The following is a 70,125-nucleotide window of genomic DNA, read 5'->3' as shown; positions in this document are numbered from 1 at the left end:
GTTATTTCTATTACCCAGTTGCAGCAACACAACAATCTGTTTGTAACCCTTAAATAAATGCTATGTTCTTGCATTGCTCCCATTCTTGGGGAAAACATAAATAATTATACGGTCCAACGAAACGTAAGAATGTATTTCCCTTTCTTTATGTTGGAGAGAAGTTCAATGGATGTATTGAAAAGAAGTTTCCCTCATCAAAATTTTACATTTCTAGTAATATAGATGAATATCTGAGTGTGAAGCCTAAATATGATTTGAGCAAAGAAGCTAAGTTTGTTTTTTCTCAATCGCATGAACCACACCTCTTATTCGGATGACAATTTCAATCCGTTCTAGCTGAATCCAATGAGAGTATTCCGATTGGAGTGTTTATGTGACACATTTTTATTCAGATTACTTAAACATGCCTACTGACCCGACTCCGAGTTCCTTTTGGATGATGGACCTTATGTGCGAGGCTGAGGCCAGTTACCCAATGGATGAAGCTTGGTTTGTTTTATTTGTGTTTCACTCTCTTCTTTCATTATTTGGTCATGATTAATATATTTGTGTGACAGTAGGTACTTCTTCTTGATTCTAGCGGTGACTGGTTCCAACAGTAAATATTTTTAATTTTAGTTGCAAGAAATTAAATCCAAAATATTCATCCCCCAATCAGATTTAGATTGACAGTGATCCTCCAGATAACAAACAAATCTGTGAAGAGAGCTAAAAATTAGAATGATGCTATGACTCTGAAAGTCATATTTGATGATAAAAAAACAAAAACAAAGAAACAACAAAGAACAGACATTAGAAATGGACCAGTATGACAGCACTTATGCATAGTTGGGAAAAGAACAAAGAAATCCACAAACTCAAAAAGCATTTATTTGGTTAGATTTTTTTTTTTTGATGTCCTTGTCGTTTTTCTCTAGTTTTATATTTTAAAATGAGACAGTCATTTCTGGATATGAGTCTATAGCAGTCAGATAATGTAGCTTTCGAGTCAGAATGTTTTATCTTTTGTCTAGGTTTAGGCAAACACGTTGTCCTTTCTACTTAGGTTTAACAACAAAAGCCTTCCAAGAAACGAGACAGAATGCGTTATCAGTTCCCAGCAGCATCAAACAACTTCTCAGTATGCAGCTCACAGTAGATGTGAATTTAATTCTCCTTCCTTCTTCTTACTGAAGCAAAATAAAGCAACCTTATATGTTGTCTGTTTGTTGGGTATTTCATTTTGAGTATAGCCACCCCATGTTTTATGATTACAAAATTATATAAGGAGAAGGTAGAGAAAGGAAAATTACATGACAATAAATATGGAAAAGTGTCTGCTATTTTCTGTCATGTTGTGCTTTATCTGCCAGTGGTTGTGAGTCGGCAGGCTCAACACTGTCACCGCTCGATATTCGCTCTGCGATGATGCCACAACCCCGGCTGAGAGTGCATATACACACCGACCCAAAATAATGTGCGAAAACAATTTGCACTCAAACATAGTTCCTCTCCCCATCTCACCATCTGTGCCTCCGTCGATGCCTCACGTCTGCTAAAAATCAACAGAGAAGTGCAGATGTGTCATCAGCAAGCATCGCTTCGACACCTCTGCATCTCATCTCGCTCTTTGTGTTGAAGCCTCTGGGGTGGGGTCACCCAAAAATAAGATCCAGTACGTCTCCAGAGAACCCAGTCCTGTCTGAGAAACTTTTTGAACTGTAAATGTGCTATATTTGGAGCATCTGCTACTTTTGTGCTCCATAAAACCTGTTTATGCAGGCGAACATACACAGAAGACATAAATGCGCATTAATGTGTATGAATAATACAGGTTATTCACTAAAAGTCAGTAATCTATGTGTCGTGGTGCCAATTTATTTCAGACATGGAAAACATTTCTCTCAAAATTCAACTGTGACATAATGACAATTACTGGTTGTATTTATTTGCCATTAAAGTTCTCAGTAATTATAGCTGTTATTTTTGGTTGCAGTTGATGTGATGCATTAAATGTCATTGCAACGCTAATCTCTTATGAAAATATGTGGCTTACATAACAGAATAATGCTGGGTGGATCAATTGGTTCATCGTAACTACTTAAAAAAAATCACACACTTTACTTACTATTTTACACAAAATATTGTAAGAACTCTTTTCAAAACTCTCTGCAAAGTTATAGCAATCACTCTAATTTTTAAATCTGTGGTACAACTAAATGGAATCTCCTGCAGCCTTCAGAAGTCAAGTTAGCAGCAGGTAGAGTCCACTTCTGCAATGTAATCTCAGGATAAAAACAGTTCCCTACCAAGACATGGTCATGCAGAGCTACAACATGTAAAACAATGTGTTCTGATAAAATAAGACCATAATGAAATTTTCTGGACATAAATAATTAATGCATGATGTTGACTGTGAAGCATGGTGGCAGCGTCATGCTACAAGAAAACCAGTTAAAAGCTGCTAAAGACTTGAAACTGGGGGAGAGGTTGACCAGCAGGACAATGACTGGAAGAATTCAGTCGGCGCTATAGTGGAATGGTTTTGATTAAAGCGTTGGAAGTCTAGACCTAAATTTGACTGAGCAGGATTTGGCGGGATTTGAGCATTGATTTTCACAGATGCTCTTTATCCAGTCTGACTCAACTTGAGCCATTTTGCGACTCAGAAAGAGCAAACACTTCATTCTCATGTGACAGACTTGCAGTTGCAATTGCTATGAAACGTGGTTCAAATGCACGTCACTCAAATTGTGGGAGTTCTTAGCTTGATGCAGTTACTCCATTGTTTATTTTTTTATTTTTTTCCATCAAGCGATAACTGTGTGATCTCAATCTCTTGGTGCTTCACTATTTGTTACACACTCAGCATTTCCCAAATCAACAAGTTCATTTACTTCAGCCTGAGCCTTCATTTTCCACATTGGCGCTGTAGCTTTACTCTAATCTGTTGGATGTACAGTCATATTCCTGCTTGGGTGTCAGACACCCTTCAGCTGACTCATAATTGTCACTTCAACTACATGTTAAAGGCTTAATTACACTAAAAATAGTAGAGCTCGCTGCAGGCTGCTAATAGCCCAATTTTAGTTGCATATTTTTTCTGTGTATTCCACAGTCACTGGAAGGACATCATTTTTTTTACCCATCTTAGGCTTTTTCAAATTTTCACTGTAATGTGTCACAATTATCAACACACATCACATATGTTTATTTTGCATATGCAATAGTAAAACTACTATCGAAAGTATACTTTGGAAAATAAAGGATGGCCAATGAAAAAAAACTGCATAAAAGTATATTTATATGCTGAATTTATATCAATTGCATTTCAATCTCTGAGAAATATGTCACATATTTTTCTTAACGCTAAGCATAGTTTTAATGCCATGCTTTTACAAAACCATGCTTTTACTGGCACTGAAAGTACCAGTAATAAGCTGCAAATATAGCTGAATTATTAAACTAATAAAAGGTGCCATATTCAAGAACAGCTGGAGCCAAGGTTTGAGTATCATAAGTGGCAATTGCTGCTGTACAATCCAGTCTCCTTAGTTAGCCCTTGGCTTATAAGACTACTCCAGTGTGTCTGCACCATAAACAAGAAAGAAGCATATATTTTGTAGGAGTTTCATGAGCTATGTTTCTGTTAATTTACTGTATATAAATACTTGGGCATTGTTATCAAAATCAGTCGTGCAGTTAGAGCTTCCCTTTCACTAATGTACTAAATAATAGAATGTGTTATGTAACAACTGTTCCCACAAATGCTCTCAAATGTGTCTGAGTGCACATTATATACAACCTCATGAAAAATTATCACATAACCTGTTACTTTTGAATAGCCTGTTAAGGACTGTTGACTAAGCTAGTGTCTCGTTTATTGTAATAGCTGCTCAGGTTGTAAAATCAGGATGCATCTGTAATATCTAATGAAAATGTTTAAGGCAGCATTCAAGCAGACAGCTTAGACCAGCAAATGTTTACACCTGAAGTCTGCAGCTGCAGGGTAAAATCCGCATCATATTCAGATAAGTATAACTTTTCCACCTGAGGTACAAAATCTGACCCAGATATGTAGTTTTTGACTTCTGAAAATGCTTTTCAGCTCCTGACATTTTTGAGGAACGAAAAATTGATTTTTATTGAAAATGACAGTTTTAGGCTGCTGAGTAATATTCTTGTCATTTTTCTCTTCAGCCCAGATAAATCGCTCCTGAACTTTCTGGTGAAGTGACATAACGTAAGGAATGTGACAGCTGTAGGCCGTATGCTGGATATGTCTGCAAGTGGTGGTTCTTGAAGCACTGAACTCCTGCTGCAGTCCATACATTTTGAAACTTCACCAAACTCTAAAACGCTTTGCCTCAAAATCCTCACAAGGCTTCAATTATCCCTGTTGCTCATGCACCTTTTTTGATCTCAGTTTTTCTTTCCACTAAACTTTGCATTCCAATATTTTTGAATACAGCACTCTGTGGATGGGAACATCTTTGGCAGGGGCATTTTCTGGATTATCCTTACTGTATAATGTGTCAATAGCCATGACTGCCTAGCTATAGCATCACTGTAACATTACTTTTCATTTTATTTGTCTTAAGCAATGTTATTTTCTGATACAGTGAACTTTGGGTTTTTGTTAACTCTTAAGCCACAAAGATCGAAATTAACAAGAATAACAGTATAAAATATGTAACTCTGCTTATAATAAATTTACATGAGTTATATGAGTTTCATTTTTAAATTGAATTACTAAAATGAACTTCATATACAACTATAACTTATTGAGGCATGCTTGTAATTATCATTATACTATATATCAATTTAACTGCAGTAGTGAAGGAGAATAGCAGCTAACTGAAGCAACGTCTTCAGTTAAATAACAAAATGTTTTGTAGGATTTGTTGTCAAAAACAGTTAATATTAGATTTTACAATGTTGATCATTTTATTACCAATATCCATTACCTTTAGAAATTCATTTGTATAGTGTGGACTGCTTTTGTTTCTTCGGGAATGCGAAAATGGAGGTGTTGAGTAAGCAGCTGAAGCTTTGGGTGGGTTTTCTGGTCATAAATAGAAAATTTCTTTATGAAGAAACAGCTTTTAGAACACTCTGTTCTGAATCACTCCAGTATCCACCCATTGCTTTAAGCTCAATCCACCTGGTCGTCATTCCGTTTTGCTTCCAGATTAAATAAAAGCGTAAGTTTATGGGTAACTATAACCGAGCAGCACTAAAAGATGACAATTTTAGATTTTTTTTTTTTTTTTTTTACCCGTCCTTCCTTTCTCTTCTGCCAGCTCTCTCTCTCTCTCCCTCCGCTCCCCGTGCGCGTCAGAGTTTGCGCAAGCAGCCTCTCCGCCTCTCCGTGTAGTACAGCGCAGCTCCGTCTCCCATTCACACCAGTTTACTACCAGACACACACTCGGTCGGAACGCGTTAAAAAAAAAAGGTGCTGTTCCTTTCCTTTCGCCACTTTGGATTAACACTGTGCTTTTTTCACCATGCTGGAAGTGGAAGGTAGGAAACTCAGCCGACGTTTCTGTTGCCATTTCAAGCCCAAAACTTATGTGTTAAAATCCGGATGATACAGTTTAATAGATGTTCTATTCCCCGATATTTGACCTTGACGAACAGCTTTACTAAAAGCGATTTTTTTTTTGTTTGTTTTTTGGTATAAAATAAATCGGTGACATTAACGCTGTAGGCTAATATCGTTTAGTAATTGAAAGGAGGGCTTCGCTGCCTAACGCTGATGCTGAATTTCATCAATGAAGGAACCGCACCGACAACTCATCCTTTTAATTTATCCTCACACGTGTAAAAAATATGAACGTTTGATTAATTTAATGGCGAAGCCATCAACCGATTGCTTCATTTCCTTTTAATGTGGAATAATTCACAAAGTTCTTAGGCATGAATTGGACTACAAAAATGTATCCTTGAAGATGCTTTTCTTGTCCAATTCATGCTGAGGCTCAGGGAATCATCGAAAGAAAGCATTCACAAAAAAGCTTGTGTGCTGCATCAAGGGATTGACTGTGAAAATCTATGCTGTCTACATTTAGCAATCTTCAGGCTTCAGATTAGTGGGAAAATAAGGTTCAGAAGTGTGGAGAAAGGTAAAACACGGAGCGCAGAGGGGGACTTGATAGCGACAAAGATTCATAAATACGTTTTAGTGATTTTTTTATTTATTTATTTTACTTTATTTCCTGAATAACGCCTCAGTTCTTCAGGAACAGACCTATTTTTTCTCTTCAAACAGCAGACCTTTACTGCACAATAAATCGACTTTGTATAAAATTGCTTCAAACCGGTATCTACTCCAATTTATAACATTTAGGGGTGTGACATTCAGATCCAGGGGTGACAAATTTGGTTGCCTTTTATTTGTTTTCACAAATAGAGAAGAAGGTCGACAAATCCAAAACTAATCAGTGTAGAATAATTTTCTCAAATGTTCTGCCGTCTTCTGTGCCCAGTGTTTGTGATTCCCTAAATTGAGAAAGGTCAAGCATGAAGCCTATAGCAATGCTTTCAGTAAAAGGAGAACAAATTCCAGTTGGAATGAGTTAAAATGGCTTGATTTTTCATGGCAACTCTAACAGTGCTAATAATAAATCTGTGTTCCTTGTAGAATAATTTGCTTTAAGCATTTTATATTCTGAACTAAAGGTGATTAAATGCAATCGAGGGTCCATAAAAACAAACATATAAATAGAATGCAATTAGTATGCACAATGGTAGCAATGCAAATTCTAGAATTTTCTATCAAACAACCCAAATTGGCAGAATCCGGCTGGCGTTGTCAACATCAAGACGGCCACTGCTTTTCACACTACAATAGAGTAACGTTTTCTCAAATTTTGCTTTAAAGAATTGTGTTTAGGGTTGATTGGTCTGAGTATTTTAATTTTAGTGAATATCAAATGGAGTCCAGACCTTCAAACCAACTGTGAGAGAGACCCTCAGTTAAGTGGTAATACTGTCAATAATCCTGAAGCAATTGCATACTTTTGGGTCTGTAAGAACTAACTTTAGCAGCTAATGGTTAGCTAGTTGCAATATTATTTTAGTGTTTAAAACTCACCCAAGTCTTCTCATTTGTCTTACTTACTATTACAGCAGTTAGACATGCAGTCTTTACTATTGCATCGTAATATTGTTGTTACCGTTGCTAACCGTAGCAGTTAATGATGGCCACTAAAGTTGACATTCATTTTAAAATTAAGGAGCCATTTCACAGTTTGTTTATTGATTTTATTTGATAATCAGTTTCAAACTCTAACATTCTTGTTTGTTCTAGTAGTCTGATTCTGATTAATATCTTTGGTTTGTATAACCTTCACTTTGCTGAAAACTAAAAGGGGGATATTTTCAATGCTTTTGATCTCATAAATGTCTCAGACAAGAAAAGAAAAACTGTAGCTACAGTCAGTGGCAGTGTTTGATTCAGGTAACTTATCTCACTGCCCAGAATGACTATATGCTTTAAGATTCCACTCTTTAAGATCCACACAAGATGTGTGTAAAGAATACTAGCGCAAAAAAAGCATTGTAGCCCAGCAAATTTTAAATTCAGTCAGTGCTTTGTGATTGCAAAATTGCACGTTATATTGTACTGACATGATGCATCTCCATGTGAAATTCTTAATGATGCCCTCAAGTTTATTTTGCCTGACTGCACGACTCAGGTGAAACGTTGATTAATATAATTTTCTTGTTTAACGAGATCCTGCCACAGGGAATTTTTTGTGCTGCGCTTCAGCTGGAAAAAGAGACTGCTGAGGTCACACGTGCACTGAACAGGCAGTCCAAAATGAGGACGACCTTCGCTTACCTCCTGCCGTCAATGCAAATAGTTTGAGCGAAAGGGTTTGAGTCATGGCTAAAGAAAGATACCAAAACATAACATAAGTGAAAGAAGAGTAAAATGGATTTTAGTGTTTCCTTTTTCTGCTTCCTCACTCCTACTCCGTCTCATTCCTGTGTATGGATATGCTGAGGGCGGAAGCGTGGGCTGCTATAAATGTCCCTGAAAAACATCAGTCCGGTTTTAAATGTTTTTCTTTTCCAGTCTTTCCCTTTCTCATCTCCTGTGTGTTCCACTTTTCTCTCATTTTTTTTTCTCCCCCTCCAGTGAACGGGACGCCGGCCAGTCAGCAGTCCACTCCTCATTCGGGGAAATCTCCCACCCCCTCCCCGACCAGCCCAGGCAGCCTCAGCCGACGCCAGGTAGGACTAGCTTACACAAGCAGATACACACACACACACACACACACCCACACACACACACACACACACATAACACACAATCACATAAGACTTCCACCCACAATCAGCCCACACATTTTAGAGACTTTTAAGTCTGTAACACACTCCTTTTATGTTCTCAGGAAAAGGACAAAGCTGTGACTGAGCATAGGCCAACTACATCTTAGAGTCACTTGAACAGGAAGAAACCAGCACATCCCAACACCTTTAGCATCTAAGATCAGGGTGGGGAGTGAAGCTTTGATCGCATCCAGTACTGCTCTGAGAAGCTCTGAAGGCATTTACATTTGGACACGTGTTACTAGCCGGAAAAACACGTCCATTGCATTTGCACATATGCTGACGCATTGCTCTTTGCTCCTCGCCGAGAATTCTATCTGCAAGTGTTAGCGCTGCATCGCACAGCGCCAGCCCTCGCTTCTAGTTATCTCTGGATTTATGAGTCAGCAGTTTGTCCAGCATCTGATCTAAAAATGACGAGGGCGGATCTTGTGTCGTTTTGTATGTGTACGCCCTCTGCAAAGGGTTTAGAAAACATTTTACAGTAGTAAGAGTTCATCAATTCAACTGTTTGTAAAGTTTCATTTTACTGATTAAAACATTTGTTGGAAACACTTTCTAAAGAGGATATGAGATAGGATAGTAGTAGGATTGACGCACAAATTGAAGGTATAATGCAGAGAAAGAACATGCAACTCAATGGAAAAATGCTTAATTCAAAGACAAATTGTTCCTTCTGATTTCGTAGCCCCGTTGTTACGAGCTTATATTTTAACTTAAATTTGTCAAGATGAACGTTTTGGTACAACAGTGATAATGGTGAGCTTTTATTTTCTCCTTCAACAGAGCTACTGATTTCAGGAGTACAAATGAAGCTCATGTAGTTTTTCCCCAACCTTGTGGCTGAAGGTCCTTCAATTTTATTTTTTAAATGTGATTCAAAAATTTCCAGAAGAATTAAGTTTTTGGATTAGTTTCTGTCTTGGCCAAAGCTCAGGAGACTCTTTTTTTTTAATTTATATTAACTCATTATGATATTCCTCCTGCTCTGATAACTTTGCTTTAGTTTTTTCTTCTCTTTTCTTCTGTTTAGGCAAATTGAAATACTTTTTAGACTTTGTCAAGACGAACAATGCTGCTCTTTTCTTTTTCTTCAGTTCTGCCATTTTTTCAGTAACGTTGGCAACATAACAAGCCAATATAGCTGGCCAGTGAATGTGGCTTTCTGCTTGGCTTGTAGCTTGCCCGCAGTATTTAATGTTACAAAGCAGCCCTTCTATATTAAGAGAGGTAGTTGAGCATCCTCTAGTTTCCGTGCTGTGACTGTTTGCATTTTTCCACATCTCAAAGCTTTGAATACAATTTTTAATCAATGAACACTGGCTGCCATAACGGGATTGTTTCACCTTGACACCTCAAACACAGCTAATTAGAAAAAAACAAACAAACAAAAAAAAACAGAATATTTATTTAACTGTATGTTCACAAGGCACGGGGGCATATTAATTTAACATGACTTATTTGAAAAGTTTTGTTGCACTGTTTAAATAGAATGCCATTAACATAAAATATTTATATACCCAGAGATAAGCACTTACAGAGATGCCTGTGAATGTATTTGAGAAAACAAGGCCTAGAAGCTTCATAGGTTCTGTTTTGTGCAACATTTGACAAGCGATTTGTTAAAACAAGAAGGATCTATCAGTGGTACGGTTGTTTTTGTACGCCACAGCAGTTAGCCAGGGCTGTGGGAGCGGCTCAGATTTGGGTTGCAGCTACTGAGAACCAAACAGCAGAACTTATGCATTTGCCTGGAACTGGGTCGACATAAAAGAAACAGGCTGGCACGTGCATACATTAACCCACATTGCCAAACACACTCAGAGAATAAACAGGGAGAACTGTCATGATTTAGACTACTGAAAATTTTAATTTCATATAGAAAATTATCTTTTCTTAACTGTGAACACATACACCAAAGTAAAAATTAAATTGAATTGCTTCAGACCGGAGTCAAACTTCAAATTGGTAAAGGTTGGAAGTTATTCAGCTTTAATTTTGTGTTTCTGGTGACTACACATGTGAATTACCATCTTATTACTCAGGCAAACAGCTTATTCTGAGATGTGATCGTAGCCTGGACTCATAATGAGAAAATGAAAGTAAAACACACTTTTTTTTTGCACAGTTCACTGAAAACAGCAGTTAAATTCTTCTGAACATCACAAGCTGAGAGCCTATTTCATAAAGAGAGATTATTCTGGGTTTTGCAATTTCTAACACTTTACTCTGAGCCGGCAATAGCTTGACTAGAAGGAGGAGTGGAAGCCTCTTTCAGCCCATTATCTCCCCTCTCCACTCTGCAGCTTCACACTCTTCAGCAATATTATGTTATAATTCTCGCCCGTGCGCCTTACTTTCCTGTGCTCCGTGGTAGAGATTCCTTCTCTCCCCTGTGCCAGTTTCAGCTGCAGCCATTTCTACTCACTCACAGTGAGTGAGCGAGAATGAGTCCCAGGCCTACATTCATTTGAAAGGGTGAAATTGTATCCCCTCTTTCTCCTGTGGATAACTTCCACAGGAGAAATGATAGAAGTAGGCACCAGGTTCAAAAAATCATGTACATCTGTACTCTCTCCTTACAGCTGTCATTTCTGATCTGCAATTTTTGTAAAGCTCTGTAGATGCCCTCTTCAGCTGATTTCTGATTTTTCTTTGAGTAGTAATGTAGGGCAATATTTTTCTGAAGTAAAAAGTCAAGATTTTACCAATATTGTGAAACAAAAGTTATATTATTGATCACCATGGTTGGCATAGCTAGCAGTGCAGCAATTTCCATGAGTATTCCTAAAGAATGTTAGATCCTTTAGCTTTCGACAACACTGCTAATATCTCTAAATCCAGTGTGTTGCATGACAGATGGAGGTTGAGAACTCTTAAGGTAAAATGGCACAACTTTGCTGTAGTCCTTTTGGCCTTTCTGTTACCCGATGAAAATCTTGTTCTCTCCAAAAAATCGTTGAACCTCAAAACTTACCTTAACATGTCAAAGAAACATATATATTTTTTTATAGATTTCCAAAGAGAATTCTAGATGCAGCCATATTGTTTCAGTCCTCCGGTTCACTTTAACATGTCACCTTGGTGGAATCAGCTCTCAGAATTAGGCTGCCTACATTCCTCTGTTCAGTGCAACCTGTTTTCCTCAAGGATAATAAACTGACATAGTAGCTTTTATCTTTTAAATTTCATGCATGCAAAACTGTATTTACAAAGACACGCATAAATCCTCCAGGAATCCGAGCAGACATTCACGCAGGCTTCAGAAGAAACACTTATGCATAAAATCATCATTTGTGCTCTGGTGGCAGATGAGCACGATGCACTTGCTGTCTGATTTACACATTCTGTGCACAACGTGACCTATTTTTGTAAACTGGCAGCCAAGGCTTATAAAAGTGGTTTGCATTCACAAAGTCACCCACCTCCTCCCTTCGCTCCCTCCTTTCTGTTCAAACTTCTCATTGTCCCTTCAAGCCTCTCGCTTCTCAAACAGCAGTCGACTTCTCTTTCATATTTTCCTTTTGAATGTGCCGACACGTTCGGCCACACAGGCTCCCTCACCAGGCTTTGCGATCTGAGGCGGCTGTAGATGAATGAAAGAAACCAGCGAGGTCACGGCTCTGTGAAAAATACAAAGAGGAGAAATAAATCATTAAGCGAAAAAACAAAACATGATGGCGACACCTTAGAGGTGAGAGAAACAGACGTTCACGTTGCAGAACCTGCGACAGTCGGGTGGTTTGGATGAGCTGACTCTCATCCATATGATGTCACATATACCATCTTTTCACTCTTAGGTGTCTTCCTCAAGTGTTCATTAGGCGAGTATTTTAGCCAATCATATCCAATTTCCATTGAGTTGCATGCTCTGTCCCTCATCCATATCACTCATTTCTTGTATTGGGTGATTTATCGTTAATTTATTTGTGTGTTTGTGTGAGAAAGAAAGAAACTGTGAGATGAAGAAGAAATTATCCATTAAACCTTGTAACATTGTCTTATTCATCCATATGACTGTTTTTTGTTTTATTTTTTTCCCTTGTATTGTACTGTATTTCCTGTTACTTTTTGTGTTTTATTTCATTAAGTAGTCTGTTTTTTTTCTTAATGTGACTGGCTGCACCACATTAGTCTCTCATTAGTTTCTAAACCTGTAGATTTGAAAGTTTTATTAACAAAAATAAGTTATTTAAATGATTTTAAAATGTGTAATACTCAATGCTCCTTAATATAACTCTTTTGCAAAGAGATACAGAACATTTTCATGCATACTTTTTTCTGAGATAAATCACATTCATGATATGGTGACTGTCATGTGAGGCTGCCAGCTCTTCTTGGCTCATTTGTTCCCATTTTGTGTTTCCTTTTTTTCTGAATGTATTCATTTTCATTTGTTTGAGTCATTAAATGTGTCGTTTCATTTTCATTTTGTGGTCTTTCTTCGTGTGCTCCTTATGTTTCTTATTTTTATGTATGATTGCAATTAACTTTTCATAAGCTGCCCAACTGAGCCGAATAGCTCTGCATTAATAACTAGAATCCCAGAGCAGCTGCTATCCACTCTGTTTGGACACATTTCTCTTCATCTATGCATTTTTGGTATATAAAGAGATACAATTATTACAGCTTCCTCCATTTAGTAACAAGTCTGGTGAAAATATGTAGCATCATTAGAATTGCTTTTTCAGTGGGCTGGAAAAACAACAAATAATGTTTTATAGTTTGGTTCCCATAACAGTTCACATGAACTAGAGTGCAAGTATATGAAGATTTTTCATCTAAATTCCTACTTTATGTTTTTGTTGTTCAGGCTTTCTAAAATGTTTTATATAAAATCCATGGCTTCCTGGTTTCTTGGACTGTAAGTATAAATAACAAAGAGGTCTGTTTTTGTTAGTCACTACATGTGAAAATAAGCCTTCAAACATGAAAAATGAAAAGAATCAATCATATCTACTTTCATGCACTGACTAATGCACTGAAATACACAACTGGTCATTTTAAATGCCTTACTTACAGTTTACTGGGCTGATTTTAATTTTACTACTTTAGAAAGCGCACCTGAGGTCCTCTCATTGTCTTTTAAAAATTTGTCTTGGGTGTATTAAATTAAGTCTTTGCAAATGAAGTTCAAAATCCCGATAAGATCGCATCACTTTGTCTGAGTGGCAGAGCAGAAAAAACGGCAGTCTGTCTGTCTAGACAACAAGTCCAGTAATCTAATCTGTCTTGTTTGCTTTTTAAACCCAGAGAGTCATGCAGGGACAAAACCAACTCTTCAGTTTCCCTTTAATCATATTACATTTTTCCACCAAAAACAAACGGCGTTAAGTCCTTCATCTAATATTGTCTGGCACTGAAAGTGACAAAGAGGCTGCAGGGGAAAAAAAAAAGAAAGAAAAAAAAGAGCCTCGATTCTTTGAGGCCAGAGAGACAGAGAGCAGGAAGGCTTCGGGATGTGTCTCCTAATCAGATTCAGACAGCAGCACAGAGGACAAAGCTGGAAATATCTCCAAGTTGGTTATGTAAATGTGCACTGCATTTTTAATCTGCAGCTCTACAGCTGGCAGCCTTTCCTTACCACCACAGAACAGATCATTATTTCTGCCTCAACACATCTGCTTCTGCGATTATGCTTCCCATTTAAAGTCAGCCTCCCCTAATTCTCTTTTATCCACTGACCAGTTTTCAGCTGCCGAGCGCTCCCATTGCAGATTTGAAGAGAAGTATGTCCAAAAAAAATTATGTGAAAGGTGTTTTGCCAAGTGTGTTTTTTAGCAGAGTGACTCAGTTCAAACAAGAGTGCCGAGCTCTGGAGTCAGAAATAACAAAATGAGCCAGCAGGGAGAATGCTGGGCTTTATGATATAATCATGATTAACATCACCCAGAACAGACTCCTCATCCGTTCTCTCTCACTCTGTCTGTCGCTCCATCTGTCTCACCGGCATCCTCACAGAAAACACAGACAGCGTTTTCATCGAAGGTTGAGCTCACCTCCCAGTCTGCAGACAGGAAATGGCCATATATAGGCTTTCTGTCTCCTCGCTGGAAGTTTCATAAGCTGCTGCTCTCCTCTCTCTGTGAGCAGTCTCCATAGCAACAGTATTTTGTTTCCCTCTGTGGCAGGAAGCAAGAGAGAGAGGGGTAGAGATAGGAGTTTGAAATGAGACGGCCAGCGTAGATGTACGATTAGGGCACAACAACAGAAATGGACATACGGAGGAGGAAAAACGCAAGAGCAGAAAGAGGAGATGAAAAGCACCGCAGGGCCGTCGGGTATTAAGTGGGTTTTCTTGCTCTGGGAATGAGTGCCCGACCAAACACAAACATTATATAAATCTGACTTTAGTCTGACTCATGGCTGCATTCAGATAGGTGTTTTTCAGGTCACAGCAACAGAGATGAGTAAATGCACCGACAGCAACTCAGGCGAAGAATTAGGGCAGATCACTTCTGTAAATAGGTTCTGAACAAAAGTCGTTAAAGTTCAATAAAACGGCCTTTTCCGTTTCTGTAACGACAGTGAAGATCCTCACAATGTGCAAGTGTCAGTCATTTTTTTTCACGAGAAAATCTGTAAAGTTTTGACACAGAAAAGGGTTTGTGGTCCTTGGCAGCACAATGGGCAGCATAACGTATTTGATTGCCCTTTAGGAGATTTTTGATCGATTGAGCAAAACTATTTTTCTGCAACTGACTTTTTTTCTCTTCATTTGAAAAATAAAGGTATATATTTACATATATAACAGAAATACCAATGACGTTTTAATAGTTTATTTCAATGGATGGCATGTCTATTATAGACTTAAAATGTCATAACAAAGAAGTCATGCAAAAACTAAAGAGGTGTATCTGAATCACACACACACGCACACACATGCACACAGTGATAGTTTCTGACATGAGATAATGGCAGTTACCCAGGGCAGTTTTAAAAAAGTTGGGCGCAAAGCGTCATACCCTTGCCTCCATTTTGGGGACATCGTCTTGTTTTTCCCAGTCCTTGATGTTTGCTGGGACAGACATTTCACTTGTTTTGTAGCAGAAATGTTCAAAATCCTAACCTAATGCTGCCAATTCAAAGATAAATTTCAAATCTAGTTCTTCATTCTGATTGGATTGTTAGGAACCAATCAGCGAAAGCAGTTGTTTAAATGCTAAGATAACACCTTTTTTTTCACTGGACATACAAAGTAATGTGGCACTAACATTTATCATTCTAAAATAATGTTTTCCTACAAACTTGGAAGCCAATTTGTTTTTCACCTCATACCATTTGAAATCCTTTGTGAAGTGTATGGAAGCAGCAGTTCTGTTGCTTCCATAAAAGGACGTTACATGTCAGAGGAAATCCTGACATTTTTATCTTTAGAGAACAGCAGATTGCTCATATTAGACCTTCTAACTTGTGGAACCTGCTGTTATTAGTTTTGTGTGAGAAGCAGCAGTGATGAACAGAGGCATCCATGATTGAAGCAGCTTCAATCATGCATCATGTGTTTTATGGAATAAAATCATTTTAAAGTGAATTTCTCTCCCTCTTTGCAGGGATCACTGGGTTCCTCCACCTCTGTGTCTTCCGCCCAGGTTTCCAGCCCAGCGGAAGACAGCAATGACATCAATCCTGAAGGTGAGGATCATTTATGTTGGAAAATTGTTTCATTTATTAGTAATTAAGGAAAAGCTTGACTCGTTCAAATGTCAAACTTGAATGAGTCAGTTTTTGTGACCTTTGATGCCTCTTTTTGTACCTTCTTTATGCTTCTCTGATTTGTACATTCTGTTCTCAACATGGTTTCTCACCACTTCTTCCCTCCTTTGGTGCTTTACTGTAAAATATTGATGCTGTTTTATATTGTGTAAAAAGGTTAGTCAGTTATAAGCTTCAATATCTGGAGAGAAAAAAAAATACTGATCTGGAGAAAAGGGTGAACATGACATCTTAATATTTGATTTTTTTTTTTTTTTTTTACTCAGAGCTCTGCAGACCATTTTCATAAAGTGGTACATATTTTTTAGTCTGTAAACTGATTTGAACCTTTTGTGTCCCGCGCCTGCAGCTGAGATTCTCCAGGACGAAGTTCCTGCCGTGCCGTCCTACATATCAGACCGCTACAGGGTGGGCCGGATGCTGGGTGACGGGAACTTTGCAGTTGTGCGCGAATGTGTGGAGCTCTCTACAGGAAGGGAGTACGCTCTGAAGATCATCAACAAGGGCAAATGCAGAGGCAAGGTAAACAAATGTCTGAAAGCAACTTTTGAATTTAAACTGTGTCCAGTCAAGGAGGGAAACTGTAATGTCTGTGTAATGGAAAAGAAGTTTTCATAAAGAGCATCATGCATGGACTGTGATTTAAGCTAATATTGTTCAGCTTCAAACATGCTTTTGCTTAGCCTGTTTGGTTTAATAAATCTACTTTTATTAATTCAAACATCTCACTTAGTTGTTCTTCTGTTTGCTCTAAGGAACACATGATTCAGAATGAGGTGGCCATCCTCCGCAGGGTCAAGCACCCAAATATTGTTTTACTCATTGAGGAAGTGGACACTTATAATGAGCTTTACCTGGTCATGGAACTGGTCAAGGTATGTTTATTTCATATTGACTAAAGTCTATACAGTGTCTTTACATTTTTTCATATTTTGACAGATAAGCCTCAAACCTAAGTGGAAATAATTAGGATATCTGTGTGATAGGTCAACACAGAGTAGGGCAAAATTGTGAAGCGCAAAGGTTTAGTTTTAACTATTTTTCTATTTTAATTATTATTTGCAATTATAACTGCAGTTGTCCACCTCTCTCCTTTAGTTTTGTGCTTTCAGGCTAATGTTGCAAAGAAATCGTCCTTAATGTTTTGCCTGGTGAAATAATGGTTTACCTAACTAACCAATTAAAAATCTGAAAAGTGTGGCATGCATTTTGTGTACATCTCTACCAACTTTGCACGTCCAAAAAAAATGTTTTCTTTTCTGACTCATCTTTTCAAAATAGCCAAATCTCAGTTTGTCTGGATGAAGAGCATTAGTAATTTTCTCACCTTGCCACATCTCTTAAATTAGATTTTGGTTTGGCCTTTGACTGGGACATTGTAGTACTGAAACATGCTGTAAACAATTCCATAGTATCTCTAGCTGTAGGTTAGATTTAGATGTAGATGTAGGTTTTCCTCCTTGAAGGCGAACCTCCATATTCCAGCCTTTAAAACATTTTCTTCCAGGGTTGTCCTGTATTTAACTCCATCCATAAAGGACTTGTGGCAAACTGCAAACAGCACCTCTTTCGGTCTTTTCCTTTTCCAAAAAGGGCTTTCTTTCTACCAGTCTTCAACAAATCCTGAAGTTCAGCTGTCTTGTGAACAGATTCATGGCCATTTGCTCTGCTTAGGGATACGTTACCAAACCGAGTTTTCAGTGCATATTCTATTACACATGATGCTGATCCACATCTTGAGCGGAGCAGCTGAGATGACGACAGAGACAGAGGCGTAGCAGTCAAGCAGTGCAATGAATGACGAAGTCACGCAGCATGAGATGGAGAGAATCTCTCCTTGGCTCCAGGCGCTCTTGTGCTCGCATTCTTCATTCTCTCTCCTGCTCCATGAGTCGAGAAATGTTTGTGCATAATTCAGGAGCCAGGAATGCAATCCATCTGTTCGTTCTGTTGTATGGAGTACTACAGGATATAGACGTGAGCCAGTCTGTGGGAGAAATGTGCGCACTTGTTACCATGTCCAAAAGAGGGAGGAGGATGGAGAGGAGGCTGGGGATGAATGAGGTGGAACATAGTCACTGCCAGAGCGAGAGAGACAAATAATGCAGAATAAGATGATAGTAATCACGTATTTCTTCTGGGTTCTTTTGTTGGCTTCTGATTTGGGTTTGTTACTTTAATTTGAATCTATTTGGGGAAAAAAATGCTATGAATGCATTGTTGTTAGTCAGAGTTTTATTGATTATAAAAATTAACATCAGCCAGTGTAAGACAGGAGGTTATCTAGATCCTGGGTTCCTTTTAGACTGACTAATAATGAAACAAAGTAATCAGAAGTTATGTTTGAAATTCTCCACAGCTCATATAAGGCATAGAGTAAACATGTGAAAGAATGTACAAATTCACTAAAACTATGTATGGAGGACAGGCCCTGAACGCGACACCCATTGTTAGACATGGTGGTGGCAGCACCATCCTGTGGGAATCCTTTGCAATAAATTATGCTAGAAGATCCTGGGAAGTTGCAAAAAACTTGACACTGAAATGGAGGTACTCCTTCCAACAGGACAACACCATAAACTAGCAGAGGCACATAGAAATGCATGCCAGACTTTTCAGATTTTATATTTGTCAAAAACAAGAAAATAATTAAAACCAATTATCCATTTTCTCCCACTTCATATCTATCCACTACTTCCTATTTGTCTGTGAGGTAATGACCTGTGCCCACTGCAGTTGAGCAGGGTTTCTTTTCCAGCTCTCATTTAAACAATTGTCAGTCCGGAGGTCAAACCCAGACAGCGAGTCTGGCATTTTCTTGTGCTACTTTGTCCAAAGCTTCAGAGAGTCTGAGAAAGTGCTAGATGACAGAAAACCGGAGTCCTATTTTAGTCCTCTGCTCCATTTAGCTCAGTTGGAGAGACGGTCTCAGAGAGCATGGGAGAAGAGAAGAGGCTGAGCTCTGGAAAGGCAAAAAATATGACGATCTGAAACCTGAGAGAAACGGTTAAAGGAATCAACAGAAGTAATTAGCAGGAAATGCAAATTACAGACGTGAATGAAAAGTTTCAAACAAGCTCAGAAATGGGGTCATACATCACCCCTTTCAACCGCTGATCAGACAAAACATGCACTGTTCAATGAATAAAACCATTTCCTGGAGAAAGGACTAAGCGACTCAGTCGGAAAGATTGAATCTGAAAATGCCAGTACAGTTTCCCCAAAACAGTATGGTTCCAGTCCTAATAACTCACATGACTTGTCTGCAGGGGGGAGATCTGTTCGACGCCATCACCTCTGCCAACAGATACACGGAGAGGGATGCCAGTGGGATGCTCTACAATCTGGCCAACGCCATCAAATACCTCCACAGCCTCAACATCGTGCACAGAGACATCAAACCAGAAAACCTGCTGGTGAGTTAACACATGTACAGTAACTTGGTGATTTGTGGTGTCCTGCGTCTTCGCTTGGTCCCTGAAGGATGTAGCATGTCCAGTATTGCTCTGCCTGTTCTATTCGCAATACAAAGTCATTATTTTGGCAAAAGTTTCTTAAACTAGCTTTCATATTAAATTTTGAGACTGGATGTATTCAGGTGATAGAAGTCTACTTTGGTCTTTAATCCTTAAAGGACAGCATCTTAGTATTTACAGCAGATAATATATATTAACTGCTTATTACCCTTTCATAGAACTTCATTTTTCCTACTGCACCGTGTTACACTCTGTGGAGCTGTCTAAAACCAAACCTCTAGTCAGACCGACTGTTTTTTATGTGAATTTGTAGGTGTATGAACACGCAGATGGCAGCAAAAGTCTGAAACTGGGAGACTTTGGTTTGGCGACGGTGGTGGACGGACCCCTCTACACGGTCTGCGGGACGCCAACATATGTAGCACCTGAAATTATTGCAGAGACAGGGTAAGAGTCCTAGTTCAGATCAGATGTGAGGATGGCTGCAGAGCCAAATGAAATCCTGTCTTCTCAGCAGATCAGCAGTATTTCTCATTCGAATTATTTCTTTATCTTTGAATAGGTACGGCCTTAAGGTGGACATCTGGGCAGCTGGAGTCATCACCTACATCCTACTGTGTGGCTTCCCACCTTTTCGAGGGTAAGCTTATAGTTACCTACAAACAGAAGTTTTTTACTGCATCAGGGTTCCAATATGTAGCTTTGATTGACAGAAACTTGAAATAATCTCTTGTGCTGAAGTTTAATTGGAGTTGTTTGAATTTTTTGTTCTCTGAACAGGGACTTTATATAAAACCTTAAATGAGCTTTTAAATGTTTCTTCTCAAGGGTTATTGTTTTGCAAGCACTTATTTCCACCACTCGATGTCTCTATGCTACACCTGAAAATCGTACTTTAGCTGTGACATAGCTCTTTCAGAGAACTACTTCATTCATATCTGATTTCTATTATGGACATTTTTGCAGGAGCAGTGAGGATCAAGAAGCCCTTTTTGATCAGATACTGATGGGGCAGCTTGAATTTCCTCTTCCGTACTGGGACAACGTGTCAGAGACAGCGAAGGTAAGCAATCCCCTGAATGCATCGTAATTGTGAAGAAGATGATGTGCTACCACAGGAACAAGCTCACCCTCCGCTGCTTGTTTCTGCAGGATCTGATCCGGTCCATGCTGGAGGTGGAGGTGGACCAGAGATACACTGCCCTGCAGGTGCTGGAGCATCCTTGGGTTACTGTAAGTAGAGCATCTGTGAGTTGGTGGAACTGTCTTTCCTTCAGAAACGCTGACTTGCTAATCTTCTGCTCAATGTAGAATGAGGGTCTGTGTGAAAACGAACACCAGCTGTCTGTAGCGGGAAAGATAAAGAAGCACTTCAACACCGGGCCCAAGGTCAACGACACCAACGCGGGGGTGTCAGTCATTTCTGTGAGTAATCAACTGCAGACCCCGATATTCCACTGCTTTGACAGCTATCGCACACAATTAAAATGTTTTACACAAAAGAACAATTTTTGGTCTTTTGTTCTCGTAGCTCCAACACTTTAGACAGTTCCAGCTTTCTGAGTGAAGTTTTCTCACGTGTGCTGGTGTTTGGTTTCTCTTTGTGTTCAGCTGGATGACAGCTTTTCTATGCAGCGATCTGGGTCGTTGGATTTCTACCAGCACCCGGCTATGTACTGGATAAGGTACGCCAGGTTTCCATGGAGATGTGAAAAATGCCACAAAGTGGTCAGAATTCAAAACAAGCTAAAATAGTGTCTGTGAAATTGATGGCCCCAGTCCCATCCATCGCTGAGTGCTCCCCCGCTGGTTGGCTGCTACTGCTGTGCTGCTATTTCAGCATGATTTGTTGTTCGTACTCGGCTTTTTGCTTCTTCCCTTTCATCCTCCCCTCGGTCTGAACACACATTTCACACCTGCTTAACCTGCACCGTCCTGTGTTGTGTTCATTTATTTGTGTCGCCTGGAACAAAGCTGCATCTGTGATGGAAAACGTCAAAAATGAGTGGCACAGTGATTTCTTCAGAGAATGTTTTTTGTGAATCCTGCCTCTTCAAACAAATGCTGTTGTTCTCTGTTTGCGTCTTTAAATTCCTGTGGTTTCACTCTTGCGTGCATGAATATATTGATCGTTTTTGATGTGTGTTGCTTTCCAACCCAGCTCACTCTTTTAAGAACTGGCTTCTGTTGTCCGGCCCACCCACTGACATATGAACGACCTTGAGAGTCGCAGCTTTTTGAGACACCAGTGGCAAGAGGAATTGACAACACACATGAACAAATTAACAACAAAATTAGCAGTTTGATGAACCATTGTGTCTGATTTCTAGTTACTTTGGTGTATATTTGAGTTCATAATGATGAATCTTATGAACGAGTTTTATGGAAATTAAAGGACTGATGCAGCATTTTTATGATATCTGGAAAAGCATATTTGGTAACACTTTATTTGAAGGGGGGTGAATAAGACTGTCATGACACTTTCATAAACATGTCATAACACCTGTCATGAACATCAATAAGTTTTCATGAATATTTATGACTGTTGTCATAAAGCGTCATTCGGTAAATTATGACACTTTTAATACAAAGTTGACATTATTCAAAATTGACATTAACCAATAAATCATTACTGTTTAAACTTTACCTTTAATAACATAAAGTTACCTAATTTTTAAAGTGCAATCAGTAATACTTGTATAACAAATTTATATCAGTAATGATTTCTTGGTTAATGTCAAGTTGTCATAACAAAGACATTTTGAATAATGTCAACTTTGTATTAAAAGTGTAATAAATTACCGAATGACACTTTATGACAACAGTCATAAATATTCATGAAGACTTATTCATGTTCATGACAGGTGTTATGTCATGTTTATGACAGTGTCATGTCTGTCTTATTCACCCCCCCCCTTCACATAAAGTGTTACCGCATATTTATTTAAGTATTTTCCAGATCTGAATATCGGTCTGTCCAGCAATACCTCTCTCTATGCCTTCTCCTTCAATTCTCTGGTTATATGCAAAGCCTTACAACCGTAGCAATCATTGTGAATTACTGAATTTACTTTTTTTTTTTAACTACCTATAAAACGAATGAGAACTTAGAACATTTGATTCTGTAAATGTATGGAATCATGACAGAACTGTGTAGGAACCCTGCTAAAGCTTTGGAGAAATCAAAAACCTTATGCAGACTATTTAACTTGGTAATTCCTCTTGTCACTGCCCACCTAACCACAAATCATTTCCTGACCAGCATGTGCAAAACTTGTCTGTCCCCCTTACAGTGGTACACATGATGGATCTGATCATGATGTTCTACTGTGTTTGTCTCTGACAGGCCACCCCTCTTGATAAGGAGGGGCAGGTTCTCAGACGAGGACGCCACCCGAATGTGAAGCCGTCGCCTTTGCAGATGATCCAGACTGTGAACGCAGAAACGACAGCGAGGGCACTCCGGCCGGAGCCTCCCAGTTGCCTCCCCGGCTTGCCCGCAGACCCTCCCTGTCCGACCCCTGACTCTTGCTCCGACCCCTCCTCGGATCCAAGCCCCCTGTCGGACTCAGATGATGTCTCCATCAGCTCGGTCAGCACCGTCTGCTCCCCCAGCTCACCCTTCTAGCGATTAGACGGAGGGGGAGGAGGAGGAGAAGCAAGGAGGAAATCCTCGTCCAGCTCCTCCTGTATAGAGGAGAAGGAAGAGGAGGAAAAGGAGGTGATCCCCCCCACACCTGACTGTGGGGTCATTGCAGATAACTGTGGAGAAAAGACAATTAAGAGAGAATTTTTAAAATCCCCTGAATCCATCTATCCAATTCAAGAGGAGAGATTAATGGAGGGGTGGAAGTGGAAAGATGGACTTCCTTTTGTTTCTTTTGAACATTTTCTCATCTGAGCACATGTCGAGCTCAAGGAGCAAGAAAGGGCGAGAATTGTTTGCCTTTCGGTGATGATCCGGGCCAAACATGGAAACTTCCTCACTTCTGGAACAGCTCAATATGGCAATATGAGAACACTGACCGATGTTCATGTTTTATTGAACCTTATTTAATCGTGATTTATTTACTACATTTTTTATACGCATTGCTCTTTTTCATAGAGGAAAAAAAAAAGTTGTTGTCCTAAAGAGCATAGTGGAATAAAAATGAAGGAGACATATGTAGAAATAGAACTGGGACATGTTAAAGTAGGCTGGGGTAGACTTGGTCAACGCTGGAATCAGAGCTACGAGAAGCAGAAATTTGTGAAGATGTTCAGAGACTCGTGCTACAGCTCTGCTCCGCTCGAGCTTCGCCTAACACAGGGTTTACATGTTACAAAGACGATAATGGTGCATCTTCTCTCTTCTTTATACCTGCTATGGTCACAACATCTTAAACCAGAAGATACAGCAGCATCCAAATGCTTGTAGCAGACATCTGAACCACCTTTTCTGAACACACTCACGTTGCGCTGACACTTCATTGATCTTTATTTTCAACCAACGCCGCCGTTGTAATCCATTAACATTAAGCTGCATCTCGTCAAATTAGAAAATAATTGAAAAGTTCATTTATTTCGTCAACTTGATTCAAACTGTGAAACTTATATTTACATGACTTATAACACAAATGAAAACTTCAGTTGTGTATTTTAATATTACATGAAACCCATAAACAATTTTTGTTTAACAGCTTACTGAGAATATCCATGTAGCTATTTTACAACGTATTAATTCAGTGCTTGGTCAGAGGCTCCCTTTGCACGAACTACTAGATCAGTGGAGTGTGTAATGGAGGAGGTCAGCCTGTGGCTCTGCTGAGATATTCAGGAAACACAGGTTGATGTAGTAGTGGCCTTCAGCTCACCTGCATTGTTGGAAATAGTGTTTCTCATCTTCCTTTTGATAATATCTCATCAATTCTCTTTCACGTTTAAGTCAGGCGAGTTTTCTGACCAAGTTTGGTGTCGTCATGCTCAGTAAACATGGTACTGGAAATCTACGCAGCATGGATAAGTACCAGGTCCTGCTTATAACAGACATCAGCATCTTCAGCAGAGGGAAGGGAAAATTCTTGAATGGACTTTGTTTCAAAATCATCTTAAGATTCCCCATACACTTTTTTCCTCCACTCAATTTTCCATCTGTATTCTTGTATACAGCACTGTGTCTAAAGCCATCTTTCACTCAGTGCTGGTTTTTGTGTCAATGTTGGTCGGCTGGACAACTATCAAGTCAGTATTTCCATATAATTGTGTGGACTCTCATAAAATAACATTTCCTTTTTAAAAAAATTTTTATTTGTCTTATGTGATAATCTGGTTTTCTAAACAACAGGATTGGAGTTTTTCATTAGGTGTAATGATCAACAATCAATTATTAATATTAACAGAAATAAACTATTTAAACATATTCCTCAGTTTATTGTATATTTTCAGTTCTTGAATTTCTTTAACGACATAAATTAACTTTTATTCTGATTTACTGAGATGCACCTTTATGCCAACATTTAAGAACGGTATGATTGTTGTGGTCCAAATGCTTCTTAAATGTCTACTGATGGGTATGAAGGGGTGCCTATTTACACAAACGTTTTGCAGTCTTTTTACAGTTAAAGATGACAGAAACACTGGCAGGACGGATGAAAACCAGCAGCACTCGTGCAAAGCAGTTACAAGATGGAGGAGGACTTGTTTAAGCTCTGTAAACCTCATTCATGACTTCATTTATTTAGATGAAAGCATGACAGACATACAGTAGCCTATTCTTATAATAAAAAATGTTTAGTGTTCAAGTATTGTTTACATGTTATGTAAATAACAGTTTTATTTATTTTGATAGTTCACAATACAGTATATTTCTTTACTAGTAGTAAATATATGACAATTGTAAAAAAACTAAAAAAGAAACTAAAAAAATGAAACAAAAAAAATCATGTTTGACAGTCAATAGGCAAAAAAAAAAAGAAAAAAAAAGAAATATGAATTCAATCATCTGGTCAAAATGGAGAAAAAAAAACTACAGTTGAAATGAATAGTATCATTTTTACCTGATGTTGTTTCACCTAGATAAATCCACACAGTCAAATATACATTTGTGGGGAAAAAATAGAAACCATCATTTTTGCTTCGTTATCAGTTCTGACAAAGATGCCACTCTATGTGCAAAATCAGACAGTAATTTTGATTTTCAGTTACTAATGTGAAGGGAGAAATGCAGAACTGCACTTTTTTTTAGAGAGAGAGAGATTTTAAAGCAGTTGTATCATTTGCCTTTCTTTCTGCATTTCTTCCTATCATGACATTTACACAGTAATGTGCTGCAGTGTGAATATGTTGTGCTGATGAAACCCACACTCTCTGGTACACGGTTAACCAAAGTGCTCTCACTGCTGCTCTACTGCATTCAGCCTTTCCTGAATACTCATACCTGTACCTCTCTTCATCAATGGTCTGTCAATAATCAAAAGTAATAATTAAAACACCTTTAAAAACTAAATTGTTTGTGTTTATTTTTCGGGGTTTTATTTAGGGGATTCAGGGGCTACCGTTGCTTAGTTGAATAATTACCATCACACAGATTTGCTCTGACTGAATCTTTTCAATAAACATGATGTAAGTCACCTTAATATTTTTCCAAGTCTGTTTTCCAAGCATTTTTGCCAAGCCGTAGAAGACTAAGAAGTACATTCATTTGAGGAGATGACGAGAAAGTGGAAATTAAAGAGAGGTAGAACAAGTATTAAATACTTTTTCGTACTGTTTAGAGAATTAGAATAGCCAACACTCTTATGTGTAGCTCTCGTTTGAGCCAAAAGGCGTCGCTGTTGTCAGACACAAACACAATGCCAGAGAAGAAGAATATCATCGAGGAAGTGTAGCTTTCGGCTATGTGCAATTATGTACACTTGTTTTACGAATTTAATGCGTGTTTTATGACAAAAATATGTACTATTAACTTGTAGCTGCGCGTTTCGTATGTGAATACGTATCAAAGTGAGGCTGTTGTAGAGAATCGGCGATTAGCATTGCGTTCACTGCCATAACTATGAGCAACAAGGACAGTTCTTCATCCGCTACAAATAAAGATAAGGACTCCACTCTTCTGCTCACTAAAGACGGCCAGCGGTATTTCGTAAGTAAAAGCGGAGCTGTGGACAGCAGAAACGTGACAACGCCGCATGAATCGGAGAACAACGTGTCCTCTTTCAGCGTGGACGATCCGGACGAAGAGAGCGACCTGCTGGATGCGTCTGATCCCAGAGAAGGCGCAGCCAGCCCGGAGGAGCTCAATGAAGAGGAGACCTCGGAGGGCGACAACGCCCCCAAACAGTGCACCTACGAGGGCTGCACGGAGACCACCACACAAGTGGCCAAGCAGAGGAAGCCGTGGATGTGCAAAAAACATCGCAACAAGATGTATAAGGATAAATATAAGAAGAAGAAGAGCGACCAGGCTATGTCCAGCGGGAAGCTTGATGTAAGGAAAACAGTTTTTAAAGGGTCGTTGTAAAAATTGCAAATCATTTAATGGTATTGCGGGTGTTTTTCTCTGCTTTCTACACTCCAATGTAACATAACTGCTCTTTTTGTGGGGATGACCAGGAAAACTCTGAGGAGCGTCCAGTGTCTGTGAACAAACAGCGCCTGGGAGCCATGGGGGACCGTCCAGCCAGACCCTCCCTTATAGAGCAAGTCCTCAACCAGAAAAGACTGGTGAGTCGTTGACCTGATTCTGCTCCCATGTCCTGAAGCATACTGTAGTCTTCTCTAAACTTGCAGAATACTTTCTGGAATATACAGGTTACTCTTCCAGAACAAATACCTACTAAAAGCTTGCTCATCTTTATTTTGCCATAAACTCTGAGAAAGTAAATTGCAGAGATCACTTTTCAGGATTTGAAAGATGAGTCTTTTTCTTTTTCTTTTGGAACTTTCAGGTGACCATTCAGGAATTTAGAGGTTACTTTTCTGAATGCTACAGGCTTCTTTAGTTTACTTTTCTGAAACTTTCCTGGAACGTTCCAGAATTTAGATGTTTCTTTCAAGAACTTAAACTAAAAACATCTGCTATTAATTACTACTGTGCGCTTTGCTGTGACATTGTTATTGTCATGCATGTTGTCACTGAGGTTTCTCAGTTCTGTTTCATTTTCTCTCTTTCTGCAGGTGTAGAAGCACACTATTAGTGTTTCTCACTATCACTCTTTTTTTTTCTTTTATTCTCTTCTCTCTGTTTTTAACTTTTTACACCATCTCTCTCCCTTTATTTTTATCTCTTTCTTGTTTATCTTTGTGTACATTACATTTCAAAGGCACTCAAATAAATTTCTAATAAAGGTTTTTTATAATTATAATCTTGTATAGCAAAAGCCTTGTGCCGCACTTGTGAAAGTAAATTTAGTTTTCTCCTTGGGCCCCAGACAACAGTTCTAATTGCCAGACTGGACACACAAGAAAAAAACAAACAAACAAACAAAAAAAAACTTTGGGGTTATTTCCCAGAACTTGAAGTTTAAATTTTTCAAACTTTGAGGTTGCATTGCATCTTGGGACTTAAATGTTATTTCCAGGAGGTCAGAGGTTACTTTCTTTAAATCTAGATGTTGCTTTCCTGAAATGTCAGGTAAATTGTCTGGAATTTGATAAATGGACTGAATTTATATATTTTCTAGTTGTATTGACTAAATAAAGCACTTTGCACTTAACCCACAGTCACATATTAATATTCACAAACACACATTCATACACTAGTATGCAGAATGGTAGGCCATATGTGGCAGACCCCTTATCTACTGTATTGATGTACAGTTTTTTTTTCCTCTTTTTTTTCCATATTTGCATCACCAGGCTAACACGAATGTCTCTGTGTTCCAGTCTCTGCTCAGGAGTCCAGAGGTGATCCGGTTCCTGCAGCAGCAGCAGCAGCTCCTGGCTGCACAAAGCCGCAGCCAATCACAGCAGCACTTCCAGGGTTGTTGACAGTGACTAGTGTGTATTTGATAGTATTTATGATACATCACAAGAGATGTGAAAAAAAAATACAAATAAGTAATTTATGCATAATTAGGTGAAGCTGCTCAAAGTCTGACTTTGAACTGGACAGAAAATCATTTTTAATGTGTAAGCAAAACGTTTTCTCCATTTGCTTTATGTTTTAGTTTAAAGTTAGTTGGTTTTATTGTCCTTCGTAATGCAGTTTTAATCAGGACATTTAATTGTAACTGTCTAATGTTTTTAAGACATTGCATCCCTGTGTTATATTTATATTGTCTTCTAATTGCTTATTTATCTTGCGTGTTCTTGTTCGTTCTTACTGTTTTTGTGGTATTTATGCGTTGTGTTATTGTGAACATCAACCTGATGTAATTCACCTGAAATGTTCAAAAACAATTGTAGCATTGCTTTAAAAGAAGTGCTGCACTTATGCAGTTCAGTGTTTTTCCTTGTGACAATCAGTGGTCATAATTTTCACCCAACAGAGTGTCACAGTTTATTTTTAAAATAACATTTTGTATGTTCTTTTCATCTTAAAGCTTAGCGTAAGTAAAATTTTATCTAGATCTAAATAAGTTAACACAAGCCAAATGTGTGATGTGAAAATTATGACGTCTATGTCTGCTGAGCCTATAAAAATAAAAACATTAATACTCCGACACTGACTACAGAATGAATTTACAGTACGGTTTGAGCTTTATTCTTAATAAGGGTGCTAAGGCTTAAAAAAAAAATCCAAATGTTGGAAAAACGCATGATAAAGAAAAATGTTTAATTGGAGATGTAAAAAAAAACCCAGTACATTCAGTCAAACGTTGGTCAAAACATGGAAATACACCACAATTCACTACAACATAAGAGTACCTCCAAGTAGATCCCATTTAGTTTTTGTACAGCTAAAGTGTCTGAATCCAGAAATGTTTCATTATGCTGAAATTACATTGTCTTTACATCATGTTAAATGCAAAAACAGCTCTAGAGTACATCCTTATGACTCCTACAGTAGTCATATTGAGATGCGATGAGATAAGCCCACGGACAGAACATATGACTACCTGTGTGAAGACAGTGACCACACACTCAAAAGTGTGTGTTTGCGTTTATGTTATGATACAGAAGAGATGGGGTTGTGCGGGGATCCCATCTGCGTAAGCACCTTGTCCAGCCACTGCAGGGGTCCATGCAGGTGCACTTCTATCCAGCAGGGGGTGCTGGTCACATCTTGACGGTGGTATTCGGCACCCCAACCCTGAGGAATGGAAGTGGCCATAAATCTCAGCTGGTGGGATGGTGGTGTGGGTGCTAACAGGAGGGAGTCTTACCCCACCTTGTATGTGGCAGGATCTGACATGTCTGGCAGCGGCTACAAGGTCTAAACATTTCACTGCTCAATAAATTACAACCAACAACGTACAGTGCAAGCACTAACTTTCCATTCAGCTTTCAGGAAGAATTACTGGGCCTGTTGCTGCAGATGTGTAATGAAAAATGAACGCTGGTACCTTGACGAAGCTCATGCGGATGGTGCACATCTTGGTGAGCTCGTAGACGACCTCGAAGCCGTGGTTGACAGACTGGGCGAGAAGCTGAGCGAACAGCTGGTTGTTGAAGATCTTGAGGCTGCAGCCGCTGGGGATCTTGCACACGGTGGTGGTGTGGAAGCCATGCTGGAAATTACAGTTGCGGCTCTGCACGAAGATGCTGCTGTCACTCAGACACTCTGCATAAACCTCCCCTCCTACGTAGTACAGATGCAAACCTGAGAAAAAAAAAAGGGAAGGAAGGAGGTGTGTTACAGTCAAGCTTGAGAAAGTCCAGTATAAATAAACCACTAGAAAACTACGAGATTAATAATGTTTATGTATTCTGACAAAAACATTATCATCACCAGGGAAACAGTAATAGGAGAAATGGTTATTCCAATAAATTTGGCCAATTAGTCTTCGATTCATATTTTCATGCATGAATTTAATGGACTGCGACAAATATTTATTCATACTAATGCATTTTCATTGTTTTTTTTTTAAAGCTGGTTTTTCAGTGTTCAGACAAATCAGATCAAGATTTTGTTTTTCCTGAACACTAATCAGGGTTGCAGTTTTCTAGAAGTTCATCAACTTCTAGAAAACTGCAAAAATACTAAAACACAGAGTTCCTTCCAGTCAAAAATACAGTAACACTGAATAATTACCGCTTGTTAAAAGCTGAGGTGGTTTTAGAAAAAGGGAGCAAAATCCCTTCACGTCATCACTCTATATTTGTTTAACAGGGTACTCACCTTTGCCTATGTGCCTGCGAGTGTGCTCGATGGTGGAGTTGCGGTTGACGTTGGAAAGCAGACCGAGACAGAATCGGTTCTTGTTATTGGACGGATCTGTAAAGCCGTCAACCAAGACGCTGCGGGACGAGGCGTGGAACGTCTCCCCCACCCGGTTGTTGAGCTCGTAGTAAGCTATGGAGCACCAGTACTCAGGCTCTTCGTAACAAACAGGCCTCATATCTAAAGACAGGGTTGACTTAGAGGGGATAGTGGACTTTTTTTAAAAATAAATTGTGCAGATTTTTCAGAATGGAGGAAAATGATAAGTTACCTCTGTGTGGAGCAGAGAATGTGAGTTTTGGGGTTTCTGTGGAATTGCTTGGCTTCATATCTTCTTGAGTATTTGTCTCCATCATGCTGTATGGAGGGGGAGGAGTCTCAGCTAGATCAACACAAACATCAGAAGGAGAAAAATAATCAATGCAAATTGATCAAGGTCAGAATCTTTAACAGCTGGGATTTTTTTTGGTTCCTACCTGTGATGTGATACGGACTGCCAGGTTCTGCAGAGCTGCTGGGGGAGTTGGGGTAACTCTGTGAGGTGGGGGACTGGGCGAGGGAGGAAGTTGGAGAGGTGGAGAAGGAGGAGACAGGAAGCGGCGGGAAGGAGTCCGGGTAGGTGGCATTCTGTGGCATCAGTGGCTCGTTGTTCAGGGAGGCATTCCTGAACTTGGCCAGTAAACTGTGCTGAGGGTTGAATTCACTGTGGCGTGGGACCAGAACTGGTGGAAGCACTGATGACACAAGAGAGAGAGAGATGATAAAGCACCCAAAGAAGACAACACAAACTCAAAATCCACCAATAATCACAAAAAGTTTATAAATCCTGTCTTTCACCAAAAACTCTGGCAGATCCTTTCCTGTACCTGGAGTCTCCACACGCCTGTAGTGGTAGGGGTTGACGCAGATGTCCTTCTGTTTGGAGCCAAAGGGGAACTCGCAGCATTCGAGGGGTTTCAGCTCATGGTGGGACTGCAGGTCAGGCCAGCGCCACACCCTGCAGTAGATGACATGGGGAAGACCCTTCCTGTGGGACACCTGCAGTCTCCCATCCAGCGACCGAGGAATTGTCACACACTTACCTGAAGGTCAGAATAAAAACGGAAATACATGTAAATATCTGACTAAATGCAGAGTAAAACGGAATCATTAGAGCTCAGCGATCGGGAACCATATTACTGTTGTAGTTAGAAAAGACGGAGCTGCTTTATAGAGACTGATATATCAATCAGCTGGGATTTTGAACTTTTATTTTCAGAGTTGTGACTTTTGGTGAGATTTTTGGTCATTTATAAAAGTTAGACCTCGTAAGAAAGTCTAAATTATTACAACTTCTGACTTCTAAAGTTCTTAGAAACTCTTCAATGTGTCTTTCAGTGGTGAAAAACTAGAAAACAAAAGTCAAATTCACATTATTTCATTGTGTTTTTTTCCCCATTGTTTTCAATATTATTAACTTCTCAGCTTTAGTTCCACCTTGTATATTCATGTTCCAATTTCATACCTACTTCATCAAAACTTACATCCATTCCATACCCACAAACAAATTATTACCTTTCTATGTACCAAGATAAATATGACTTTATTTATCTTGGTGGTTAAGTACCGTAGTTAAATGAATTATCTATGATCATAAAAATGCTCAAATTGTATATGTATATCATTAGTTACACATCATTTTTTGTTGTGTAACTAACAAATGTACCTTTCTTGGTACATAGAAAGGTAAATTATTACCTTTCTATGTACCAAGATAAATATGACTTTATTTATCTTGGTGGTTAAGTACCGTAGTTAAATGAATTATCTACATGATCATAAAAATGCTCAAATTGTATATGTATATCATTAGTTACACATCATTTTTTGTTCACCTTGTGTTACTCTTGTATTTCCACTGATTGTGGATCTAAATCAGTTGTCTGTTATGAAACGTGATAAATTATTGTCCCTAATGAAACAAACTGTGAACTAGAAATGAGTTGGACATTTATAAACATAATTCCCTATAACTGATTATACAGAGGAACCTTCAGAAATTTCTAGCAGGATTGGGACCACTAGTAATTTCTTGGTATCACTTTATTAAGAAAACAAAAAAAAAATGACATAAGAATAAATAAATACTACATATAAATGAATAAATGTAAGCATGTGCTCTCCTATCATAAGCTGTTTTATAAATAACATGATACCAAGAAGACCATCTGACAGGGGTTGACCAGCAATTTTAAAGGAGTGTTTGTCTCCCCTGGTGGCTGGTTGTCACTCGTTGGTAATCACAGTTGCTACCAAACCAATGAAAGACTGATAACAAACTGACTGATGCAACACTAGTACCAAAAACAGCCTGGCACAAGGCTCTCACAAAAAGAAATACAATTCTGTATGTATATTATTCTGCAGAAGGTCACGTACAGAGAAAGGCTAATGAAATACAGAGAAAAGTCCTGAACTGGGATTTTAACTGCCTCAGTAGGCAGTGCATTATGTGCTAATATATCATTACATCAAGTTTGTAATATTATATACTTTGAACATGTGTGTTTACTAATGCAACAAGAGTTAATGGATTACAATAACATAAAATGAAACTATTCTGGCAAATATTCCAAGCTGAACTTGGGCAGCGCTCTTTTGATTTGATGTTTTTACAGGTAGGAGCATCGTGAAACCACGTATAAAAGTAAGAAGGTCTCATTTTCCGGAGCTCATCTCGGGATTGTCTTGTGACTCCATTTATCAGCTATGAATGCTGCTTTAGGCAGTACCATAGGCTAAACTCTTCTGTGTTTATCAATGTGCTACTCACTGGGCTGCCCAGGGCAGCTGAGGGCTCGCTCCAGTTCCTCCATTGCTCCCTTTTTCTTCTTCAGTTTCTTCACCAGAGAATCCACGGCCTTTTCTGCCCACTTCTCCTCCTCGTCTCCTTGTTTCCAGCCGAGCAGACGCTTAACTGCAGGGCTGGTGAAGGAGAACAAGGACGTAATCGACGAAGAAGAGTTCATTTTGATATGGACAAATAGCTGGCAGGACGGGCTGAGATGAGGTCCAGTTAGCGGCGCAATCGTTCCCTTGAGGCGAAGGGGTGAAGAGGCAAATAACTTACAGCCAGGACACAAGACAAAAAAACAAAAAAAAAACGGAGGATGAAAGAGGTATTGTGATGAGTAAACAGAGACGTTTCTTTTATTATTTTGCTGTAGCTTCCAAGCAGCTCCGGGGGAAGAAGCTGGACTTCAGCCAGCACAGTGTAAACCGTAAATCCCTTCTCTCTGTTGGCACAGATGGGATCTGGCAACTTCGGATTCTGAACCTCCTGCAGGGATAGTTTTTCTTCACGCAGCCAGACGTCCAGCTCAGGTTTCAATCATCTAGCGAGAGAGAGGAGAGACCGAGTTAAGGAACAGTTTTGCTAATTTAGATGAATGGAAGCACCGTTTGTACATTTTGAGGCCAAAGAGACATATTTGTCAAGTAGAAGAGAAGTGATTCAGACTTTGAAAAAAACGTGATGCACATTTATACGCATAACATCTGAGTGGACACTGTAGAACCACCTGTCGCTGCCTTGCAGCTGCAGGTATTTTTAGGTATGCTTCGCCTAGAGACAAGAATTTATTCCTCATTCTTCTTTGAAAAACATCTCTAGATCAGGGGGATTTGACAGAACGTTATGTAAACATCCGTTTCCAAGTCTTGCCACAAATTCTCAATTGGATTTAGGTCTGGTCTTTGACTGGACCTCTGCAGCACATGGATGAACTTTAATCTAAGCCACTTCTGACTGCAAGTTTAAAATTTGTTGTCCAAGTGGAAAGTGAATCTTCTGACTTGACTTTTATAACCTTGAGTAGTTTTTCCCTTCAGACAAATAGACCCAGTGTTTGACTCTATCCAACTTTCACTAGTTTTTCTGGAAGCAGATGAAAAGCATCCACTCTTTATGATGCTGTCATCACCATTATTGATAGAGAGGGGTGTGCACAGGACCTAATTCAAACCTCGAACTCAGCTCTGCTGTCTGTGTGTAAATTTCGTCGTGTGAACCTGCCTGCTATTTTCCGCTACGATTCTCCTCGGATGTTTGCATGCAGCTCAGGTTTTTGTGACAGCACAGACTGCACGCATCGATGGTGACCATGACGTTACCATTTGTAACTCCAAGCACAAAGAATTTGTTGTTTTTCTCATTTGGATAATTTATATTTTAGGAAGAGCAAAATAAAACTAATATGATTTCCTGGAGAGAAATCCCCCATTTCATTATTTTCAACATCTGAGTAGGGAGCGTACAAGTTAGGATGAAGCGAGCAAATCAACTGAGCCAAAAGTAGTATGAATATGGTTCAAGTACCTCGTATTCCTTAATGGAGAAGGCCATAACTTCCCCCTCCCAAGCGTTATGTTTTGCATCTAGGCCAAAAAGTTCAGTTTTGGTTTCTCTGATCAGAGCACCGTCTACCACAAGTTTGCTGCGTCTGCTTTTAAAGCTTGTTCCTTTCTTCTTATGTCTTTTAACTCTGGCTTTTGTCTTGACACTCCACTGCAAATGCCAGATTTGCACAGCTAACAGTTATCGTCAGTTTATCCCACCTGAGCTGTGAATCTCTGCAGCTCTTCCAGAATTATCATAAGCATCATGGCTGCTTCTCTGATCAATGCTCTCCTTTTCTGGCCTTTTAATTGAGCTGGATAGGTATGTCTTTAACACTTTGTAGTTGTGCAACACTCTTTTGGAGGTTGGATTGAACAATTATCAGAGATTAGCAAAGCTTTAGATACTGATTTATTTGGAGGTAGCAGAGTAACAGGGGCTGGATGCTAATAGATGCCACACTTTCCAGACTTTTACTTAATTGTAAAAAGAGAAAAATTAACCACAAATCACTTTCCCTTCACTTCACTAGTATGGGAAAGGTTAAAAAGGTCTGTATGGGCATTGTAGGTGGATTTCCATAATAAGGAGGCTCAATCAGCAGGGCTACACAGAGCATGCCTGTATCACAGTGGTCTCCCACATGCTACACTATATTTTTCTCAGAAGGGGAACATTAAATGCTTAACAAAACTGTCTCAGCTAGAGAAAGCCAAGATGGCCAGGCTCATTTCTAGATCCACCAACAATGAGGAATGTCCTTTCTGGCCTCTGTTTCTATGATCATGCCACTGACGCCCAGGAGCCTTACTGTCTGGCCAGAACACATCACAGAACAGGAGGGGGAGAGCGAGACAGGGAGGGAGACAGAAACACAGTCCCTGTGTTTGTATCCTTCTGTCCGCCTAAATAGCCACTGAGTATTACACAAATGCCCACAGCGAGGTGCGGATGTACGAAAAGAGACACTTTGATGCCCAGCCTCTAAAATATTTACACTGGAATTATCTGAGACTGAACCAGAAGATTATAACTTGCCTGCTTGTTTTTTTTTTCCTCATTGTGTGGTTCAGGCTCTCAGCATTTTCACTTCATTCTTGCAATGCTGATTACAGCTTTGTTGCACATTGTGCATATTGTGGGGGTTTTGTGCATTGGATGCAACTTTAGAAAAAAAAAAAAAAAAAAGACCGGAAATATAGAAGATGATTTGGACCTTCATTTTAATGGTGCCTATGGCATAATGTGTTTTTAAAAAGCTAAAGAACAGATCCACATTTGAGCAGATCTCAACAAAAAGACAGCGTATCTACATATCTGCATACTTGTACTTGTTGGTTGAAATGTGACCAGTTCTGTGGCCCCTGAATGGCAGACAAGCAGACAGCTGAGGAGGGATTTTTTTTTTTTCTTACAATGACAGCAAAGCTGCATCAGTCCGTCTCTGCTGCTGCCGCTGCTTTATGGAGCCTGGCGTCACTCAGTCTGCAGCCTCAGATAGGCTAATTACCTAATGCTTTATCACCAGTGCACCCCTTCCCAAAAAAGTAAACACGCCAGCTTCCTTTAACTATCGCTGCATCCAGTCTCTGTGCCGCTGCAGAATCCGGTTTCTGCCCTAACCTCTGCACACACACCTTTACTCTGCGCAGGAGAATGTGACATAAAAAAAACACACATAAAGTCGCCATTACTTCAGGTTTTATATATAATGTTTAACAACATGTCGTCACTACAGGAACGCTTTTAGAAATCAAAACATTTTAATCCAAAATAATCTAAAATTTACTTCTTAAAATTTTAATTACGTTGTATAGTAAGAGAAAGTCATTTTAATAGCAACCAGGATAAAAGTTGTCAGAGTAAACATCTTACGCAACTCCAAAGACAATAACAATCTTTGCGCTTTGTATTGGATGCAAATTCATAACAAACGTCAAAATGACAAAAACACTCTTAACCCTCTCAAATAGTGTGTTGTTGTTGTTTCATTTCTCACCTGTGTTGTCATAGCAAGTGCACCGCTGACTGCTAAGCGTGTGTGGAGGTTTCCGCGTCTGCAGCGGGTCAGGTCGGTGTGCTGAGGTTGTGAAGGTGTGTTTCTGTCTGCAAGTGTGTGTGCATGTGTGTGCGGAGTGGGTTGTGTCTAGGAGCGTGTGTTTACGTTGAAAAATAAAGAAAGTAGTAAAACAGAAGTGCATCCAGTTAGTTCTATTTCAAAATAAAAGTGTCAGAGAGAAACTCGGGTTGGTGGACGTAGCCTGGAAATGAAGAATCTTTTGTGGAGTACATAGCATTTTTTTTTTTTCGTTTAAGAAGATTGATATTGAAATCTTATCCTAAAACACTTACAAAAAGTGTCCATCTGCACCGACTCTATGAGATGGAGGGCCAAATTTGCACCATTTTCAAACTGCAGTCAGGGACCTCAAATGTCTCCTGACATTTTGCACAATCTTGCTCTTGATGACTTCATGAACATACTTTTGTTTTATAACCTAATGCTTATATTAATTATATTATTAATGATAAGAATGGATAAATGTTTTTTTTTTCTTTTTATTCAAGTACATCTGAAATGTTTATCAAAGAGAAATGCTTAAATGTACAAGAACACATGAGCCCTAATCAATATTTAACTTGAGGATACATATTCACTGAGCGTTTTGTTTGTTTGCTTGTTTTTGTTTCTAGCTCACTAAACGATGCTCAAAGCTGAAAAAGTGACTAAGATACTCCAGTAATTTTATTATGAAATACCGATGACAGTGTCTTCCGGTGCTACGCGACCACGTTTTCTCGTTTTGACGCAGGTTTCGTGGAGCTGAGAGACTCCGCTCCTCCAGCAGCCACAGCCGAGCGCCACACAGCCTCGGCGGCGTCAGCCTGGCTGGAACCGCAGCGCCTGTGTGCTGGATCCCTCCGCCTCCCCCCACCGTCCTGGAACTTTCCCAGGATTTCAGATTCGGTGCGCGCGCCCGTGCATCCGTGCCACCTGAGCCACGCACAGCGCGCACGAATCCCCATTCATCACGTTACACCTCATGGAGAACTACAATCACACCTGTTCTCTTTCAGGCTATTTTAGCAAGTTTCCCAGGACAGCCAGCGATAGTTTGTCTTATTTATAAGCTATTTATAGTGTACTTCTAACATTAGTTATCTGACCTCATAACTACAATACATTTGTGGTTATTTCTACAGAAATGAGTGGAAATGTTCATTTCTTCATTTCTGAAATTATAGCATCGTGGAAAAATTTGCTTATTAGACTCTCGCTTAGCATTAACTTATAATAATAACGCAGACAAACAAAACACTGCACCTGTGGTGTGAAAGAATGATAAAACTGAGACTCATTTTCTGCGGTCCTGCTACATAAATTCCTCCACGCTGTGAAATGTGAGTTTTCCGTTGCCGAATCAAGATTTGCATGATCACGCATCGTTGGAAGTAACGTAGAGGTCTTTTTCCATTGCGGATGGATACGATCCTTTTATTGGGAGTGCCGTGACCGGTCCAGTTAATGACGCAGACTCGGCTGGCGACAGTGAGTCTACAAGTTTGACATTTTCACAGTTTACAGCAACTGCTGTGGGACGTAACGGTACTGCCAGCACCAAGTGAAACCTCTCAGGAGACCCTTTCAGAAAAAACATGCTTTAATCCCCCCTCCACCAACCGTCAGGTAAATCATCCAATAACCGTATCAGCGGCGGGCCGCAGAGACCTGAGTAAAAGCCGGTGTTTCCAAAGTCTCAACACAGGGAAGCAGAGGCGTCCCACAGCCAAAATGTGCTTTTTTTTTTTCTTTCACAAAAGAGCTGATTCCGGAGACAGGAAGCAAGAACTGTGCAGATGATGATGATTCACCGCCTCTGTGTCTTGTCTGGCTGTAAGAGCGCAGACAGGGAGAACACAAACAGGATGCGCTCCCTGGGGCCCCGTGAGGCCCCAGAGACATGCGCATCGACGGGACTCTAGAGCTCAGGAAGAAAACAGCACTATTAAGGTTCATTTTAGGAAAAAAAAAAAAAAAAAGAAGCTACCCTCTCTGGACTTTTTTTTTTTTCGCAAAATGTCAACCTGTGCATGATGTAAACCAACAAAAGGGAGAAGTGTAGTATATTCATCTAGAATTCAAAGGTTCCTTTTTGTGTTTAATTAGATAAATAAAAATACTCAGACACCTTTATAGCTAAAACATAGAACCTAATTAGATATTTAGTAAAATTAACATTTGAATCAGTCAGATTAGATAAAGGTTGCTCCAGGGTTACAGGTGCACAGTGCATGCCAATCTAAACAGAAAAGGGTACATTTCAATTTAGTTAAATAAAGAACCAGACCAGGGGTAACTTCTTTGAAGAGTAAAAAAAACCAAACAAACAAACAAACAAAAAAAACAACATAAAGGTAAAAGTTGAAAAAACAGCATATAATGCAAAATTGGAATGAATGAGGACATATCAGCAAGGAGAAGTGGTCATGTCCTCCAGCAGCCTTAGCCATAGCAACGCAATGTCAGGATCACCTAAGCTGCTCTAACTATAGGCTTTATCAAAAACAGAACATTTTGAGCCTCGTCTTAGAGGTAGAAGTCTGCTCCACAAATTAAAACTGGCAGCTGGTTCGACCGGAGAGGAGCCTGATAACTAAAATATCTGCCTCCCATTCTACTTTTAGAAATTCCAGGAACCAGCAGTAAACCTGCAGTCTGAGCAAAGTGCTATTGGGAACATTTTGAATAATCAGCTCTCTGTTGTATGGTGGGAGGTTGATTATCAACTTCCCTAAAGACCCCAAATTCAGGGACAATGGTTTTAAGAGACTCCTGGGATCAAAGAGTTAAGGGTATCATCATTTTGTCAATATCGTAGAGATGAAAGAAGGAAATCATAGAAACCACTTTGATAGGGGATTTAAATGACATGTCCTGGTCAGAGATAACACAGATTCTTTGCTGTATTACCAGAGGCCAATTTAATGGCAACCAGAAGACGTGATTGAGAAGTTTCTTTTTCAAAGATAATTTCTGCCTTGTCAGAATTCAAAAGCAAAAAGAAAATCGTCGTTATCCAGATTTTATGTCAAGATGACATGACTTCATAAAACACAGTAGATTGACTTTCCAGATTATTGCTGATTGTAGAAACGTCACAGTGGACTCTTCTTTTCACACTATGGGAAGAGGCTCGAGTTCTTTTTCTCCATAGCCAAGGAAATACTCCTGACATCATCTCTGGTACAGGTGTGGCTTATTGCGAAGAGAGGCGGCAGCTGTAGTCCGTGTCCTGGATGCATGTGTAACTCTAAAACGTTCCGTTTTCCTTCTAATAAGAACTTTCAGTTTCAAAAGGGATGATCTGACATGGATTCTGGCAGTGTACTGTTTATGAATTGTTCTATACTGATATAATCCAGACTGTGGAAGTGGCCAAAGAAAACATCTTTTGGTGCAAAGTGGTGTTTTATTTTGTCTTAAATGACAATCTAATCTACATATCTTTTAGGTCTAAATCTGAAGTCTATTTTTGTTGGAAAATTGTTAAAAACTAAAATGTATACATTTATAAAGGCTGGCCACTAAAGGGCAGAAAAAAAAATTCTGACAATAAAATCAATCTCTGTTTTGTTATTTTCTGTTTAATTATATTTCAAGTCATTCAGCCCATCAACCACATTTGTTATTTTGACACACACTCCACATGATCAGGTCCTTCACACATTTCTACATGCAACTCTTACATTCTCCGCTGATTGAGGACAATATAAACATCAGGAGACATCAGTACAGGATCAGTCAGACATCCTGTTTACTGTGGCAACAGAAACGCATGTGTAACAACGGCCAATAAAAAGCCAGCATCCACATAAAAAGGCAGAACCACCAGGAATCCACAACTGTGTCATTATCTCATTTCCAATAATGTTTGGATGGAAAATTGATTTAAGCTTTGCTTTTTCTGATGATTAAGTTGAACCACAGACACAGAACTCGCCCCCCCCAATGCTCACTGTAAGGCTCCATGGTCCTATAACAGGTTGTCTCTGTGACACAACGGCTTGTCCTTTTGGCTAATCAGTCTTATGTGGCGAATGCAGTTTCCAGGCTCTGGTGATGTAGCGCAGGCGAATGAAAATCAGATCCCGTCCCATCTGCAGCCAGCTCCAAAATGGGACCAGTTTGGACCCTGAAAGAGGAAAAATCAACTCTGCACTTTCAACAGAAGTTCCTTAAAGTCAAACAGTAAAACTCTGGTGGTTTGCAGGCAATTAAACATGACTAACAAAAAGAAAAAGTAGCTAACTTGTATTAAAAAAAAACTGCAAAGGAATCAGTTTGGGAAAAGGGTGAAGGTCAAATACTTCATGAACAACCAACCTTCTATTTCTGTCCAGTTCACCGCCACTTCTGCTATGGGGATTTTAAAACACTGGGCAATGTACAGGAGCTCCACGTCAAAAGCCCTGAGAGAGCAAAGACAGACACACAGCAGGCCTTCAGCAAAAAATCCAGGTTTCACAGCAGCTAAATAACATTTTAGAAGAGAGGAAGAATAAATTAAACAGTTCTATTGATGATTCCGTTTTATATATTCTACTGAGATTTTATTTTAATGATCTAATTAAATAAAATCACTATAACACACATTGAAGTTTGTAATTATGCAATGACAAAATGTGAAAATGCTTCCAGGGACAGGAGGACTTCAGCACCGCACTGAATATTGACTTTTAACTTTAAATAATTCCTTTATAATCAATTAGTAGTTTGAAAAACTTGTCAAAAACCTTTCCTTTCTTACCAAGCACTTATTCATGAAAGTTAATGACCCTGACCATGTGCAGATTTCCATTCTGACACTTTACAGTTGGATCACGATGTGATTTATTGGATTTGTGGTTTCTTACCATCGCTCGACATGGAGAGAGGAGAAGGTCTTGAGAGCAGCTTCCCGCGTGAAAAGCTTGAAGCCACATTGTGTGTCTTTGATTCCCCTCACACAGAGGAACCACACCAGGAAGTGGAAGCCATACATTAGGAACGTACGAAACACAGATCGCTGAAGAAATACAAAATTGGCAATTCACTGCGCAAAATAGACATAATTTGTTGCCTTTCCCCTCCCCCTTTTTAAGAAGACAAAAAAGAGTTTACCTGAGCTACAGAGTCTTTTTCTAGGTGAGCTCTGGAGCCACACGAAATGGCCAGGTTCTCCTGCAGGAAAAAAATGCCGTAAATAATCTGTGTCTTTTGAGTGTCTTCTTAAAACCTTTGTTTCACGTTTTCTTTCCACTCATTTTAGGTGTGGTGCATGACTATTTTCTGAGTAATACTTTTATTTGTTTATGAAACCATTTAAGTCAGAACTGAAAGAACGACTACAGAATGACCACTGAGGCCATTTTCTCATATCCGCTTTTGTAAAAATTCAAACATTTATTCCAGTCTCCCTGCCATAAAAGGTCATATTTTTACGTTAAGAGCAGAGGTGACATCACATTGTGTGCAATAGAGCAGTATCTGTAAAATAAGACTCTAAACAAAGGCTATGTAGTTCACATTTCAAACTGCTTTTAGCGTCTTATATTAACAATTAGGTTAATTTATGCTTGTTTTTCTGAACCACAGATGTGTCATAAAACCATTTGTTCTTAATGTTACTCTTTGATTTTGCTTCAGACTTCTCCCGCTGATATGCATAATACAATGCATTCAGGTTTCTTAATTTTGTAACATCCACACTAAAGAGGTTTATTGTCAATGCAGATTAGATTAAGCTGAAAAATGTGCATGTTTACATTACCAATCACTTTCTGGAGAAATACCCAGAAACATATTAATCATTTTAGAACCAATGAGGTGATTTTCATGTGTTGGCTGATAATGGGACATCAGTAGATGATAGATCTTCTCATGTCTTACCTATTTTGAACTGAAGACATTACTTTTACATACTATTGATCTGATGGAAAAAAATATTTTAGGGTTGAAAAACATATTTCACACTTTACTTGTCCACTGCCATATTTTTTTAAGCATGTGCTGTATAATATATGAAAAACAGCCAGAATTCAAAGAGAAACATTGAGTAACTTTAAAAAGTCTGGAGGACAACTGAGACTGTATAGGAAAAGTAAAATAAAAACCCAACTGGTCCAGTGCTGAGGTCTTTCAGTCCAGCCTCCACTTTGTCAAGATCAGAAAACTTTGTGGCTCCATCAGCATCTGCCATCAGTATGAGTTTCCCTCTGGAGCTCAGAGTTCCCTTTAGGAGCAGCAGAGAGACCCCAACATTAGTAATAGCAACACAAAATCAAACTGTCAGTTACTTCAGAAAAATAAAATAAAAAAAATCTGCAGGCCAGTGTCTCACCATTCTCACAGCTCCTCCTTTCCCCCTGTTCTTCACCAGCGTCAGGACCCTCACTTTATCTGCACTGTATTTGTTGGTGTAACGCAACGCAACCTGGCAGAGCATCACAAAAACATACCAGCTTTAAACTGCATCACCGAGCAAAGTAGAGCAGAACTCATGGGAGCACATTAAAAAATACGATTTAAATCATTACCTCTGTGGTTTTGTCTCTGCTGCCATCATCGACCACAATGACCTCATAGGTGAAAGTGGGGTTTTGTTTCTGCAATGAGATAATGAGAGGGATTTTCACAACGATGATTTTAATCGGACTAATGCTGCCACCTAGCGGTAGCTGTTGGAAATAAGGCCCACATCCTGAAATGACAGCTTTTAGAAGATGCTCTACTACTCTAAGACTCTTTGTAGGTTATAATCTACAAATAGTCTCAGAATATTTTAAATAAACTGTTTTCTTATGAGAAATGATAAAAAAAAATTGTTGTACTAACGTAGAATGTTGAGTAGAACAATTAAATTGGTCTATTGATCCATGTAAGATGCATGACAAAAATTAGTATCAAAAACTAAGCACAGAATAAAAGGATGGAGCTGCCATAAAACTTGCACTTTATATGTTAGTAAGTACAACAAGACTTTTCATATGATCATATTTTTACTCACTTGTCTATTTTCCAAGTACTGCATTGCTTCATCAAGCATCACAGGCACTGAAATCAAAGAAAGATGCAAGACTTTTCACTTTTCCGTGGGTGGACCGTGACATGAAACCTTACGGATGAAGATTGATGCATTATTGGGAGTTTCCCATTTGTTAGTGAAGGACCGTTGTTCGGTTTAATGTTTTAGATTTCATTGGAATTATAAATCACATTCAAGACTGCTTTCTCAATTTATTTATTTTTCTACTGCAAAAACCGTCCCCGACAGAAAGGCAGGGATAACTCACTTCGGAGCTCCTCGTTGTAGGCAGGTATCACCACAGAAAGCTCTCTGGAAAATGGATCATGCAGACTCGGGAAGGGTTTGCGCTCTCCTGTGGCTGTGAGGAAGTATTTCTCATTCTCGTGGCGAGTCAGGTTCACCATCCCTGCAGTCAGATGTGCGACTACAAGCACCTGCAACGGGATAAATACGGAAATGAATCTCATCTTATTAGCGACATGCCTTCCATTTCACGTTTTGTACACATGATAAGTGAAGTTACCATGTGTTTTGGCAACAGAAAAATAATGTTTGAGGATTATGTTCATGTTAAAGCAAACAGTACTGTTATATTGCACAGACTGGGAATTTTTTAAACTATACATTATAAGTTTATAATCATCTTATTTGTTGGTTTGAAACATTTTATTTGTATATCATTTGCCTAAATACTTGCTAAGCTCAGCTTACTACTATGGCTTATGGTATGTTGTTTGTGCTCAATATAAAATGGATCAAAAAGTAAAACCAATTGAGATTTGAACATGATCCAATCTTGGCAAAAACTATAGTTGATAAAGGAAAAATACATTTTCAATTAAACACAATTTAAAGCAGTTATAATCCTCTTCCAATTCAATCACAGTGGTAGAGTGGCATCATGTGTTCTGTCCATGTTAACACTTGCTGACTCGAACTAACCGTAAGGCTACAGTAATTAAGCTTACAGGGCTAAAACACTGATTTCTAACCAGCTTCATTACAACTCACTCCTCATGACAACCTGTACTCGTAGTACATTATAAACTGAAGAGGTTAAGTCAGTCTTCATTTTCAATTAAAATTACAAAAACTGTAAGACTGTAGCCAGCTTCTTGCACCACATTTTAATCAATAAATTCTTCACACCTTCAACCGCATCAACGTCAAATATTACTCACCACAATCAAACCGAGAGCTGCCAAAGCAAAAAGAGCTTGGACTATATCACAGAGGATATCCATTTTCCTTATAACAGCCTTTAACAGACCACCTGCCCAGGTGGCTAGCTGAAAGGCTAGCTTGTTTCCTTGATATTTGAATTGAAACCTTGCAGCCGGTGCTCCAGTTTCAACCTACCTACATGAAAACGCAAGCTTACAATAACTCGTTTACAGTGAAAATGATGAACAACCCGTCATACGTCCATTGTTCTGTGGACAGATGAATTCTGCTTCCAATCACAACTGTACACAGCGGCGACACGGAAGTCACTGTTGCTTCTCGACACATCATCAGTTTGAGACAAGAAGGAACCGCGTCGCTCCGAGATAGGCAGCAGTCACAAAACACTGCCATCTACTGGTAATAGATGGAAACGTCGGCTGTTAATTATAATTGATTTAAGACAATACAGCTTTACTGCTGAGCGTAATTTTTGGAGAGCGTAATTCTTGTTTAAATTATCTCATTACAATGCAATTTATTTTTTCAGAATGAGTGCACTTTTAACAAAAGATAAATTAAACATTTTGTCAGAGAAATGTGCTCAATTGTATCTTCCCCTCCATTCAATTATAGTCTCAAGTAAACTTGTGCACCCATTTCTTGTTTGTAAATACATTCAATGGAGAGCACTAGCACTATTAGCCCACTTTTTTAAAAAAAAAGTGCAATTCCGCCAACCGGCCACCGTAGTACAAACCCACGTGGTTAACCAAAACAGCATGGCGACTGGGTTCAAGTAAGATTGTTCAAACTTTTTATTTTTATTTACAAATGCAAACCTTTTATTTTAGCTTCTTTTTGCGTATGAAAGGATTTTAAAACAGCGGCACATTAAATGTGTTCGTCGTCTGATTCTTAGATAAATATAGAACACGAGGAGTTTTCTGTCAGTTTTTCATCGCCTCTCCACTTCATTTCATCAATATAGTTTAATACATGTACGGAGCAGTGACGTCTTTGTTATGTTGTTTCCATCTTACTTATAGGATTGCGGAACCTCTGGAGTATCACAGAAGCTTTTTGGTTTGTGAAATGTTCCATGTTCAGTTCATGATTGTGATCGATCTTCTGATTCAATAAACGTTTCCACAAATTTCATGTGAAAATTCAATTTGAAATTGTTTCCGATCCAGAAAGAAAACTGTCGACCTGATGGACGGGAGCTGTCTGAATTCAGAACCACCACACTGAACGTTGGTGAGGCGGGCTGCTGGTTCTGACCCACTTTTACTCATCTCTAAGTGAATATTTTGGGAGTACATTCTATACTTCCTTTTTGTTTCAGGATCCATATCCACAACAGATGGTTCGGCATTGGTGAAGATAGGAAACACAACGATTATCTGCGGAATCAAAGCGGTACAGACACAGCACTTCCGAATTTTACAATTTTGTAAATCTTTGATAAAAAATAAAGATTTACAAGATTCAACATGACCATGCCTCTGGTGACATCACAACAAACATAGGCCACATGATATTTCAAGTACAGGCATTTATGTTTTCTGCTATTCTGTTTGGCTCAGCTAAAAGTCTGAGCTAAAATGAGAACACAACATGACTTTCAAGAAAAAAAAAGACAATGAAACACTTGATGTTTGTTGTGAAGAGGGTGAGGGCCTGGTTAGAGTCTTGTGCCTAAAATTATTGCTGGTCATACTGACCTAGAACGAGTCCAACCCTTCCATTTTCTTCTCCCCCATGTTTAGTGTAAACCTTATGCCTTCAAACTTATTTTTAATGACAATAAGAATAAATAAACAAAAAACCCCTGAAAATTGTAATTTAATCTATAGTCTGAGTTCAGACTGATTTACTTAATTCACAGACTTTGACCATTTAATACAAGTAAAACAAATAATTTACTCATTTTATGAGTTGGTAGTTTGAACAAAAACAAGTTAGAACAATTCAAACAGTAAAACAATGTCAGTTAAAATGCTAAAAATAAATATTTTCATTGCTAATCCATGACAGTCTCTTTCACCACTCATTGAAGCCAAACCCTTAATTCGATGCTTACCGTTGAACCCACTTGCAACTCGAATCTTTCTGAATCTATATTAAGATCTGTCAAATTTTTTATCCACCATAGTGTTTACTAATGCCGGCTGAAAGGCCGCTGTCATCAACTAAAACACACACAAAGAATGAGGTTTTTACCTCAGTGTGCTTTTAACAACGTATTTTCAGACTATCTGCAGTGGAAATACATTCTTCAGTCGTGTTTTTATTACCATAGAGTACATTTTTGGTGAAGAAATTGACCATAATTTAAATAAAGTTTAAAAATCAAGTCCGACCATCTTTGGTTCTAAATTCTCCATTAGTTTCTCATTAAAACATCTCGCAACTTGTTTTTGTGCAGGAGCTGGCTAACCCTACAGCAGAGGCCCCTGGTAAAGGTTACATTGGCAAGTATCACATACTCTCATGTAGAAAATCCCTTTGTATCACTACTAACAAGGTTTTTAACGACCCTTGCACGCTCCTGTATGTTCACAGTGCCCAACGTGGATTTGCCTCCTCTGTGTTCGTCCCGCTTTCGGCCGGGTCCACCAGGAGAACAGGCCCAGGCTGCCAGCCAGTTTATTGCTGACGTTATTGAAAGGTGTGACCGACATTTTACAACCGTGTGTGTGTGTGTGTGTTCACCGCCTAAATGCTTGTGTGTGTTTTTCACTAATCGGTGATGTGTGTGCGCCGCAGCTCTGAGGTGATCAAAGCAGAGGACCTATGCGTCGACAGAGGAAAGGTAGCTTGAGAATTATGAGCACACTTGTGCTAATTGTTTTATGTGATCAATCATTAATAATGATTTTTTTTTTTGTTGTTGTTGCAGCTTTGTTGGGTGCTCTACTGTGACATTATGTGTCTCGACTATGACGGGAACATTCTGGACGCTTGTATTATCGCCCTGCTGGCTGCCCTGAAGAACAGTATGTGATTCTACGTCGACTTCACTGGAGGGAACTAAAATAAAGGAAGAACGCTTGAGACGCACTAATCAGTTGGACAGGGATCGTAATCAGCTGGTTTTCCATTGATCAGAACTAAAAACTTTCTATTTTGGTTCATAAACACGTCAACCAATCATAATTGACCTATCAGAGAAAAAGTTAGTATCAGCAAGGCACAGCATAATTCATCCATCCCTTTAAAAAATAATTTATTTCATCCATCTGTCACATCATCTATAAAACTAACGTTATACATGCCTGTCATACAGAGCTGCTGACGTTTTTTTTCCAAATGATTTTATGCAGTGAATTATCTGAGCCTTTGACTAGACCTGTCCTGCTCTCGTTACAGCACAGCTCCCAGAAGTCACCGTGAATAAAGAGACGTGTTCACCAGAGGTGAATCTGGAAAAGCGACAAAGGCTTCATATTCACAAACATCCCGCCAGTGCTTCTTTTTGCGTCTTTGATGAGTAAGCTTGTCTAATAAAAAATACTTTTTTTTTTGTCCATAATATACATCGATTGTAATCCCATATGAGAAGAATAACCAATATACATGATGGCCTAAAGAGAAAACACCAGTTTGGTGGTATGCATGTAAAAAAATAAAATTAATAACATAATCAAATTGATACTAATTAAAGTAGGAAATATATTTTGCTGGTCCTAAACTATTCTAACATATTGAATACTATAGTTCTCTTGTTTTGAAAAAACTATTTTGATACTTTAATGAGAATTGAGTTGTACTTCCCAGGTCCTTGTGCAAAATATACCGTTTCCCATTCTGCTCTTGATAAAGTAACACAAGTATGGCAAGCTAACATTGCTATACCCAGCTAATACATACTAATTAGTGGTGCTATACGTTTCCATTCTACCACAGCAGCAGTTTTAAAATAGCTTTACCCTCACGGGGCGACAAAAACTCTGGCCACTCCAGTTCTTTCTTTGATATCTTATTTACAATATTTCAAACTGCAGGAATGCGAGGATAGTAATTTGTGATTTCAAAAATGTTTTTATTTTCTAAATATGTGATCTTTGATTCTGTTACATCCCATGTCTATTTTGCACCTCCTGGCTCCCTCTGCTCAGCTCTATCCTGATTGTTGACCCCACAGCTGAGGAGGAGAGTCTGTCAACCGCTCACCTGACTGTGGTCACAGATGAGGGGGGTCGTCTCTGTTCTGTACATAAACCAGGTGAGATGCAGCCTGCAGGGACTCTTTAAAATACTTAAAACATGCAGGAATGGGAATAGAAATGCTGCTTAGTTCAAAACTGTTATGACTGTTTTTTTTTTTTTTCAAAAATGAAGTATAATTGTTGCTCACCTAAAATTTTACATCTGAACTCAATATTTGACTGATCCAGAATGGAATAAAAAAAATTGAGCTTGGAAAAATGTGTGTTTTCAGAATTTAAGCCCCATTCCATTCTCTTAATTTTGGTGTCATCCAATCCTTTTTTACTTCTCCTTTTCTGTCCTTCCTTTCCTTGTTCCTTTCACCTTTACTGTATCCAACCTTCTTTCTTTACCTCTGCTCTTGTTCTACCGCTCTCCATATTTTGTGTCCTTTTGCCCTCCTCTCTTGCTTCCTTCTTTTCTTCTCATTCGTTCTGTTCTGTCCTATTCTTGCTTTCTTGTTTCCTACTTCCTGTTGTAGATTACATGTTTGGAAGCCTTCCTGGTGTAAAAATATTTATCATCAACTTATAGTGATTCTTTTATATTTTAAAGCAAGTGCAAAAGACTAGGAATGCTAGAAAACAGTCTGGAATTTTTACATAAAAAATATGCATCTTAAAGTTTTAAAAAGATGAAAGGACATATAAAAAGCTAATCAACACCTTTTGTGGCTCAGGTGGAACGTCACTGTCAGGAGAGAAGCTGCAGGAGTGCATCAACCGAGCAACAGCCCGGCAGAGAGAGATCCACAAACTCATCGACAAGGTTCTAGACAGCGTGAAGACGATGAAATAAAAACAGTCAAGACAACGTTTTATATCTAAAAGCTGTATTTTCCACTGTCAATATATATTCTTTTTTTAATAACAATAAAACTGATGACAAAGACTGCTTAAAAAATTATTTCTCAGTGTCCAGAAATGCCTCGCGCACGCTCAGCTGATGTCATGTAAAGAATATGCTCATGGCTCCTGGACTTATTAAAAGGTGACACCTTTTTCAAAATATGCTGTACAAAAAGTACACCTTGTCTTGCATGTTGATCTTGAGTCCTGTTTGCCGGAACCGCTAACAGAAGAAACACTTCCAACAGACTGAGAGGTAGACAGCTGCCCCCAGGCAATACTCCCAAGATCAGGTTTGCATTTTCACAAAGTCGTCATGGTTACATGGAGGATTTGGTGTCAATATAAGCTCAGCTTGGATCTGTGCTTAAAGGGCAGTATCTACTGGGGTTTTTTATTTTGGGATAGGGGGTTCGGGGGGGTCAACAAAGCAGAGGCAGGAGGATCAGACGGCCCCGTGCAAAATCCTCCTGAGAATGTGCATTCGGGCTCCTCTCAGTCCTCACGAAACAAAAAAAAAAAAGTCTTCCTAACAGGACATTGTAACCATGGAGGCCCGTTGCTTACCAGACCCACCTTCTTCTGGACCATCCCACTTGATAAGTAGTCCCTGTTGTAAAAACCTGATCCTCCACAGTGGATGTTTTGGTTTTCCAAAACTTCTGAGAACCAATACATACAAATTTATCAGATAGAAAAAGCATAAACAAGTCTTTTGTCTGCTGTCTTAAAAGTGAGGCAGACAAACAGCACAGTATAGATCATTCATGTCCTTGTGTGTGTGTGTGTGTGTGTGTGTGTGTGTGTGTGTGTAGGGCTGGGGGTTTTAGTGTGACTTCTGTCTGCTATGACTTTGGGAGGGGCTGTGGCGTGCTCCTCTTCCTCTTACTTCTTGGCTGACTGCCGGTATGTTGCCGTGGCGCTCCCACCTGAGGAACCGCTGCTCCCATAGCCATTTGCTGCTGCTGCATTTGGTGCTGCAAGAATTGCAACTGTTCAATAAAAAAGTAAACAAATCAGAAAAGTCTCACTGTTTTTAAACTGAATAATCACAAAAAGTGAGAGTTCTTAATCTACATGTTATCATCTCTGGCACTGGTTAACACTTTAACTGCCCCTGACGCGAAGCAGCCTCGCCTCACTTGAAACCGAATCGTCTCTAATATGCTTTGTGCCACATTAGCGAGGGTTAGTGAAGCTGACTTAAAGGCCGGTTTGCACAACATACAAGAGGAGTGTGCGGAGAAATACAGAAGAGAGGTTAATGGTTTTCAGAAGAGAGGGAGAGGAAGTGTTGGGGAGTGAGGCAGGATGCAGTCAAGCAGCACCAGTTGTGTCTGGAGACACACATTATTGGCTGTGATCCCAGTGAAGACAAACATGCAGCCCAGCAACCGAGAGTGAGGAAAACCCTTCCATTCATGCCTGCAGCCTGTCAGCCTATGATCACAGGAACCTTTCAACAGTTTGGCGCCAGCACAGATACTGAACATTTCACTGCTAAATGCCGTTTTAGACCATGCCTGCCTTCTGGTCTGACACGCTGTTAGTTGCTGCCATTGGAAGTGCCATAAGCTTTGACATATGTGGATTGTTGGGAGAAACCCAAACATACAGCACAGCAGAAAGATCTTAAACATATTAAGTTGAGAACTCTTTGAATGAAAATCCGAACTTTAATGATCTCAGCTAAAACTATTACCAGGAAAAAGCACACCCAAAAAAAATCTGGTGCTTAATGTTTCGTGCGTCTTTTGGACTAAAATACGATATGCAACTTGTTCTGTTAACATTTAGGTGTTGTCAAATTCTAAATGTACTTAGTGCTTTGAAAAGGTATTCTGTTTTAGGTAAACTTTTGCAAATTTTTTTTCCCAACCAAACTTTGATGTAAAGCGCACGATAGTTACAGCAGAATTTCACGGCCTGTTTGGTTTTGATAGTGCTGGCGCTCTGCAGTTCTATAAAATCCATCTGGATGTTTGCATATGCATTTTTCATGGATTGTAAAACGATTCCAGGTTTTCTTTCCTTTGCTTAGGTCAGCAAAGAGGGTATGAACTCGCTCCTCACTTGAGGACAGAGCAGGGCTGACTTAGTCATTGTTTGGTAAAGTGGGAAGTATCACTGTTTTCTTCCTCTGACGTTCCAACAAGCAGTGCTTATGTGCACCCCATCGAATAACAAGCTGTTGTGGTGCAGTATGGGAGATGTAGTATATTTCACTAATAAAAATCTGAAAAGTCTGGCAGGCACACGCTCCCGTCGATTCGACACTTTGTCAAACCGCCTTTTACTGCAGTTACAGCCCCATGGTTGTTGCAAAATTTTATTGTTTGCTCACTTTGTTTTGTAAAACAGATAAAACTCAGTGAGATTATAAGGGAAGCATCTTTTTAACAGTAAATTTTAAATCTTGCAACAGATTCTCGGTTTGATGAAGGTCTGTACTTTATTTCACTGCAGCTCTGGTTTTATGTACAGACTGTGTTATTTCAGCTTAGTTATTTATTTATTTTTTACCACAAATTTACATACGTAAATTTACAATCAGGTAAAGCCAATCATGAATCGAATTCAGTCTCTTACATTCCAATTTAGTCACAATCGTACAAAAAAAAAAAAGAAATCTATAAAGAATTGGTGCTGATTGCATTGAGTCACTGACTGTGACAATGTCTGGTAGTAGCTCCACTCTACCTTTTTCATTTTCAAACAGATTTTCCTGCATTTAGTTTCACTTTCCAACCAACTGTGTCTTTACATAGAAAAACACTGTAATTTTTGTCTTATTTGGCCTGAAAACCTTCTTTCACATATGAACTGTATTCCCTACATAGCTTGAGGCAAACATCAAACAGACTTCTTTTGGCTTCTTTCAACAATGTTTTTCTTGCAGCTCTTCCAAACACCAGATTTGTGGAGTGGAAGGCTCCTGTCAACATACTGTCTCATGTGAACTCTACGTCAGAACAGTGCTGTTGGCTGCTTGTATTTTTAACGCTGTCCTTTCCTGGCCTGGCAGTCAGGTGGATCATCACATCTTGGCAGGGTTGTAGTTGTTTCATACGCATTTTATTTTAAGAAGATGGATTGAACAGTTCTTGGTTTTCATAAGGCTTTTTGTTTGCTAATGCTTTCCAACTTCTAAGGTTTTTAAAAACCAGCTGGATTTCAGTAGACCATTTACAACACAAGTAACTCCTCAAACCGTAGGCTGAACTGGATTTTGTTAAGAGGCGTCAAAGGAAAGGAGTCTGGAAATAAATGCATGCCAGACTTTTCAGATTTTTATTTGTGCCAAAATTCGAAATCAACATACCCATTTGTGATAACGCACTAGTTTGTGTTGGGCTTTTGTGGTTCTAACGTGACAAAATGTCAAGAAATTCTAAGGAGTATGAATACTTTTTCAATGCACTCTATGCAAAACAATTGAAAAAAAAAGAAAAGATTGCCTGCTTTAGAATTTGAAACATAAAAAAAAATTCATGTGTTCCCTCATTTCCTCAAAGTTTATAGAACAGCACAACAAACAGCTGCCTGGTGAATAAAGCCACAGTCGATTGGCTGCTTGCTCCCGTCTCTGTGTTCGCTTCCTACAAACCTCTCTGAGTGTATATGAATGTTAATGTTGCTGTATTACTTGAATCTGTGGCTGGTGCTGCTGCTGAAGCCTTGGAGAAGGCAGCGGGGGCCCAGACCCGTCCAGCCCACAGCCCAACTGGGACAGCACTAAGGGGAGGGGGAGGAAGATGAGGGAGAATGGGGAACCCCAAGTAGGAAATGGGTGATGATGAGAGGGAGAAGGTCAGAAAGAGACATGGGGGTGAAGTGTGAGGAGAGAATAGGCACAAAGAGGAAAACATTGGTGAGGATGAGGAGGGGGAAGAGTGCAGTTTCAGTTAAAGTACCACACAGACAGATGAAACGAGAGGGCAAAAAGGTGGAACATTGGAGAGAATCCAGTGCCACATTAAAAATTATCATGTGCATGGATTATGGGCAAATAGCATGAATTGGGTGGGGAGTTAAGGCGTGAAGGAACAGAGTGATTTGAGAGGAAGGAGGGCAATATAGAACGGGGGAAAAAGGTGGAGGCAAAAAAATAAAATAAAATAACGGGGGAATGAAAAAAAGAGAGAATGTAGCAGAGAAGAGGGGGAAGTTGAGTCTCTCCTGCCAGTTTTACACGTTCCTCTAAGAGAAGAACAATAACTAACTTCAACAAAATGATCATGGTTATTTACATATTATGAACAGTAAATACAATCATAAACACAATAACAAATCATGTCTGATTCACAGTGGTGAGTGTGACGGTGTCAACTGTGTGGAAGCAGGTTAACGTAGTGATTGAGAGCAGAAGATGTGTGTGCTGCTGTGCTGGGGAGTCGATGTGGCTCATACCTGCTGTCTGTGGAGACATGAAGCTTCCAACCCCGAGATTGATGACAGCCGTCTGCTGGTTTCCTAAACTCTGATCGGTTCCTTGGTCGCTCTGAAACGATAGACAACAGGTAAAATTACACGCAGCTGACGACAGAGACAAACCTGTACAATCACAAACACGTGTGCTTTACAGAACGAGAGCAAACATAGAGGAGATGTGCAGGTGGAAATAATACAGTGACTCACAAAAGTATTTACAAAACCTTTTCCTTCAACATATTTCCTGATATTTTATCTGATTGACACAATATAAGGCCTAACTGTGAAGTTGAAGAAAGGGACTTAAAAAAATGCCAATATAACGTCCCCAATCTGAAAATGTGAAACATGGTGGTGGCAGCATCATGCTGTGGGGCATGCCATACTTAAGCATGAACAGGTAAGCAAAGTGGCAGAGGATTGTGAAATGGAAAGAAAATGAGAATGTTTTTTTCTTCTTTTAAATAATAATCTGAAAAGTGTGGTGTGTGTTTGCACTCCAGGCTCCCACAATATCTTGCAGAAGACATTTTTCTTGCAATTACAGCTACAATTTTTGCGTATGTTAAGTCTCATCATGTAAAGCACTTTGATGCGCATTGTTGCTGAAATGTGTGTTACAAACAGTCTAGAGAAAACCATTTTTGCCTATTATTCTTTGAAAAGTAGCCTGAGCTCAGTCAGAATGGATGGAGACCTGAAACAGATTCATGGTTATATTTCTTTGACTGGGTCATTCTGTCACATAAATATGATTTATGCAAACATTTAATTGTTGCTGACTGCATGCTTAGGTTGGCTTCTTTTGCAAAACAGCTTCTAACAAGTTCCTGTCCTGTATTTCCCACATCATCATGATGCCACCACCATGATAAAATTGGTTTGGAAATTGATTTCAAATGTTGCTATTGTAGTAGAAGTCACAGGTTCTAGCCAATATATTTTGCAGATCTTTGACTGTGTAGTCTTTACTGCTGGCAGTGCGTGTTCAAATATCTGTGTCTCACCATCTCCCCCTGCTGTTGAGGACTGGACGTAGCTGACTGACTCTGCTGTGGGGAGAACTGGGACAGCTGCTGCTGCTGCAGAGAGTTAAGGATGTAAGGACCAGGGGGGATCTGGAGATGAATAACATGGACACACCAACACGCACACACAAAAAAGTAGGGGAGTAAAACACAAGGAGATGAGGACGAATGGAGGATGGGAGGACAGAACGGGCAGAGGGAGGGAAATCGTGTACATGTGATGGAAAGGGGAGGAAGAAGGAGATGGGAGAGTTAAAAAGGAGCTCAACTTAGACTGTTCCTACAAAGAAATAGTCAGAACTAAACTGGATTCACAAGAGGGATTCTTCTAGTTTACCGCTATTCCCCCTGCAAAGACTAAGCACTTCCAGTCAGACAGTAGCAATAATAGTTTCCAATCGAGTATAAAATGTCACTTTAGTAAGAGGTATGGTGCTCTGCTTAGCATATGCAATGAGATGGAAGGGAGTAAAAGAAAGTTTAATTTGTGCAACTGGTTCACACATCACGTGGCAACAAAGGTAAGGGTGAGGAAAAATCCATCAACATGCTCCTTACAGTGACTGAGAGAGAGGCGTACCTGTAACAGGTTCAGCGGTCTCAGTCCAGCACTGTTGTTCAGACCAAAAGGACTCCCTGTAACAAACCAGAACCACATAACAGCATAAACAACTAATACACTTTTTACTTTCTTAACACAAACTTAGTAGATCCTTGTGACATCTTTAACTTGATTTTTACATATATATTACATTACATTTAAACATAAGATAAGGCAGGGTTGTTTTACATCGTTATTCATTTTGAGTTTACATTAACAGTAAAAATGTTCTTATTTACAGTAAGTGCTTTACGTTGGTACATTTTGGGACGCAATGTACAAAGATTGTACAGAAAGGATCAGAATGTTTAATGCATTAACTGAGTATTAATAATATTTTTGTAGCATTGCAAGTTCCCATCTCTATCTATGTCCTCCTGACTACCAGGAAAAAAATATTGTCCAATCACCATTTTTTTTAAAATCCCACAGTCTTTGTAAGGTAATAAAAGGTTTTATGCACTTACTTTGTCTCTTCCCATAAAATGTGTTATTACTGATAAATGCCATTTTTATGAATTAGAAAAAGGAAGGTACAAAAGTCCCACCCCTTCACATGTGGTATCATTGAAAAGCCCTAAATGTCCTCTCCAGATACCAAAAGGAATTAATTCAGTAGAATGCAGGGGGTGGGAGATATTCAAGTTTAGAAATGTCCTCTACAGAGGACAAAAATGAACTACTGGTAGTCAGGAGGATATAAGAAAAGCAAAGATTTTACCGAATGACTCACATCAGCTGATATCGATGCATCCCTAAATACAATTATTCTGCAACTATTCTTTTAGACAATTTTTTAAATTAAATAATCGAAGGAAAATCTTTGGTTGTGTGCTTGAAGTGTTCAGTTTATTGGCATGAAACTGCTGAAGCAACAAATTATTCAGTCTGACCTCACGAGTGACATGAGGTACTATGACACCTACTGGTGAAACATTGGTATTACAGTTTTTCAAACAGATATTTAAAAAAAAGGCTAATTTTAAATTTATACAAAAAAAAATATGGAAACACAGTCCTGTCTGATTTTTGAATGTTTAATATTAGGAACAGCTCCTAATATGTGTTTACAATAAGTTAGAGCATTAGTGCCAGTGAGTGCTTACCAGTCTGAGCACCAGACTGCATGGTGGACATCAACCCTGCAGGTGGCAGGATTCCACTCAGATTAAGACCTGGACCCAGCATTGGGTTGGAGCCACTCATTAAAGTCTGGGGACTGCTACAGAGACAATGCCAAATCAATACTAGAACACACAAAGACTAGCATACGACAAGGCATCCAATGCTACTTATTTCTTACCAGACAGAGCTGACCACGTTTATGAAGTTGAGCCCTGGGTTTGCCATAACTTGTGAAGAGGTGGATCCTGTGGTGATCGATGTCCCCATGGTGGGAAGAGGGATGGACATGACAGGTAGAGGCTGGCTAAGAGCCAGCTGCTGCTGGGCGAAAGGTGTGAGCAGGGGAGCTTGTGACTGGCCCTGAACCATGGCAGGATCCGAGGGAGTTGGGGTCACTGAGAGGGGCGTGGAGAGCGCATCGGTAGGGTGAGGGGTTGAGCATGGTGTGTTGGTGGGTGTGGGAGTAGAAGGCTTAGGGGTTCCCGATCCTGAAGAGGAGAAAAAATATGTCCAGAAAGAATATGAGGCTTAGTAAGAAATCTTTTTATGATCATTTAGTGACAAGATATGTATTAAAAAATTCCAACATTTCCCAAAGGTCTCAAGCTTGTTCCCATATTTTTCCAAATTTCTTGAGACTTGGTCTCTTGCTGGGGTAATCCATCAGAATTCGTCATAAAAAATTCACATCTGTTAAACTTGGAAGCTGGGAGACGAGCTGGCGCAGCACGCTCCAGCACAGCTCACGCTGAGCCCAAGAGTTAGTCAGAGTTGGCAGTACTCACTCTGCGTGGAGCCCATCGGAGAGAGGGAGGCAGGTGACAGCAGGCCCACCTGGCCCAGCTCCATGGAGTGCTTCCTGTTCAGAGTCTGGCTTTTGGCTGGAGGTGGCGGCGTAGGACACTTTAGTAAACCACTTGTGGTTTGCGAACTATACGGATTACCTGGAAAGAAGATCAGCACTCTTTACATAAATACTCAGAAAGCTTTGTTTAACCCATTATAAAGCTTAAGTTAGGTACTAACAATCCCAGATGGTGCTTTGATCCTTAGGATTAGAAAACATCTGGTAAACATTTGGTTTTAAGTTGGTGATTTCGGACGGTTAATCTCTTTCCTACAAATGTAGAGCAAACCCCCACTGAGATGTTTGCGTACTGGAACCTGAGAAAACTAAGACATCATATGCTGCTCATTGTTTTCGTGACGAAGACTGGATTAACTCTCTTTTTCCACTGGTGACACAGTTGTACTTGTAAAAATGAAGAGTAACTTGAAAAACAATAGCAAAATAACTAAAGTTAGTAAGCATTTAACCCTGTTAATTAGTTATTCAAATGAAGGAAGGATGGAGAGAAATAAACAAAGAATGAGAAAGAAAAAGAAAGAGAGAGAGAGAAAGACAGAGACCTTTAACTCATATTTATTCATCACAATTCCACAAAATACAATTACTCACATGAAAGAAAATAAAATCTAAAATATTAAAACCAACCAAATCCATGTGGATTTAAAAAAAAAACACACATGGATTTTTAAAATCCATTTTAAACACATGGGTTGTTTAAATCCATCTGCTTAAAAAAACTGTACATAAAGAAAAATATTCTAAAAGTACAAATTGAGTATGTCATCATCTCCCAGTGAAGATAAACATGTCTAATATCCCAAAAATCTGTAAACATACAGACTTGTTGCTCCACTGTTGGTCTTGATGCAACAAACCCCTTAAAACTTACCACCACATTGCACCACAGTCCAATCCTGTCCAAACATTTCATTCTTCCTTGTTTTCCAAATTGCTAACTTTACCATTCCGAAAAGGAAATTAAGTAAAACAAGAATCTTACTTTTACTAGCGGTATATTTAAGACCACAAACAAAAACAGCTGTAGAAAATTGTTCGCTCTGAGCTTCCAAACAGTCTTGCAAAGTCTTAAACGAGCTTTTTAACATTCGACAAGACAAAAACAAATCTTCCAGTGTCGCTTGATGTCTGCAAAAAGAAAATTCCTCCCGAGCAATTGGGTCAAAGTGAGCTCTGTATTGGTTTGTAGATATTGACCATATATAAACTTCCACTGGATGTCACCAACCCGCTTTTCAACAGGTAGCTTACACAGGATCCTCCGTCTGCCTTTAGGGCTAAGATACGATCCAAAAATCTGAGTCAACCTCAACTCTCTGACACCAGCCAGACAGCGCAGCTTTGACAGAGCCGATTCTTTCCACAGGAACTGAGAACTCCTGACACAGGCATTTTCAGAGAAAGCAATCTACTCTCATCGTACAAACAATCAAAAACTGGAGTGACTGAAAGTACTGGGAATATGTACTTCTATTCATTGTTCCATTGGTCAACTAGGGCACTGTTTTCATCTAATACTCTAAGTGGCACAGGTAAGGACTACTTCCAAAATCCTCTTCAGAATCCTGATAGACTTGATGTAAGTATTGCACCCTTTTCATTGAAACTCTTGCAAAGTGACCAACTTTCACAAACCCAGCTTGAACAAATTTACTCCTTATTGTGGATGACGACATCAGTCTTGTGTAACAAAGTCATTACAGAACAGTGGTTCCTCCAAAATCCACATGCCAGGTCTAGGATCAGAATCCTGGAAAACTTTTAAGGTTCTCCAAGCATCAATTACCGAGCAACAGAAATGTGCTAATAAGATCAGATCATTAGCACAAGGCTAAAGGTCTGATGTTTTTGACATAAAAAGATGTTTATCCAGTCCAAGACGTGAAGCTTTCCAGAGAAGCAGCCGAGCCAAAGGTAACCAAAAGTATCCACATCCACCAAACGGCTTTTGAGAAGTTTGCAGTCTGAAAGGAGCAGTCTCAGATGTAACATCTATAGACACTTTGCAGCGTGACATCATGTGTGGAAGATCCCGCCCTCCAGCTCTGTGGAAGTGGAACTGCTTGGCAATGATGACTATTATTGGTTTTTCTATCAAGTTGTCAACATAACTCGCACAATTTTAAATCTATGCGTGAAATATGCAAGAAAAAGGGATGCAGTACTTTGCTACTAATTGTCAACAAGGTCAGGAAAAATTTTAATAAAAAAAAAAAAAAGCGATGGAGAGGGTAGCAGGTCAGTTAAGCTAGCTTGACTTTGACAACCTTAACATGTTGATGTGCTGTGGACCTCGGTGTGTTTTGGTTCAGTTAAAGAAAAAAAAAAAAAAAGAAAACACGACCCACACACCAACTCTGATAGATCATTAGTAGAGAAGAAGATTAAATTAGTTAATCTACTAAGCTACCACTGCTGTGTTCAGACAATCACTTACTAATAAAATAGTTATCAAGCCTGAAAACATAATACTGCAACAAAATGAATGTTCTGTTCTTTGTGTGGGAAATGTTTTTGTGTTTTTTGGTGTGAATCCTGATACATCATTGGTGTTGTCAGTCAGTTGCTATGGCAACGGGACTGCGTAGATGACACATAGAGCGAGAAAAAAGAACAAATGGTTTGAATTGTTCCTCAACGGCTTTTCTGCCTTATTTTCCCCTTACTGTATTGCACTGCACTAAATTAATACTTACATCTAGATGCCCCACATCTTCACACTCAAAATACTTCAAAACACCTAAGCTGGCTTAAACCACATAATATCCCTTCCTCGTGTTTATCATGGAAAGAGACATCTAATGACTGGGTTGGTGAATTCAAGTACAGAAACACCTGCCTACACAGAGATTGAACGTGTTTAAGTTTGGAATCCCTACAGACCAAACTATTCTTCCGAATCATGTATGCTCCTGTGCTAGCGCTTTGTTAGATACGAAGGGTGGAACTCCAGACAGTGTAATCCGGGTGGACGGAACAGCTAAAAGGGACATTTTAATAAACTCATAATTTATTGCAATTCCACTTTCAGCAAGTTGAGTAACCAACTTGGGCTGCTTGACAAAAATAATAAACCCCTTAGTCATAAGATAGGCATATGCAATATTTCCATGTTCCACTCTCACTCTATGTCTCAATAACAGGGTCAGTGTCTTTAAGGACGCCATCCCTGCAGAAAAAACGCGATCAGTAACCATAAAGCACTACTGTTAGAACCAAAAACAAACAGAAATTAGTGAAAGAAAATCAATTTCATCTCTTATTCCACTCAGTATACACCCAACCCCAGCATGCAATGCGAAAGAAAGACAGAAAGAAAAATAGAAAGGAAGAAACTAAAAACAATAGACAAAGGGTGGATAAGCTATTTCTCCACACAGGCGTGTTTGAAAAATTATTCGATTATGTGGGACGTACCTGAGGAGCTGCTGCCCGATCCTGAAGGCAGTTTTATGGGAGGGGGTCGATGCTTCACCCCTTTTCCTAACACAGACGTCTGTACAAGAGGAGAAATACCATCACCCTGCAGATGACATCATGGCAAATCATAAAGGTCTAACCAAGACATCACATAATCTAAAACCAATTCAGTTGGTCTTAATGAAGCAGTAGCTACAAACCCTCAAATAAAGGAAGGTTCTTACCTCATCTTTGCTGGGAGAGGGAGGCCCCTGTCCCACGTTGCCTGAGTTATGGGACATCCTGACCTCACACTTCACATCTTTCTCATAGACTCCTTTGTACTGGGTAAGAAACCTGTGAAACAGATAAAAAAATGTACAGAATTATTTAAAAGTGCACAAAAAAACAACAACTGTATGACAGGATTAGGGAACAATCGACAAACTAAAGATGAGACTGACCTTTCTGCATCGATCTTTGACCCTATGAGGAAACTGCAAATCCAACAATGAAAATAAATGAATTAAAATCCAATTATGTCAGGAAAAATGTATTTGATGCTGGTATCCTTACGTTGGGTGTATAAGCTTTAAATCAGGGCTGTCCTCCTCTGCTTTTGTTTCTTTAGCAGAGTAGATCTTCCCGTAAACCAGCGGGTCCCCCATCGACTGGAAGATGGACACCTTGGTTCTCTGAGCTTGGCCGCCCACTTCACATTCAAATGTGTAGTCATCTATAACTTCCTGTTTAGACAGACCCCCAATGTCATTTCATTCACAAAAGTACAGACTTTCATCTTTTTTGACATGTTGTCCAATGTGAATCTGATAACATGTCTTTGCAAAGCCACATTATCTGACCTGGAAGTGTGTTTAATGATTTCGTTGTCTTGCACTCCTGGCTGATTATAAAAAAAAACATGCTAAGCAGTTTCTATATTTTAGGCCATAACTTCTTAAAAATATCCAATTTTATTCCAGTGACCTTCCAAAATGAGCAAGTAGAAAATTTGAATATGTAAATTTCTCAATTGTTTTTTTTCTATGTGTAAATATAAAATTACAAACATAAAAGTAAGAAAAAAACAACATAAAAAAAGGAAAGAAATAAAATGAAAGTATACAGGAATAAATGGACAGATGTCTAGCTGGAACAATGTGTAGCAGATACTTTCTGAGCATCCATGAAGACCTACTAAACACTAAACACTTGAGAAATATTCCATACTTTTCCAGACTTTGTAGGAACCTCATATCTAAGAAGAAACAATGCAGCCCATAGAAAACAACATTCAAGCTTTTCTAAGGACATTAGTAGAAGCAGGAGTGAAATTTAAAACAGTTCCAACCAGTTCCTGTTTTTATTATTTCCTTTATGCACACTAAATTAAAGATACGGTGTGGTCATGTTGCATAATATAGCTGGTCAAAATAATTAACTTGGTTTTTAATGGGGCCATAAACATTTTTAACAAGCACTTGAAGCTTTTTCTTCTGACAGCACACATGCAGCATTGCTTTTCATCCTCAGGGAGTGTTAAACGCATGAGCCAAACTTACTTCAGCAGGCCAGATCACAGTGGTTTGAGTGTCTCCCAACTGCAAAGATTTCTCAACCACGGCATACTTTTCCACCTACAGCACAACCACAAAAAAGATCAAGACGGCTGGGCAAGCATTTGAACAAATCATCCTTAAGTTTTAAAGTAGCGTTTTAATGATCCCGTGTTACTCACATCAATCTCCTTCGGTACGGTTAGCTGGCAGTTGTTCTGCTTCCACATGTCGACACACTGTGAATGTTGAATGTTGAGAAGCACAGATGACAATAAACAGAGATGTTAACTCTGGGTTAGGCTTGGACTGGAATGAAATTCTTTGATATGTATACCAAGATCCAATATTAAAGTATTCCAAGATTTGATGTTATATTAAAAAAAAAAAACAGAAAAGCAGCAATTATTTCTGCTGCTCCTAGATGACATGCCGATCATTACAGCTATAATAATAATGTTGGCTATAACATATTTTTAGTGTTGCTTTAATTTTGGCTCACAGATTTGAGTAAAAATATAGATTAAACAATCTCTGAATTCAGTGCTAGTAGAACTGCAGTATCTCCAATAAACAGGTGTGGAAATGCCCAAAGGAACAAATAACACAGAGAACCATTAAACTCACACCAACAACAGATGCTGGGAGAAACGAGCATTAAAGCGACTAACAAATTGATTTCTCAGATGAATTCTTTGGTTTGCATGTTTATGAAGAGTGATTCATAACGCAGCTGGATAAGGAGCCCAGACACATTTTAAAACTGTGAGAAATATCTTAAGATCAACAACCATGATTAGCCTGTTCGGTATGAATTCCTTTTCATGGTCTTCAAACCTAAAGAGCATCCATTTATTTATAAATTTTTTATACCCACTTAATCAATTACAGTGTCACAAGGAGGCTGGATGAAGAGCTGCACAGATAAATCAGCTAGTAAACAGATTTTCAGCATGATTGGTTCCATCAGTGGACCGGCTGGCCGAAATTTCAAAAATCCAGTCTTTGTCTTAAGTGTAAACCAAATTACTCTCAATGTACAATAAAAAAAGGTCAAAGTTAGTCATGCTTAAACCACAGAGATGACAGAGTCTATTTAAAAGAGAAATATATGTTCTACTGCATGTTGGGACTAGGGGTGTACCGACTGCAGTTTTCTGGTCGATCACTGATCTTTATAAAGCCTGACCTGCCCAATTTTTGGCCAAATTTTAATCTGAAGAGTTGATTTATATAGCAACAATGGGATGACTATTGTTAAACGAGCCCGTGTGGCTGTGACCTGGTGGATGGATGAGTCCATTTTCCCTTTCTCACAACAGAACAAAAGGGAGCAGTGGCTGATTTCCATATCTTTGCAGAGGTAGATTAGATCAGTGGATAAGAGATCCATTACTCATGACAGATTTCTCAAAATTAAGGAAATCGGGGTCAATTTATCAGCAGCCCCCTATCTGAGACAGTTTTGTGTTTCATTCAAGCTGCAAGAGAGAGCAAGATTTTCAGCAGATAACAGTAAGGCTGATTGGAGTACAGCTAACTTGCTATATTTTATCCTTTCAATCTTTCCATTTCTATTTGTCATGAAACATATTGGAAAATGTTAATGGCCTTTTGGAAATGTAAGAATTAAGGTAAGGAACAACTGCTATTTATAGTAACAGTAAGTGTTTAGAGAAAAAAAAAACATGCAACAAAATAAATGGCTTCTGTTTTCCATAAGATGCTAAAGACTTCATAATATCACCCTGATCGTTTTGCCTGTTTTACAGAAACTGCACCCACACATACATGTCATGTGTGCTCAATAAATATAATTTCCAAATTCTTAGCACCTCTGCTTTTCAGCTGCAGGAGAAAACTGACGTATTTGGAGAAACTGATGCATGGGAATAACCATCAACTTACATTTCCAACCTTTGAGATTTTTAAGTCTATGACAGGAGCAGGTTTCCTTTCCTTCCTCTTCTGAAGGTAGTCGTAGAGTCGTAGCTGTGGTGGCACGGGCAGATGGGACAGCTCCTGCTGCCTGTTCAGAGCAGCCCGGGAGTGCCTCTTAAAACACCTACAAAACAGATACACAAATGTTTGCATTATTCTCCTATTTTATTTTCACAACCCCATAACTTCACTTTTAATAACCACCGTTTCAGATTTTCCCCTTGTATGACTAAAACCAAGCTAAGCTCCTGCCAACTCCGTCGAGTGTACTCAGTACCGTTTCATCGAGCGAGTGTTCATTTTCTGTTTGTTGTAGAGCAGACGGTTGGCTGTGCAAGTAACAGAAATGGAAGGGTCCAGGCACAGAGGTTCAGCTGTGGCCAAAATCAACTGACTCTCCAGCTGCAATTTATCATCCTACAGCAGGGAAGAAATGAGAGAAAAGGCCAACAAATGAGTCGGCTTCAAAAATGATTCAGAAACAGAAGTGGTTAGAATTACAACATACATCTACACTACATGTGCTTTATTCAAATAAAAATAGCAGAACAGTAAGCTTTCTAACCAGTATTGGAATTTAATAAAGGGAGTTTTTTTGCACGTAGAAACAAATTGAAGGGATTAGAAAGTTCCTCAGCTTTGAAAGAAATTTTGAAGCAATTTCAACCATTTTTCAGAAAAAAGGTAGGCACTTGTATTTACAATAAAATCAAAGCAAGACATATACTTTGTGATCTTGCTAACTTCTACCAAGTACAGTTGACATTGCAGAGTAAAAAAGTAAAAAAAAAAAATCATTACCATCTTGGCAAACATAACAGCTTTCACGTTATAATTAATTTAAAAACTGAAGAAAAAGGAGTAACAATAAGAAATGCATCTATGCAAAAGCATAAAACAGCAATGGACACAAAAACTCAAAGAAACAATACCAATGTCAGTAATGTGGCATAGGCTCTGATTAAAAGCAGTGTCTTGAAAACTATTTAAATAATATGTTTATATATTTATATAAATGTACTAAAGCTTTGGATAAAGAGTCGCTGACCAACATTAATGTCAGGTAGAGCATGGACAGCTTTCAGTACTGAAAGAAAATGTGGTTTTAAGAAAAACTTTCAGAATTTTACTAACAAAACAAAATCCTACTTCAGGTTTTGTTGCCTGACTATATAACTAAGAATGTAGCTGTGAGGCTGCATTTTAACCCGAGGATACAAGAGACTGAGGTGCATGATAGTGATAACAGGAGACCAACATTCACGACTCTATCACTTAGCATGTTCATTTACCTGTGTCCACTTGTGGTGGTCACTGGTCATGGCATGTACGTCACAGATTAGAGTCTGCAGGGCAAACAGAGTTGTTTTAGTTTCTGGATAACAGTCAGAAAATGTTCCAGCAATAACTTATCATATTATGTCAGTCAGTAAATTACCTGCATGGTTGGCCGCAGAAGAATGTGTCTGCTCTGATAGGTGGGGATCTTTGTATTACCAGCTTGCCTGTAGTCTCTCACCTCGACTATTACACAGCCACAGTGGAAGATGTTCACCTGAGACACAACCCACAAATCAGCAGTCAGCAGTTAAAATTTAAGAGAATACCTAAACTTATTATGTCAGAGATTGAGAAAATACTGTGCATCACTGCTTCTTCCACCTCCTTTATATGGTTTCAATCTGAAGCTGTTACTGCAGGATCCACTCTGCTCACACACCTGTGATTTCTCCAACAAATCCACCAGAATGGGAGGCAACTCCTCTGCATCCAGGTACTCCAGAAGCTCTCTTTCTTCATATGGGAGACGGATGGTTTCAGAGTCTAGACAGCAGAACAAAACTATCTGGTTAGAAACACCATGTTACATACATATAGAGGTAAAAAAAACAACAACAAATCTCTACATAACTAGTTTTACCGGATCCATTTTTTCCCCTGAGCATTAGTGAATAGCCTTCATTCCCAGGGTACAGGTTGACCACCAGACACGATACAGACTCCTGAGACACCAGCTTTTCTAGAAGATTCACATTTCTTCTCAGATTCTGCAGAAAGAGACGGGAAAAGACCTACTCAGGGAATGTTGGAACCATTTCCTGGAATACTGTACAACCTAAAGGACAGGATATTGCTTTATTTTACAAAATTAGGTGGATGTTTTCAAGCAGCTCTAAACCTGTGGCATATGTGTAATGGGTCTTTTGGAATGAGACCCATATGTGCATTTTAAAAAGCTGCAAAAATGTATATTGCCTGAAATATTTTAATGTGAAGGAAAAATGATATCAGTCTGAATAAAAAAAACAGCATCAACACACTCAGCTTGGTACAAGTAAATAATGATTACATGGCTGCACTTGAATAATTTCATGTATTTTTAAAAACAGTTAGGTGACACAAACAGCTAACTGATTGTGTCAGTTCGCTGGTTGCGTCACCTAACTGATGCAAACACATAGGTGATTGTGTCAGCTACAATCACCTGTAACTTATTTCAGGTGATTGTAATCAGTTCACCTATAATCAGGTGATTGTAACATTATGCTAAAGAACCATAATGCTTCCACTCTTTTGATAGATATTTTTTGCCTGCTTAAGTTAAATGACAGTAGCTGCTAACACTGGGACGATTTAAACACTGATATTTACTTCCACATATTTAGACAAACAACTCAGCCTTTTGCCATTTTTCTTTCAATAAAGCCTAATATTTGAAACATCACTGTGAATAGTTTTATTTTAATGCAAATTACTAAGAGCCTTAAATATTATCACAGAATTGTATGCTATTTATTACAATAATGACAAAAATTATTTAAAAATACTTATTGCTTATTATTAGCTGATTATTAGTTATTATTATTAGTTATTATTATTAGCTTATTATTAGTGCTGAATCCAAGCATATTAATGTAAAGCCAAGTGGAAGGGAAACATATACTAGCAACATGAACATGCACAGCATTGAGAAAACTGAAACTGTCAAGAACAGCCAATCATGAGCCTGAGATTTCCTTCATGATTTTTTAAAAAAATATTCTGTTCAATATTCAACATTTCTGAGCTACTGTTAATGTTAGAGATTTCATTAGTTGTAAGCCTTAATCATCAAAATTAAGAGATATGCAAGTTTGCCTAATCAATCAAGTAATATAAGTTTCACTTTTTGAATTAAATTACTAAAATAAATATATTATAATAGATATTCTAACCTATTTATTTATTCAGCATTTAACTTATGAGCGAAGCAGCCAAACACAAACCTTTAACTCTGGTTCTTTTTCACATTCTTCAATATAGAGCTCATGGAGCTTCTGATACAAACTCTTCCTGCCGCCGGATGAGATTCTTCTTTTCGCTGGTCGCTGTCGAGCACTTTCCACAATGTACTACAACACACAAATAATGAAGTGAATTACGAAGCATAGGGAAAGCTTTGCAGAATTGATGCTAGCCTAAAACTTTTTAAAAAATACATTATTCCACCATTATATAAACAGGCATGGCTGAAATAACATTTTACCTCGGCTCGATCCAATGCATATTCCAGAACTTGTTGCTTTGAGGTGGATAATTAAAAAAAAAACAGATCAGTTGGATGTATAAACAGCCTGAGAGCAGAGCATATGAGAGGTTTCTCCCTGAAATGCTACAATCTGATTAACAGCTACAGTAAAAATAAAGTAAATATGTGGGTGAAGTGAAACTTCATAAATTGCATTTACCATTGTGGTCCACTGCCAGCTGCAAGGCGAGTGACAGTTTACGATCCTGTCCTTTCTGCCCCACACTGTCACCTTCCTAGAGTGACCATTCACACCCTGCACAGCAAAACAGCAGACACATTGCAAGCAGTCGGTTAAACCAAACTCCCATAAAAAGTGATGATAAACATCTAAGCACCGAGAGTGGCCATCGGGTCGTTCACACAGACCTTATGCTAAAACAGTGTTGCTGGCAATCAATCAGATGCAACATATCAAAACACCAACGGTTACTGACGAGCGAACTGTAATCTAAGTTGTTCCATCTTTTATTTTTCCTTAAAATCCTACAATAAAGTAAATACACGTCGAAAGTAGCTGGGAGTGAATAAAATGTATGTGGCAGATGAAACTCCAGTGACAGTGAATGGAGTCCAGAGAGAGTGCCTGAACAGCAACAAGCTCGGTGATGCCTGACCGTTGAGGCTAGCATGGCTAACGCTAGCACAAGCTGGAAGTTAAAAGCTACACTACACCGTCTGGGACATAACAAAGCCGAGACAGGTCGGTGTCAGCGAGCAGAACGCACTTGCCTTTGAGGTTGCATAGCGGTCGAGAAAAGCCCCCAGTGCAATGAAACAAAATGAAATGGAAATATCAGTGTCTTCAGTGAAAAAAAGTCGGAGCAGCAGCCATTTTCTTCCAGTGTGACAACAACAGCTAAACTTCCGGTCTGAGCAGCGGTGGGCGGAGCCTCAGCCGGCACCTATGCCTCACAACTGATCAATACCTGATCAATAATTCATTCAGTTTTTCTTTTTACATGTCCATCCAGGTTTACGACATGCGTTTGAAATATGTCGGTGACAAACCAATTGATAATACTATTGAGTGAAAGTAACAAAATAATTCAAAATGGGCACATGAAGGTGCTCATTGTTCAATGTAATGAAAAATAAATAAATAAAAAATAAATTACCCCG

General features: G+C 39.0%; 6 protein-coding genes across 6 annotated transcripts; 3 read left to right on the top strand and 3 right to left on the bottom strand.

Moving 5' to 3' along the window:
• Positions 1-4,995: 4,995 nt before the first annotated feature.
• LOC106922230 (serine/threonine-protein kinase DCLK1) lies at positions 4,996-24,905 on the top strand. The gene is made up of 13 exons (XM_088012601.1): positions 4,996-5,502; positions 8,126-8,220; positions 8,382-8,396; positions 15,873-15,954; positions 16,358-16,557; positions 16,791-16,910; positions 19,305-19,451; positions 19,825-19,958; positions 20,074-20,151; positions 20,478-20,574; positions 20,664-20,744; positions 20,823-20,936; positions 22,858-24,905. Exons 1-13 carry the CDS (start codon positions 5,487-5,489, stop codon positions 23,137-23,139), a joined length of 1,461 nt encoding a protein of 486 aa, XP_087868727.1. The 5' UTR covers positions 4,996-5,486; the 3' UTR covers positions 23,140-24,905.
• A 1,406-nt stretch (positions 24,906-26,311) lies between these two features.
• On the top strand, positions 26,312-29,152 carry rfxap (regulatory factor X-associated protein). Its single transcript, XM_014994481.2, has 3 exons — positions 26,312-26,976; positions 27,102-27,212; positions 28,374-29,152. The coding sequence occupies exons 1-3, from the start codon at positions 26,545-26,547 to the stop codon at positions 28,476-28,478; spliced, it is 648 nt and encodes a 215-aa protein (XP_014849967.1). The 5' UTR covers positions 26,312-26,544; the 3' UTR covers positions 28,479-29,152.
• Positions 29,153-29,246: 94 nt separating this feature from the next.
• On the bottom strand, positions 29,247-38,182 carry smad9 (SMAD family member 9). The gene is made up of 8 exons (XM_014994476.2): positions 37,191-38,182; positions 33,626-34,187; positions 31,680-31,895; positions 31,290-31,547; positions 31,085-31,195; positions 30,772-30,993; positions 29,996-30,252; positions 29,247-29,742 (listed from the first exon to the last, which is right to left on the bottom strand). Exons 2-8 carry the CDS (start codon positions 33,819-33,821, stop codon positions 29,599-29,601), a joined length of 1,404 nt encoding a protein of 467 aa, XP_014849962.2. The 5' UTR covers positions 33,822-34,187; positions 37,191-38,182; the 3' UTR covers positions 29,247-29,598.
• Positions 38,183-40,817: 2,635 nt separating this feature from the next.
• Positions 40,818-45,774, bottom strand: alg5 (ALG5 dolichyl-phosphate beta-glucosyltransferase). Its single transcript, XM_014994478.2, has 10 exons — positions 45,441-45,774; positions 44,525-44,693; positions 44,239-44,285; positions 43,769-43,837; positions 43,573-43,665; positions 43,351-43,464; positions 42,354-42,413; positions 42,107-42,258; positions 41,577-41,662; positions 40,818-41,385 (listed from the first exon to the last, which is right to left on the bottom strand). The coding sequence occupies exons 1-10, from the start codon at positions 45,501-45,503 to the stop codon at positions 41,270-41,272; spliced, it is 969 nt and encodes a 322-aa protein (XP_014849964.2). The 5' UTR covers positions 45,504-45,774; the 3' UTR covers positions 40,818-41,269.
• Positions 45,775-46,170: 396 nt separating this feature from the next.
• Positions 46,171-50,529, top strand: exosc8 (exosome component 8). The gene is made up of 11 exons (XM_014994477.2): positions 46,171-46,222; positions 46,473-46,509; positions 46,620-46,683; positions 46,772-46,845; positions 47,855-47,900; positions 47,992-48,097; positions 48,196-48,241; positions 48,329-48,425; positions 48,799-48,919; positions 49,548-49,654; positions 50,318-50,529. Exons 1-11 carry the CDS (start codon positions 46,206-46,208, stop codon positions 50,434-50,436), a joined length of 834 nt encoding a protein of 277 aa, XP_014849963.2. The 5' UTR covers positions 46,171-46,205; the 3' UTR covers positions 50,437-50,529.
• Positions 49,945-69,762, bottom strand: supt20h (SPT20 homolog, SAGA complex component). The gene is made up of 23 exons (XM_014983885.2): positions 69,736-69,762; positions 69,164-69,259; positions 68,962-68,997; positions 68,702-68,827; positions 67,357-67,483; positions 67,156-67,259; positions 66,874-66,990; positions 66,728-66,781; positions 65,713-65,852; positions 65,403-65,559; positions 63,677-63,733; positions 63,501-63,575; positions 62,515-62,684; positions 62,403-62,435; positions 62,184-62,295; positions 61,957-62,062; positions 58,457-58,615; positions 57,850-58,159; positions 57,653-57,768; positions 56,526-56,581; positions 55,925-56,035; positions 54,897-54,987; positions 49,945-51,478 (listed from the first exon to the last, which is right to left on the bottom strand). Exons 2-23 carry the CDS (start codon positions 69,164-69,166, stop codon positions 51,372-51,374), a joined length of 2,367 nt encoding a protein of 788 aa, XP_014839371.1. The 5' UTR covers positions 69,167-69,259; positions 69,736-69,762; the 3' UTR covers positions 49,945-51,371.
• Between the last annotated feature and the right edge of the window lie 363 nt (positions 69,763-70,125).

Source organism: Poecilia mexicana, unplaced genomic scaffold, assembly GCF_051168715.1.
Source record: "Poecilia mexicana isolate PSO_F unplaced genomic scaffold, ASM5116871v1 scaffold_14, whole genome shotgun sequence".
Lineage (NCBI taxonomy): Eukaryota > Metazoa > Chordata > Actinopteri > Cyprinodontiformes > Poeciliidae > Poecilia > Poecilia mexicana.
The sequence above is the reverse complement of the archived record's forward strand: the minus strand, read 5'-3'. Positions and strand labels throughout refer to the sequence as shown.

What these genes read in the sequence shown, in the direction of transcription:
- supt20h (XM_014983885.2), bottom strand. An exon ending in AAATCTCAAAGGTTGGAAAT is followed by an intron (nt 63,734 to 65,402) that starts GTAAGTTGATGG and finishes CAACATTCACAG; the next exon opens with TGTGTCGACATGTGGAAGCA. An exon ending in CTGTGATCTGGCCTGCTGAA is followed by an intron (nt 62,685 to 63,500) that starts GTAAGTTTGGCT and finishes CTGTCTAAACAG; the next exon opens with GAAGTTATAGATGACTACAC.
- alg5 (XM_014994478.2), bottom strand. Translation starts at nt 45,503, where the DNA reads ATGGATATCCTCTGTGATATAGTCCAAGCTCTTTTTGCTTTGGCAGCT. An exon ending in AAGACCTCAGCACTGGACCA is followed by an intron (nt 42,414 to 43,350) that starts GTTGGGTTTTTA and finishes TTTTTCCTGCAG; the next exon opens with GAGAACCTGGCCATTTCGTG. An exon ending in GAACTGGACAGAAATAGAAG is followed by an intron (nt 41,386 to 41,576) that starts GTTGGTTGTTCA and finishes TTCCTCTTTCAG; the next exon opens with GGTCCAAACTGGTCCCATTT.
- smad9 (XM_014994476.2), bottom strand. Translation starts at nt 33,821, where the DNA reads ATGAACTCTTCTTCGTCGATTACGTCCTTGTTCTCCTTCACCAGCCCT. An exon ending in CAGCTGCCCTGGGCAGCCCA is followed by an intron (nt 31,896 to 33,625) that starts GTGAGTAGCACA and finishes TCTGACCTTCAG; the next exon opens with GTAAGTGTGTGACAATTCCT. An exon ending in TCCGCATGAGCTTCGTCAAG is followed by an intron (nt 29,743 to 29,995) that starts GTACCAGCGTTC and finishes TCCATTCCTCAG; the next exon opens with GGTTGGGGTGCCGAATACCA.
- LOC106922230 (XM_088012601.1), top strand. An exon ending in AGGGCAAATGCAGAGGCAAG is followed by an intron (nt 16,558 to 16,790) that starts GTAAACAAATGT and finishes GTTTGCTCTAAG; the next exon opens with GAACACATGATTCAGAATGA. An exon ending in GAAATTATTGCAGAGACAGG is followed by an intron (nt 19,959 to 20,073) that starts GTAAGAGTCCTA and finishes ATCTTTGAATAG; the next exon opens with GTACGGCCTTAAGGTGGACA.
- exosc8 (XM_014994477.2), top strand. An exon ending in GCTGGCTGCCCTGAAGAACA is followed by an intron (nt 48,426 to 48,798) that starts GTATGTGATTCT and finishes CTCTCGTTACAG; the next exon opens with CACAGCTCCCAGAAGTCACC. An exon ending in CTGTTCTGTACATAAACCAG is followed by an intron (nt 49,655 to 50,317) that starts GTGAGATGCAGC and finishes TTTGTGGCTCAG; the next exon opens with GTGGAACGTCACTGTCAGGA.
- rfxap (XM_014994481.2), top strand. Translation starts at nt 26,545, where the DNA reads ATGAGCAACAAGGACAGTTCTTCATCCGCTACAAATAAAGATAAGGAC. An exon ending in TGTCCAGCGGGAAGCTTGAT is followed by an intron (nt 26,977 to 27,101) that starts GTAAGGAAAACA and finishes GGGGATGACCAG; the next exon opens with GAAAACTCTGAGGAGCGTCC. An exon ending in TCCTCAACCAGAAAAGACTG is followed by an intron (nt 27,213 to 28,373) that starts GTGAGTCGTTGA and finishes TCTGTGTTCCAG; the next exon opens with TCTCTGCTCAGGAGTCCAGA.